At 42.3% G+C, this 72,089-nt stretch overlaps 2 protein-coding genes across 2 annotated transcripts in view; one reads left to right on the top strand and one right to left on the bottom strand.

The window, feature by feature from the left end:
- LOC132889939 (RIB43A-like with coiled-coils protein 2) overlaps positions 1–13,923 on the top strand; it is a 19,196-nt gene extending 5,273 nt beyond the window's left edge. Inside the window, exons 2-6 of the mRNA XM_060926747.1 lie at positions 581–892; positions 1,263–1,381; positions 1,547–1,756; positions 8,350–8,516; positions 13,833–13,923. Of these exons, the coding sequence (XP_060782730.1) occupies positions 581–892; positions 1,263–1,381; positions 1,547–1,756; positions 8,350–8,516; positions 13,833–13,905 (881 nt within the window). The 3' untranslated portion in view covers positions 13,906–13,923. The remainder of the gene's footprint in view (positions 1–580; positions 893–1,262; positions 1,382–1,546; positions 1,757–8,349; positions 8,517–13,832) is intronic.
- A 10,400-nt stretch (positions 13,924–24,323) lies between these two features.
- ada2a (adenosine deaminase 2a) lies at positions 24,324–55,547 on the bottom strand. The gene is given in 11 exon segments (XM_060928341.1): positions 24,324–24,836; positions 26,543–26,745; positions 28,175–28,332; positions 28,429–28,537; positions 32,828–32,918; positions 33,014–33,141; positions 33,220–33,288; positions 33,290–33,434; positions 33,528–33,744; positions 41,643–41,981; positions 55,407–55,547. Coding segments are annotated over 10 exon segments (1,518 nt in total). The 5' UTR covers positions 41,950–41,981; positions 55,407–55,547; the 3' UTR covers positions 24,324–24,745.
- Positions 55,548–72,089: the final 16,542 nt, after the last annotated feature.

Below are 72,089 nucleotides of genomic sequence, written 5' to 3'. Positions count from 1 at the left end.
AAATATGAGTAAGTTTCTCATAACAGTGACGTAGTATCTCATAATTATGAATTACTATCTCAATTATGACTTGCTGTATCATAATACCGTGAGCTGGCCTAGTAAACAAATGCTTGACAACCTGTTCTCAGCAGTAGCATCCATACTGGCATACATTATAGTTTCTTGTTTTGGATGCCATTTTGGTAACACCATGATGGTACAAACTGTTTAATAGAAAACTTGTGACTGCAGTCTCTTTATATTTTAGACCTCTACATGGATATTGTTATTGCTAGCGTAGTTACAATGGCATTTAATAGCAGATCAACATCTCAAATACAAGGAATGATGGTCAGGTTTCACTCTTGGCTCCTAAAAAGAGCAAGAGCTTCTTTTCTCACTCATTGACCACCATCGTATTAAAGAGAATCCAGTGTAGAAGTAACGGAGACACTGGTGCAAACATTGGACTCAAAGTACAATAATCCAATCCAGTGACGCAGAGATCTGCAGTGTTGCTGTGCTGTAGATGTGGCTAGTTTCTTCCAGTCAGGAACAAAGAAGAGGCCTTGTCTTACATTTTTCTCCATTCTTCCAGTTGATGACCTCATACGCACTGACCGTACTGCATGTCTACTGGAGAGCAGGCGGAAGAAAGACGAACATCTCCTAGCGGAGGCCATCGTAAAGTTCCGCCAGCAGTTCCAGCAGCCCAGCAGTAGGCGCGAGTTCGACCTGAATGACCCTGAAGTGCTGAAGAAACAGGACGGGGTGCGTATTCTGCCGGGGTTGACAGGCGAGGACCTGAACATTGGAGACAGAACACGGAGACAGCGGGAGCAGCTGAGAGACTGGACCTTACAGCAGCAACAGGAGCTGGACCAGGCCAAGGAGCTGCGAAGACTGCAAGGTAACTGTGGTTTACCAAATCTCAGGTAGCAGCTGATTTGTGTGTTGGTTGTGTTGTCTCAGTCTACACTGAGCTCCAGAATTATTGGCACCCTTGGTAAAGGTAGGTAGAAAACATTATGAATGCTATTTTCTGTATTAATTGCTTTGAGCAATGATGAATCTAGTTGTTAAGACCAGCTCTGAAAGGTGATGTGTTTTTCATGTTCTTATACATCTGACTCAAAAACATCAGCTACATATCAATTTGTCATCGGTTTAGAACAAAGAACATAGTTAATTCCCCAGGAACGTAAAAATTGATGCAAGTTGAAAATATGGACTAAACAGAGGATCTGTTAAATTAACTGAGGGTGTGTTCTGTTAAATAGCTCAGCAGTATGATCAAAGTAGAGTAGCCCTGGATAACCGAGCCCTCAAGCTGCAGAAGATGGAGGAAGAGCACAAGAGAGCCACCAACATCGCCATCAAGGACTTTAACCGAGCTCTGGTGAGTCAGAAGAGTTCAGCTCAAGCTTAGTGGACCAGGATACTCCTCATCTCAGCTAAAGCTCATTCCCTGGTGCACAGGGAAAAACATTAATGGATTATCCAACGTTGTGGGCCTGTAGAATTGTATTTTGATATGTGTGGTGTTTTTTTATCCTTCACACAGGCAGTCAAATTGCAGGAACGGAAAGAAAGAGAGCGTCGTCAGGAAGAGGAGAACAACCGAACTGATATCCTGAACCATCTGCAGGGGGAGCTGCTGAGTGAGAACACACAGCGGAGTGCCAGAGTGCGCAGGGACTGCTACAAGGGCATGACACCCGAGCAGATCCGAGAATTCACCATCTGTCAGCAGCAGCAAGCTGAGGAGAAGAAGGTAAATTCAACACATACACCTGATCGCCGTCTTTTATCCCTGAAAGATGAATTAGTCTTCATGAGTGAGTTACTATAGCGACAAGATGATCAGCAGGGGATAAATGGTATTGATGGCACAATTTTCAGAATTTTATTGAGTCAATTTTATTGAGTATGTGCATAGTCAAGACATCACACAGCAAACGGTGAGGATCATTAAGGACTGAAATCTGAAAAGTTGCCTGATGCTGATTGGTTAAAGATGCAGTTTGTGCCAGGTCTTCAGGATGTGTTCATACGGTACATGTGCAAAAGTCTTAAGTACAGTCAAGCTGGAAAGTCTGCACATCCCTTTCACCTTCTCCACATTTTATTACGTTATAGACTTGTTCTACAATAGATTGAGTTTATATTTTGTCACAAAATTCTACACAAAATAGTCCATAATGACAAAGTGAAAGCAGGTTTTTAGAAAATGTGCAATTTTATTTTACTGACAAAAATAGGCTATTTAGGGGTCACATATCTGTACATACCCTTAGCCTAATACTTGGTTGATGCACCTTTGGTAGCAATTACAGCTTCAAGGCATCTTGGGAAAGAAGCTACGAGCTTAGCACACTTGTTTCTGGACATTTTTGCCCATTCCTCTTGGCATATCCTTGCAAACTCCATCAGGTTGGATGGGGAGCATCGGTACACAGCCATTTTCAGCTCCTTCCACAGATGTTCAATTGGATTCAGGTCTGTGCTCTGGCTGGGCCACTCAAGGACATTCACAGACCTTCTCCGAAGCCACTCCTCTGTTCTCTTGGCTGTGTGCTTTGGGTCATTGTCATGTAGGAAGGTAAACTTTCGCCCCAGTCTGAGGTCCAGAGTGCTCTGCAGCAGGTTTTCTTCAAGGATCTCGGTGTACTTAGCTGCATTCATCTTTCCCTCTATCAGGACTAGTCACCCCATTCCTGCGGCTGAAAAACATCCCCACATCATGATGCTGCCACCGCCATGCTTCGCTGTAGGGATGGCATTAGCCAGGTGATGAGCGGTGCCTGGTTTCCTCCAGATATGACGCTTGATATTCCGGTCAAAAAGTTAAATTTAGGTTTCATCAGACCAGAGAACCTTGTTTCTCATGGTTTAAGAGTCCTCTAGGTGCCTTTTGGCAAACTCCAAGCGGGCTGTCATATTTGGTGTGAGGCGACCCTTTGCTTAAAAAAAAAATTATCTCGGGTACAGAGTGCAGCTTTATAAGGAAATGAGCTGTAGGTTTTACTGAACATCTTACAGAACCAGCCACAGTTCTTCTGGATACTCTGACTGTCACACTCGCGTCCTCATTTTGCACCAAAACTTTTGCAGTAGCCTTCATTATGTTTTCTTTTTTATATGTCTGTGAAGATTCTCAGTCATCCAGGTACATATTAATCTGTGGTTGGTAGAAGAGAGCAACTGGACTTGCTTGAAGACTCTTGAAAACGTTTCACCTCTCATCCGAAAGGCTTCCTCAGTTCTGTCTGACTAATAGGGAGTATCGGGTATTTATCCTCTCATGGATCATCATAGAATCAGAATTCTGATGGCTGCATTGTAGGTGGCTGATAAAAGACGTCCCAGACACTCACCTCTGTTCAGTGATGGCCGTTCCAGGTTGACAAAAATGAACGATCCTCTCTGGCTAAGATGTCTGCCAGTTTTCTGGAAGTCCTCTCATACTCCCACACCAGTCGAAGGGATCTCATCCCAAAGTGCATAGAAACCTGTCTGTGAAGATTCTCAGTCATCCAGGTACATAGTAATCTGTGGTTGGTAGAAGAGAGCAACTGGACTTGCTTGAAGATTCTTGAAAACGTTTCACCTCTCATCCGAAAGGCTTCCTCAGTTCTGTCTGACTAATAGGGAGTATCAGGTATGCAGCCATCAGAATTCTGATTCTATGATGATCCATGAGAGGATAAATACCTGATACTCCCTATTAGTCAGACAGAACTGAGGAAGCCTTTCGGATGAGAGGTGAAACGTTTTCAAGAATCTTCAAGCAAGTCCAGTTGCTCTCTTCTACCAACCACAGGTTTTCTTTTTTAATCTGAAAAGTGCTCTCTTATGGAATATGGGCGGCACAGTGGTGTGGGCAGCACGGTCGCCTCACAGCAAGAAGGTTCTGGGTTCGAACTCAGTGGCCGGCGAGGGCCTTTCTGTGTGGAGTTTGCATGTTCTCCTTGTGTGCGTGGGTTTCCTCCGGGTGCTCCGGTTTCCCCCACAATCCAAAGACATGCAGTTAGGTTGACTTGGGGCGGTCTTGGGCTGAGGTGCCCTTGAGCAAGACACCTGACTGCTCCCCAGGTGCTCTAGTGTGGCTGCCCACTGCTCTGTGTGCGTGCGTGTGTTCACTGCTTCAGATGGGTTAAATGCAGAGGATGAATTTCACTGTGCTTGAAGTGTGCATGTGACAAATAAAGGTTTCTTCTTCTGCTCAGATACAAACTTTTTTTTCCCCTGTAACATTTAATTTTGTGCTGGAAGAAACCCTGAACATAGGGTGGCACGGTGGTGTAGTGGTTAGCACTGTCGCCTCACAGCAAGAAGGTTCGGGTTCGAGCCCCGTGGCCAGTGAGGGCCTTTCTGTGCAGAGTTTGCATGTTGTCTGCGTGGGTTTCATCCGGGTGCTCCGGTTTTCCCCACAGTCCAAAGACATGCAGGTTAGGTTAACTGGTGACTCTAAATTGACCGTAGGTGTGAATGTGAGTGTGAATGGTTGTCTGTGTCTATGTGTCAGCCCTGTGATGACCTGGTGACTTGTCCAAGGTGTACCCCGCCTTTTGCCCGTAGTCAGCTGGGCAGTGTTGTTTTTGGCAGCCATTTTTTATTTAGTTTTAGTCTTAGTCTTTTGGATGAAATGCTTATTAGTTTTAGGTCACATTTTAGTCAATTCCATCCTTGATAGTTTTGGTCTAGTTTTAGTCGACGAAAACTAAAAGGGTTTTAGTCCAGTTTTAGTCATTCATTTTAGTCGAAAAAATAATTACTTTAAAACGTTAAATTAGGCCAATACAGAGACAGGAAATTGTAATCGAGGTTGACAGGTTGTGCATAGCGCACACTCTACATAAACTCTGTCTAGTGTGCATGCTCTCTACATAAACGCTGTCTAGTGTGCATGCTCTCTACATAAACGCTGTCTAGTGCAGACATCCCAAGTCTCCCGGACATCAAAGAGGTGCACAGACTTTCAATAAAAATCCATAATCACTGTGCAGTAAAAATGGACTGGTTTAGTGCTAATCATGAAGACCACCCCCTTTAGTAACATTCCAAACACCCCTGACATCACTATTATAGATGCTGACAGTAGGAATGTTATTTTTGTGGAAATAGGTCGTTGTTTTGACGAAGCTAGCGGTCCCATTCATTTTCGCCAGGTCACGGTGTTTTGGAAAACTTCATAGGAAATTCATCACAGCCCGATTGTTGAGTGACATTAACCAAAGCTAGCAAACGTATACATGATCCAGTGTTTCCCACAGACCAGGTAGCAATCTTTGGTGCTCCACTGTGCTGATGAGGGAATCGTGCGCGGTGGTGTCGTGGCGGTCGGTGGAGTCGGTCATTGGGGTGTATGCAAAGTGTTTACAACGGGCGGTGTTCAAACACACAGTATTTTTCTTCAGAGTCACCTGCTGGGACTATTTTAAAGCTACAAGAAGCATTTGAGATTATTCAGTTCAATCTAAATTCTTTTAAGTTCTTTAAGAGAAGACAGCTAAAACAATTTTTACCAGAACCCTGCCTGGTTTCATTCCTCGACCCAACTTTACATTACAGGGCAGGCCATTAGTTTGCTGGGCTTGATGTTGGTGGAAAACCTGTCTTTTAAATTTATGAAAATTACTCACCAAAATTGAAGTTAAAGTTTAGTTTTTACTAGAGATGCACCGATTGCAATTTTTTGGGCCGATTCCTATTTCCCATGGAGTGTGACCTGCCGATACCGATTTTGGCCGATTCCGATTTCATTTTTTCAAACCACTTCACAGCACACACAAAGACTATTTTCTTTTTATCTTTTCTTTAATAGAACATTCTGCCAGATTTTCAGTAATGAATTTTCAACACCTCAAAGGTTGAAAACAAACGAAAAGACATTGTTCTTTGTAAAATCTTTCTTCATGTTTGGTATTAACATAATTCCTGAAATAGGAAATTCACACAAACATTTTTTCTTTTCCCATCCAATATCTGGCACAAAAACAACTTCCCCCTCATATATTATTTGCCTACTGCTATGGAACACACTTTCATAAGCCTATTTAGATCTGAAAACTTATGCCTTATAGAACAACCCGTTTCTTCATTCAGTATCAAAATACAAAAATAATTTCCAGTCATATACCATAGCCATTCTATCATCTTTGTCAAATGTGTATTTGGAGAGCAATTTCCAATGGAATCAAGTGCAACCAAGGTTGTAAAACAAACAAAAAGACATTTTTTTTCTCTCTCTTTGTACAAATCTAACTAGATGTTTGGTAATAGGCTAACGTATTAATTCCTGTAATGGGAAATTCACACAACCACAAACATTTTCTTCTTTTCACATCCAATATCTGGCACAAAAAAAATTCACTATATTTGGATATATAATATATCCAAATATAGTGAATTTTTTTTTTTGTTAATGGCGCACGCGCCGGAGCTCGTAAGGCGCGCAGGACTGACACTGTTCTGCGCAAGCGCAACACAATCGCACTAGAAAGCATGTTCAAGCTGCCAGTGTAGCTGCAGTCTTTTTAGTTGCGAATTACGAGTATTTCCACTTTCATCTCTATGTGATGCACAAGTTTTGATCAGCAGAAAATCGGCATATTTTAATTTTGACCGGCCGGTCGCCGGTCATGGCCGATCATGTGAAAATCGGCCGATTCCGATCGGCAGCCGGTCAATCGGTGCATCTCTGGTTTTTACCCTAGTTTTTTGTCTTTTTGGTGGCAATCTTTCAGTCATTCTTTAGTTGACATTCAAGGAATAAATTACAAAAAACAAGCTGGAGGTTTTTATTTTAAATATTGAACTCAACACTTACCTCAACCAATACTAAAATGAAATAAATAGTATAATGTAACAAAATAATAATAAAATAAAATATCATAATTAGATGTAAGAAACCACTTAAGGTAACACTAAGGCAACTAACAATAATGAAAAAGCATTACCCTAATTGGTGCAAAGCCTGCATGCCCTATCAGAACATTTAATTCTGCATGGCTTCCTGAAAAAAAACTCAAGTACCCTATCGTAAGGGAAGTCATTGCTGAAGCAGGATAAACGGGATAATGCAATAAGGCCGGTTCCTCGCGTCAAGCTGCTGCTGTCTGCATCAAAATTGGTTTATAGCCTGACTCAGGGATGTCCGTTTCCTGTAAGCCAAGAAGGCTATGATAAAGCTCATCACGAGCACGACGTAGGCTACCTTTTAAAATAAGGGGTCGGAAGGTGAATCGGGAAGGCTGCGTTATTTTTAATTAGCCTAATAGGCCTACTTGCAGTCCGGGTATATGCACAACGGCAGGCCTGTGTACACACCTCTCTGTGTGTGGGTGTGTGCGCGCACGCGTGAATGAGAAGAAAGAGCACTATGAATGAACGGAACGATACGCAACGGAATTTTTTTTTTTTTTTCAAAATCGTGAGTCTGATTGTGTGGCAATAGGAATCCATTGTGTGGCGCAGCGCCACACAATGGTCTATGTATGGGAAACCCTGCATGATCTGTTAAGGACTTCTTGTAACGTTCTTACCGTCGCAGAAATAGCAGCATGGTGAGCCTTTAGATGCCTCTTGAGGTTGGTCGTATTCTTGCCACGTAGTTTATAGCCACAGCGTGTACCTCTACAGTATCTCCCACTACAAGGCATTCTGTTTTATTTTCTGCTGGATTATGTGTAAAGTATGAACATAAATCATCACGTCTTTTCCGCCCACCAAGCCCTTGTGCTGGCGTTGCCGCCGCCACGGTCCATGAACTGTGTGTGGCTGCCCCGGTGTGCACTGTGCCCGGACATGCCTGGTGGTGGGCGTGACCAAACAAGGACAGGATGCAGGTGCATTGCTGATATTTTCAGCATTTGGCAGACAGATTGCACACACCGTTGGAGGAAACGCCATGCATTTTGATAGTCTTATAGCCAACCCACTAACATTTTCGTCTCGTCATATTTTCGTGATAAAAGAGTTATGTTTAGCTCGTCACTGTCTCGTTTTAGTCATGAAAAAAAGGTGCGATTAATGAAATCATTTCGTCATCGTCATCATTAACGAAAACAACACTGCAGCTGGGATAGGCTCCAGCTTGCCTGCGACCCAGTAGGACAGGATAAAGCGGCTACAGATAATGAGATGAAAAACCCTGAACGTTTGGAACTCTAAAATGTTTTCGTACTGACTCGATAATGTAGAAGTCATAAAATAGAAATCTATAACAAAGTTTGTCTGAAAAAAAGAGGCTACCTAAGACTTTTGCACAGTACTGTATGTTGAATTGATGTTTGATGGGAAGTCGTGTCAGTTGTATGAACATGACTGACTTTATGATTTTTGTGTGTGTGTGTGTGTGTGTAGCATGTTCGCTTGAAGCAGAGGTATGAGCAGCTAAAGGAGGACCGTCTGCACATGGCCTCAGCTCGGACTGCACTGCTGCAGGAGAGACAGCAGGCGAGAATAAACAAGGAGCTGCGCAGGGCTGTGGATGAAACTAATAAAGAACTGGCCCAGGTTCAGCATGAACAGTGTGTATAACACACACACACACGTGTACACCAGGATTGTTTTCTGACCAATGTGACAGAATAATAAACTCTGTTAATGTTTTATTCAAAGCAGTATGCAGTGGCTTGCATAAATATTCACCCCTCCCCCCTTCTACATTTGTAGTGTTACAATCTGGAACTGAAATGGAGTTAACTGGGAATTATGTGTCACAAATCTACATAAAATCACCGATTAGGTTGGGATTGCATAAATATTCACACCCCCTGCTCCCAAAAATTAGATGTGTTGGTACGGTGGTGTAGTGGTTAGCACTGTCGCCTCACACCAAGAAGGTTCTAGGTTCAAGCCCAGTGGCCAACAGGAGCCTTTCTGTGCGGAGTTTGCATGTTCTCCCCATGTCTGCATGGGTTTCCTCCGGGTGCTCCGGTTTCCCCTACAGTCCAAAGACATGCAGGTTAGGTTAATTGGTGGCTCAAAATTGACCGTAGGTGTGAGTGTGAATGGTTGTTTGTTTCTATGTATAAGCTCTGCGATTACCTGGTGGCTTGTCCAGGGTGTACCCTGCCTCTCGCCCATAGTCAGTTGGGATAGGCTGCAGCTGCACAGGATAAGTGGTTCTGGATGGATGGATGGTCACCTAATTTCAGCGTTACTACATCTGTTCCAGGAAGAACTTGGAGTTTGGTAGATAGCATATCTAAATAAACAGTATCATAAACACATCATGATAAAAGCTGCACAGGATAAGCGATTATGGATGGATGGCCTTTACAAGTCACCTTATCTCAGTGTAAATACATATGTTCCAGGAAGAACTTGGAGTTTGATAGATAGCATATTTAAACAGTATCACGAACACCTCATGATTGTTAGGATTTAAAGCCATGATTTAAGTTAGTTTTATAGCTGCAGAACGTGATTTAGGATTGTTAGATTTAATCAGTCTCTCCAGTGTTGAATTTGAAATTGAAATGATTGAATGTTAGATTTAATGTTAGATTTAAAGCTGCATTAAGTGATTTAAGTTAGTTTTGTAGTTTTAGAATGCAGAATGTGATTTGGGATTGTTAAGACTTTATGAATTTAATATTTTAGCCTCTTCGATCCTATTCCTGTATAATTTCCTGTAAAGTTACTGTGTGACCTTCCTCCGGTGGAGAAGACACACACTTCTTTGCTAGACTAGACATAAACATGTCTTTGTTTAAAATTGTCGTTAAAAAAAAACATCTCGCGCTTTGACGTGCGTAAATGCTGAGTTGCTGAGTTGTTAAAAAACATCCGTTGATATGAAATATATTGCTTATTAAAGGAACAGTCCACCATACTTCCATAATGAAATATGCTCTTATCTGAATTGAGACGAGCTGCTCCGTACCTCTCCGAGCTGCTCCATACCTCTCCGAGCTTTGCGCAACCTCCCAGTCAGTCAGACGCAGTCAGACGCGCTGTCACTCCTGTTAGCAATGTAGCTAGGCTCAGTATGGCCAATGGTATTTTTTGGAGCTGTAGTTAGATGCGACCAAACTCTTCCGCGTTTTTCCTGTTTACATAGGTTTATATGACCAGTGACATGAAACAAGTTCAGTTACACAAATTGAAACGTAGCGATTTTCTATGCTATGGAAAGTCCGCACTATAATGACAGGCGTACTAACACCTTCTGCGCGCTTCGGCAGCGCATTGACATCTGAGCTCAGATATCAATGCGCTGCCGAAGCGCGCAGAAGGTGTTAGTACGCCTGTCATTATAGTGCGAACTTTCCATAGCATAGAAAATCGCTACGTTTCAATTTGTGTAACTGAACTTGTTTCATGTCACTGGTCATATAAACCTATGTAAACAGGAAAAACGCGAAAGAGTTTGGTCGCATCTAACTACAGCCCCAAAAAATACCATTGGCCATACTGAGCCTAGCTACATTGCTAACAGGAGTGACAGCGCGTCTGACTGCGTCTGACTGACTGGGAGGTCGCGCAAAGCTCGGAGAGGTACGGAGCAGCTTGTCTCAATTCAGATAAGAGCATATTTCATTATGGAAGTACGGTGGACTGTTCCTTTAAGATGTGTTTTGCTCAGTCCAAGGTTTACTGACCTAGTCACTGTTGTCATAGTCTGACATCCTACGATGCACACACATACAGTAACACACACACACACACACACACACACACACACATAGCTGCCTTATCTACACAGACACACACACACATAGACAGATATCAAACAGTGATGTCATTTCATCCACACAGATAAGACACATATAAAATCCCTGTATTCTCTCGTTGTATTGGGGGACTTGCGAATAAAGATTGCGAACTAAGGATTGTGGGGTTCCTTTCTTTTTTCTGCGACTCACCCCCAGACGTCTGGGTGACACGAGGGGACTGATCTCGAGACGGTGAGGGCCAGAGGTGAAAAAACCCTAACAATGATAAAGGTCTCTCAATATTTAATAATGTCAAATACTGACAGGGTAAATATTTGATTACATCAGTGACGGGCTGAAGAAGGCATTAGTCAGAGAAGCAACCAAGAGGCCTTTTTTGTAATATTTGTCGAAGTTCTCCTCCTGAGTTCTCCTCTTTATTTACCAATACTTGGTAAAGTCTTCCAACTTTAATAAAACTTAGGTCTTTGTGACACCCTAGGCTGTAAACAGAAGATAAAGTAAATGTACAGTGGTGCTTGAAAGTTTGTGAACCCTTTTGAATTTTCTATATTTCTGCATAAATATGACCTAAAACATCATCAGATTTTCACACAAGTCCTAAAAGTAGACAAAGAGAACCCAGTTAAACAAATGAGACAAAAATATTATACTTGGTCATTTATTTATTGAGGAAAGTGATGCAATATTACATGTCTGTGAGTGGCAAAAGTATGTGAACCTCTAGGATTAGCAGTTAATTTGAAGGTGAAATTAGAGTCAGGTGTTTTCAATCAATGGGATGACAATCAGGTGTGAGTGGGCACCCTGTTTTATTTAAAAAAAAACAGGGATATATTAAAGTCTGACCTTCACAACACATGTTTGTGGAAGTGTATCATGGCATGAACAAAGGAGATTTCTGAGGACCTCAGAAAAAGCGTTGTTGATGCTCATCAGGCTGGAAAAGGTTACAAAACCATCTCTAAAGAGTTTGGACTCCACCAATCCACAGTCAGACAGATTGTGTACAAGTAGAGGAAATTCAAGACCGTTGTTACCCTCCCCAGGAGTGGTCAACCAACAGATCACTCCAAGAGCAAGGCGTGTAATAGTCAGCGAAGTCACAAAGGACCCCAGAGTAACTTCTAAGCAACTGAAGGCCTCTCTCACATCAGCTAATGTTACTGTTCATAAGTCCACCATCAGGAGAACACAGAACAACAATGGTGTGCATGGTAGGGCTGCAAGGAAAAAGCCACTGCTCTCCAAAAAGAACATTGCTGCTCGTCTGCAGTTTGCTAAAGATCACATGGACAAGCCAGAAGGCTATTGGAAAAATGTTCTGTGGACGGATGAGACCAAAATAGAACTTTTTGGTTTAAATGAGAAGCGTTATGTTTGGAGAAAGGAAAACACTGCATTCCAGCATAAGAACCTTATCCCATCTGTGAAACATGGTGGTGATACTATCATGGTTTGGGCCTGTTTTGATGCATCTGGGCCAGGACAGCTTGCCGTCATTGATGGAACAATGAATTCTGAATTATACCAGTGAATTCTAAAGGAAAATGTCAGGACATCTGTCCATGAACTGAATCTCAAGAGAAGGTGGGTCATGCAGCAAGACAACGACCCTAAGCACACAAGTTGTTCTACCAAAGAATGGTTAAAGAAGAATAAAGTTAATGTTTTGGAATGGCCAAGTCAAAGTCCTGACCTTAATCCAATCAAAATGTTGTGGAAGGACCTGAAGTGAGCAGTTCATGTGAGGAAACCCACCAACATCCCAGAATTGAAGCTGTTCTGTACGGTGGAATGGGCTAAAATTCCTCCAAGCCAGTGTGCAGGACTGATCAACAGTTACCGGAAATGTTTAGTTGCAGTTATTGCTGCACAAGGGGGTCACACCAGCTACTGAAAGCAAAGGTTCACATACTTTTGCCACTTACAGATATGTAATATTGGATAATTTTCCTCAATAAATAAATGGCCAAGTATAATATTTTTGTCTCATTTGTTTAACTGGGTTCTCTTTATCTACTTTTAGGACTTGTGTGAAAATCTGATTATGTTTTAGGTCATATTTATGCAGAAATATAGAAAATTCTAAAGGGTTCACAAACTTTCAAGCACCACTGTACATAAAGTATATGTATACTTAATTACAACATTCTAAATTGCTCTTCTTGTGCATTTGCATTAAGAAACACCCTCAAATTGCCATATATGGTAAACAACTTCCCATTAAAAAGGCAAAGAACTCAACTTAGTCATCAGTCTCAGTAATCAGCCGTAAATATGCCTTATATATTATATTTTGTCTGCGGCGCGGCATGGTGGTGTAGTGGTTAGCGCTGTCGCCTCACAGCAAGAAGGTCCGGGTTCGAGCCCCGTGGCTGGCGAGGGCCTTTCTGTGCGGAGTTTGCATGTTCTCCCTGTGTCTGCGTGGGTTTGGTGCTCCGGTTTCCCCCACAGTCCAAAGACATGCAGGTTAGGTTAACTGGTGACTCTAAATTGACCGTAGGTGTGAATGTGAGTGCGAATGGTTGTCTGTGTCTATGTGTCAGCCCTGTGATGACCTGGCGACTTGTCCAGGGTGTACCCCGCCTTTCGCCCGTAGTCAGCTGGGATAGGCTCCAACTTGCCTGCGACCCTGTAGAACAGGATAAAGCGGCTAGAGATAATGAGATGAGACATTTTGTCTGCATCATCAGAAACATTTAGTTGATCTGATTGATTGTGATGGAGCGCCTCACAATTAGTTTATCTACAGTTACACTTTTCTGCCACTAACTAGTTTGTCCAGTCATATAGTCAGAGCCTTCTGCACAAGAAGAACTTAATAAATGACATTCTGTATGTAGAAACAGGGCAGCACAGTGGTGTAGTGGTTAACACTGTCATCTCACACCAAGAAGGTTCTAGGTTCAACCCCAGTGGCCGATGGGGGCCTTTCTGTGTGGAGTTTGCAAGTTCTCCCCGTGTCTGTGTGGGTTTCCTCTGGGTGGTCCAGTTTCACATGGACGCATTAGTTTGGGTACTGAGTTTCAAAATGGCTTCAGTTCAACAAAGTTCCACCAAAACTGTTGACTGTGCCTTTAATAATATGTGTGTATATAATAGATGTATATTGAGGATGGACTGTGCTATGAATTTAGATGTGTTCTGTCTTCATCACAGGAGGAAGAAGGAGGTTTACACCAACGTCCCTGATGAGAGCTACTTCTCCCAGTTCAATAAGTGCAGCAGATAGAAATCTCTAAATACCATTACAACACCTTTAAAAATAAATAAAGATCCTATTTAACACAAAATGTGCCTTTACTGTATCTGTACTGGTGATGCATCATTTGTTGACACTTTTGGAAAACTGGCTGACGTCCGGTTTTTAATTTATTTTTATCGTTTGGTAGGGACAAAGCAAATTGGAGCTTACGATTTTCATATGCTCTTAGTGAAAATTCATCACTATTCTTTATGGCGTTAATGACATGCAGGGCCACAGAGATCAAAATGCATCCAGTGAAACCTTTTATCTACATCCCAGTTCTTATAGTATAATGATTTTTATTCTATCCACACTCACTGGATATGAGCAATCGCATGTTCTGATTGGCTACTCTACTACTGGAATATCAGCTCGTATACCGTGAGTAGAGAAAAACAAAATGGCAGAGCATGTTACTGAAACAACTGAAGATGAAATTAAAACTTGATTCGAAAACAAAACCCCAAAAAAATAAATTAAAAAAGCAAAAAAATATGGAATGAAAGTATTTGATGGTAAGAACGTATCTTTTTCCCCAAGAATTATCACATTTTTCACAAATTGCTCCTGTCATTTCGCCAGTTTGTTTACATTCTAAGCGGAAATGATTTTGGCGGACGTTTTGTATAAAGTTTTTATTTATCGAATTTGCAAAAAAATAAAAATGTTCTGTTTCTCAAAATCCAGTGAATGTGGATAGAATAAAAGTTATTCCACTCAATCTCGTCATACATGGCTTATAGCCAAGTTGGTGCTACACGCCTCATCGGCTGTCAGCTCATGTATGACTCAATTTTGTGGAATAACTGTTAAATATCCAGATCTAGCAGAAATGGGAAACATCTGAGCAAGCAGGACTGAATAATTATTATGACGTACGTCATGTAACAAATAAAGCTATATTCAAGCCCACTATTGTCAAGTTCAAGACCAGGACTAGCCAAGATCAAGTCAAGACTCAAGAATGCATATTAAGGTGACTGGGTGCATGTCAAGTTTGAGTCCAAATAAAAGTGAGACTGAGTCTAGATAGAGACTGAAACCCATTCATGCACTGCATGATGATTAGGCTGCTTTCTAGAAGAAGGAATTACAGTACTTCTTGACAGACATTGTGCTTTATGAACAAAAATACAATACAAATATTATTTTTTAAAACATTGAGATAATATTTAGCAAGAATAATACCCAAACTCGTTTTCAAGTCAATACAGAAAGTGTCTTGAGACTGGATTCGAGTCTTGTGGCCCTAGTCAGAGATTTAGGGATGTGAACAAAATATTTTCTTTAATCTCTTTTTAGTGCAGGTAGGTTTACTGGATTTGTAACTTACCAGATTTTGGAATACACAAGTGTTTTTTATTGAATGACAGGATAAAGCAGCTAGAGATAATGAGATGAGATGATTGTTATCTCTATTGGATCTGTAATGTATGTGTGATTGATACAAACAAATTTCAATCCATTTTGTTCTATGAAAAGAACTAATAAACTGCTTACTCAAAACTCATTTACAGTAGAAGTCTAAAGGCAGTTGTGGCAGTCAAGAAATGTTTAGTCAAATGTGTTTGTACACAAAGCTCTTGATCTGTTGCCTTTTTTTCCCAAAGATGGGAGTGAAAACTTAGATTGTTTAATACTTGTAGTTTAAACTTTGCTTTCGATGCTTGCATCATTTAAACATGCATCAAGTTCAACATCTGCCCTGAGATTTCCATGATATATTTAGAAGAAAAGCTTTTGGGTCTTGTCTTAGTACAGCAAACTGTGTAGAAATTCTTGTGTGTGGTAATCTCTCTCACTCGTGCACACACACACACATGCAGTGGATAGAGATTAATATGTAAAACGTTTTAAAAGTTTAAACCATTTCACAAACATATTAAACCATCGTTATCGAAACACAGCATTCGCTGTTGTCCCAGTACACTTACTGCAAATGTGCTTGAATTTCTACAACCATCGCATTAATTGCAGCAAACTAAACTCTAACGAATCCATACATCCATGTGATGTTACTATGAGGTCATTTATTATTATTAGAGTAAGAGTGAATGATCAGTGTCCCTGAGAGAACAGTTTCACAAAATTTATCATCCATTATGACTAAGTGATTAATGAAAAGCAACACAAATATATTTCTCCTTCCTCATCTCCACCATCATCTCCTTGTTAAGGGTGAGGTTGTTGTCCTCACACCATGACACCAGACTGGCCACCTCCCTCCTGTAGGCTGTTTCGTCACTGACAGTGATGCGTCCTATCACTGCGGTGTCATCCGTGAATTTCAGAACGATATTGTCCTTGTGGGAGGCGACACAGTCATGGGTAAACAGAGTGTAGAGGATGGGGCTGAGGATGCATCCCTGTGGGGTGCCAATGTTTGTGATGATGCTGGATGAAGTCCTATTACCAATCCTGACAGTCTGGGGCCTGCCAGTCAAGAAGTCGAGGAGCCAGTCACAGAGGGTGGGGTGTAAACCAAGTGTGGAGAGTTTATGGATGAGTTTGTGGGGGATGACCGTGTTGAAGGCAGAGCTGTAGAGTCTTTGTTTTCCAGGTGGGAGAGGGCATAATGGAGGGCAGCAGTGATGGCATCTGAGGTGGACCTGTTGAGCCTGTAGGTATACTGCAGGGGGTCTAGGGTTTCCGGTATGCTGTTCTGAATGTGGGCCAGTACCACTCTCTCAAAGCACTTTGAGATGATTGGAGTGAGTGCTATTGGCCTGTAATCATTCAGGCAAGTGGGTGGGCTCTTCTTGGGAAGAGGGACGATGGTTGTGGTCTTGAAGCAGGAGGGAATGGTGCTCTGGCTGAGGGAAAGGTTGAAGATGGTGGTGAAAACATCAACCAGCTCATTGGCACATACTCTGAGGGCCCACCCAGGGATGTTTCCTCAGTCCGTACTTCGCCTCTTTGTACTCAGTCTCATTGCCTGATCTAAATGCAAGAGAGTGAGCACATAGCATGCGTCATACCTGACTGTATAAATAAGAAGTTAAAGATGCTGATTGTAAAGTCATCCGAAATTTAAATTTTTTTTTTAAATTGTGCATGTTATTTTCCTATGTCTCACAAGAACAGTATCATGCAGATGAGATGTGATCATTTTGATCTACTGAGGGTTGCTTTTCTCCATCTTGGGACCATTTTCTTTCCTCTCGGGGTAAACAGTATGAGTACAGCCCTATAGCAACAGCCGAACGCGAGGAGCTTTAACCAATTAGCATAACTATGGAACTGTGTCACACCAAGTTGGCGACATGTGGAAAACATTGTGACTGCATTGAGCTCTGAGAGTCACAGGGATGTAATTTGTAGTTGACGTTCGTGAACAGATCCATGAAACAAATTATGAATATTATATATATATATATATTTTTTTTTTCCTGCTTTTGCATTATCATCGTTTCTTTCTCTGTAAGATCTAAACATTCAGTGTATAACTCCAGACTCACTACTGTGGAGTAGAGCCCATGCATTCTAAGGCTAAGATAGCTAAGTGCTAGCTAGAATGATTTAGTTATCTGTCCAGAAAAATGACATCATTTAACCTTGCTCTATCTTGCAGTTGCACTCACTAGGCAGGCTTTCTTTTTCTTTTCTACTGGATTTTAGCTGGTGGAAGAGCTGAGTCCACCATGTTTCCCCATGCTGACTTGTTTTGGTTAAAAGTAGGTCAAACATGCCCCATGGTGGTCACGTGATATTGCTGCTCACTTGCTTCGAAAATCTCCGGAATCATAAAATGTGGGATGCTTTTTATCTCAGCAAAGCATTTACACACAGGATATACAGTGTGGGTGTACAGCAGCAAAACATCTTGAAACTCCAACAGCAATAGAAATACAGTGGTATGCAAATGTTTGGGCACCCCTGGTCAAAATTGCTGTTACTGTGAACAGTTAAGCAAGTTAAAGATGAAATGATCTCCAAAAGACAAAGTTAAAGATGACTCATTCCCTTTATATCTCATCTCATCTTCATCCCCTTATCCGGGGCCAGGTCGCAGAGGCAGCAGTCTGAGCATGGAAGCCCAAACTTCCCTTTCCCCAGACACCTCGACCAGCTCCTCGGGAAAAACACCGAGGTGTTCCCAGGCCAGAGAGACATAGTCCCTCCAACGTGTCCTGGGTCTTCCCTGGGGCATCTGAAAGAGATGCCCGAGCCACCTCAGCTGATCCCTCTCGATGTGGAGGAGCAGCGGCTCTACTCCGAGCTCCTCCCGAGTGACTGTGCTTCTCACCCTAAGGGAGCGCCCAGCCACCCTGTGAAGGAAACTCATTTTGGCCACTTGTATCCGCGATCTTGTTCTTTTGGTCATTACCCAAAGCTCATGACCATAGGTGAGAGTCGGAACGTAGATCGACCGGTAAATCGAGCGCTTCGCCTTTTGGCTCAGCTCCTTCACCACGACGGACCGGTAAAGTGACCGCATCACTGCGGAGGCTGCACCGATCCGCCTGTCAATCTCATGCTCTATCCTTCCCTCAATCGTGAACAAGATCCCAAGATACTTAAACTCCTTCACTTGAGGCAGGACTTCTCCACCAACCTGGAGAGGGCAAGCCACCCTTTTCCAGTCGAGAACCATGGCCTCGGACTTGGAGTTGCTGATTCTCATCCCAGCCACTTCACACTCGACTGCAAACCGCCACAGTGCATGCTGAAGGTCCTGGTTTGAAGAAGCCAACAGGACATCATCATCCGCAAAAAGCAGAGATGAAATCCTGTGGTTCCCAAACAGGATTCCTTCCGGCCCCTGGCTGCGCCTAGAAATTCTATCCATAAAAATCATGAACAGAACCGGTGACAAAGGGCAGCCCTGTCCAACATGCACTGGGAACATGTCTGACTTACTGCCGGCAATGCGAACCAGACTCCTGCTCCATTTGTACAGGGACTGGACAGCCCTTAGCAAAGAGCCCCGAACCCCATACTCCTGAAGCACCCTCCACAGAATACCACGAGGGACATGGTCGAATGCCTTCTCCAGATCCACAAAGCACATGTGGACTGGTTGGGCAAACTCCCATGAACCCTTGAGCACCCTATGAAGGGTATAGAGCTGGTCCAGTGTTCCGCGACCAGGACGAAAACCACATTGTTCCTCCTGGATCCGAGGTTCGACTATTGGCCGAATTCTCCTCTCCAGTACCCAAGAGTAAACCTTCCAGGGGAGGCTGAGAAGTGCGATTCCCCTATAATTGGAGCACACTCTCCGGTCCCCTTTCTTAAAAAGAGGGACCACCACCCGAGTCTGCCACTCCAGAGGCACTGTCCCCGACCGCCATGCGATGTTGCAGAGGCGTGTCAGCCAAGACAGCCCCACAACATCCAGAGACTTGAGATACTCAGGGCGGATCTCATCCACCCCCGGTGCCTTGCCACTGAGGAGCTTGCAAACCACCTCAGTGACTTTGGCTTGGGTAATGGACGAGTCCACCCGAGTCATCAGCCTCCGCTTCCTCAATGGAAGACATGATGGTGGGATTGAGGTGATCCTCGAAGTATTCCTTCCACCGCCCGACAATGTCCCCAGTCGAGGTCAACAGCTCCCCACCTGCACTGTAAACAGTGTTGGCAGAGTACTGCTTCCCCCTCCTGAGGCGCTGGACAGTTTGCCAGAATTTCTTCAAGGCTGACCAATAGTCCTCCTCTATGGACTCACCAAACTCCTCCCAGTTCCGAGTTTTTGCCTCCGCAACTGCCCGAGCTGCGGCACGCCTGGCCTGCCGATACCCGTCAGCTGCCTCAGGAGTCCCGGAGGCCAACATGGCCCCATAGGACTCCTTCTTCAGCTTGACGGCATCCCTTACTTCCGGTGTCCACCACCGGGTTCGGGGATTGCTGCCACAACAGGCACCGGAGACCTTGCGGACCATAACGAACACCATAATGCACCATAACCGGAGCTCCGAACAGCCACGTCTACAACGGAGGTAGAGAACATAGTCCACTCAGACTCAATGTCCCCCGCCTACCTCGGAAGCTGGGAGAAGCTCTCCTGGAGGTGGGAGTTAAAGACCTCACCGACAGAGTGCTCGGCCAGACGTTCCCAGCAGACCCTCGCCATATGTTTGGACCTGCCAGGTCTGTCCGGCTTCCTCCTCTGCCAGCGGATCCAACTCATCACCAGGTGGTGATCAGTTGACAGCTCAGCTCCTCTCTTCATCTGAGTGTCCAAGACATAGGGCCGGAGATCAGATGAAACGACAACAAAGTCGATCATCGACCTCCGACCTAAGGTGTCTTGGTGCCACGTGCAATTATGGACACCCCTATGCTCAAACATGGTGTTCGTTATGGACAAACCGTGACTAGCACAGAAGTCCAATAACAAAACACCACTCAGGTTCAGATCGGGGAGGCCGTTCCTCCCAATCACACCCCTCCAGGTGTCACCGTCATTGCCCACGTGAGCGTTGAAGTCCCCCAGTAGAACAATGGAGTCCCCAGTCTGAGCACCTCTCAGTACCTCTCCCAGGGACTCCAAGAAGGCCGGATACTCTATACTGCTATTCAGCCCATAGGCACAAACAGCAGCAAGAGCCCTCTCCCCGATCCAAAGGCGCAGAGAGGCGACCCTCTCGTTCACTGGGGTAAACTCCAACACATGGCGGCTGAGCTGGGGAGCTATAAGCAAGCCCACACCAGCCCGCCGCCACTCACCGTGGGCGACTCCAGAGAAGTGGAGAGTCCAGCCCCTCTAGAGGAGCTGGGTTCCGGAGCCCAAGCTGTGTGTGGAGGTGAGCCCAACTATCTCTAGCCGGTACCTCTCAACCTCCAACACAAACTCAGGCTCTTTCCCCCCCAGCAAAGTGACATTCCATGTCCCAACAGCTAGCCGCTGTGTTTGGGGATCAGGTCGTCGAGGCCCCTGCCTTCGACTGCCGCCCAATACACACTGCACTGGCCCCCTACGGCTACCTCTGTGGGTGGTGAACCCACAGGAGGTCGGGCCCACGTCACCGCTTCGGGCTGAGACCGGCCGGGCCCCGTGGGCAAAGGCCCGGCCACCAAGCGCTCGCATACGAGCCCCAACCCCAGGCCTGGCTCCAGGGTGGGGCCCCGGCTGCGCCATACCGGGCAACATCACGCTCCTTGATCTATTATTATCTATAAGGGTTTTGGTGAACTGCTCTTGGTCTGGCCTGTCACCTAGGACCTGTCTGCCTTGGGAGACCCTAACAGGGGCGTAATGCCCCCAACAACATAGCTCCTAGGATCATTCAAGCCTTTTTTTTGTCATTTTCAAAATGACAATAAAGGAAAAGGGCCCGGAGCAAAAGTTTGGGCACCCTGCATGGTTAGTACCTAGTAACAACCCCTTTGGCAAGTATCACAGCTTGTAAACACTTTTTGTAGCCAGCTAATAATCTTTCAGTTCTTCCTGGGGGATTTTCACACATTCGTCCTTGCAAAAGGCTTCCAGTTCTACAAGTTTCTTGGGCTGTCTTGCATGTACTGCTCTTTTGAGATCTATCCACAGATTTTCAATGATGTTTAGGTCAGGGGACTGTGAGGGCCAGGGCAAAACCTTCAGCTTGTGCCTCTTGAGGTATTCCATTGTAGATTTTTTGGTGTGTTTTGGATCATCGTCTTATTGTAGGACCCATCCTCTTTTTAACTTCAACTTTTTTACAGATGGTGTGACGTTTGCTTCCAGAATTTGCTGGTATTTATTTGAATCCATGCTTCCCTCGACCAATGAAATGTGCCCTGTGCCACTGGCTGTAACACAACCCCAAAGCATGATTGATCCACACCCATGCTTCAGAGTTGGAGAGGTGTTCTTTTCCTGGAATTTGGCACCCTTTTTTCTCCAAACATACCTTTGCACATTGTGGCCAAAAAGTTCTATTTTGATTTCATCAGTCCACAGGACTTGTTTCCAAAATGCATCAGGCTTATTTAGATGTTCATTTGCAAACTTCAGACGCTGAATTTTGTGGCTAGGATACAGGAAAGGTTTTCTTCTGATGACTCTTCCATGAAGGCCATATTTATTCAGGTGTCGCTGCATAGTAGAACAGTGCACCACCACTCCAGGGTCTGCTAAATCTTTCTGAAGGTCTTTTGCAGTCAACAAGCAGTTCTTTCAGAAAGTTTTCTTCATCTTCCAGACCTCACTTTGATCTCCACTGTTTCCGTTAACTGCCATTCCTTAATAACATTACAATCTGAGGAAACAGCTACCTGAAAACACTTTGTTACGTTCTTGTAGCCTTCTCCTGCTTTGTGAGCATCATTTATTTTATTATTCAGAATGCAAGGGAGTTGCTTAGAGGAGCCCATGGCTGTTGATTTTAGGAACAAGTTTGAGGAGTCAGAGAATTTATACAGCTTTGAAATCTGCATCACCTGACCTTTCCTAACAAAGAATTTGAACAAGCCACAGCTCAATAAGCTAATTAAGGTCTGGAACCTTGGTAAAAGTTACCTGAGAACTCAAATGTATTGGGGTGCCCAAACTTTCGCATGATGTTCCTTTTCTTTTTTCACTCTCCAGTTGTCTCATCTCATCTCGTTATCTCTAGCCGCTTTATCCTGTTCTACAGGGTCGCAGGCAAGCTGGAGCCTATCCCAGCTGACTACGGGCGAAAGGCGGGGTACACCCTGGACAAGTCGCCAGGTCATCACAGGGCTGACACAGACACAGACAACCATTCACACCTACGGTCAATTTAGAGTCACCAGTTAACCTAACCTGCATGTCTTTGGACTGTGGGGGAAACCGGAGCACCCGGAGGAAACCCACGCGGACACGGGGAGAACATGCAAACTCCGCACAGAAAGGCCCTCGCCGGCCACGGGGCTCGAACCCGGACCTTCTTGCTGTGAGGTGACAGTGCTAACCACTACACCACCGTGCCGCCCTACTCTCCAATTGTACAAAACAAAAATAATACACAAATCTTGCAGAAAATGCTGAAATGTGTCGTCTTTACCTTTATGCCTTTTGGTGATCAGTTCATCTTCTGCTCACTTAACTATTCACAGTAACAGACATTTTCAGTAAGGGTGCCCAAACTTTTGCATGCTACTGTAGAACATTTTGCCTAGAATTCAGCTTTACACTCAGAACCTTTAAATGGTTAAAAATAAAATATCCTTCATGGATAACTGGTTATATATCTGATTAACTATAGTTTTCCCCAGGACATGTGCTGATGAATGCGCGATTCTGATTGGTCAGAAGGTGTTGATTCATTTTCATTAACAGCACCTCTGACAATAGTAGTGCAGCTGCAAATCACATGTTTATACAGTATTAACACACTTTAAACATTCATATGTTATCAGTTCTATAGTAACAGTTCATTCACAGGGAATTGTTTAGCTGCTGATATAATTTAAGCCTAAGAACGAATGAATAATTGTCTTAATTATTTATCAACAAAACACAAGTTTTTCTGAGATGTTTCTGTAACATTTATAGGAGTCTCCAGTGTCAGCCCTTTGTAACAGTTACAGGTCAAGTTGTAACTTTCATTGTCCTGATGCAGGGATTTATGCGTTCTGGTTTCTCAGTAACATGACAAGAAGCAAGTTCTTTGTTTTATTACTTTCAGTAGAGAGAGAGATAGAGAGAGAGAGAGAAAGGAGAGTGTCTAGTGAGGGCATGACTGATTATAGCTGCTATAATGTAACTTTATAGTTACATTTAACGTAACATCATATGTAACTATAAATGGATAAAAAGTTTGTTCTTTAATACATAAGAATTTTTTTGCATTGTCAAAGTGCTGTGGTATTAGAGGAATAAAACGCTACAGAAGATGCTGTTATAGGAAAATAATCACCTCTGAAGTGGCAGCAGTATCTCCGTTTCCTGTCAGGCTGCGCCACACCTCACAGTCGTTGATCGTTTTCTTTGAACAGCACGCCCCCAAGTGTCTGATTCCTTACTTAACATATTTGACCATGATTTGACTGTTAAACTAATTCTTACATTTCTTGAGGATTTTCCTATTCTGACACTAAGATTTAAAAAAAATATATATTTTTTGTCTTAACAGTTAAATAGAACAAAATCAGTCATCCGCCTGCAACATAGTTTACATGTATTATGTAAAAGCACTTGTATGGTTGTAAAACTAGATGAAATTACCTTCACAGGTTCTGAAATACAGCTGCTTGGTTGTTGTTGTTATTATTGATCAGTCAGTTTTCTTCTCACTACTGAAATTCATCCAAGATAAAGACTTCAAGATGTAGCGGAGAGTCAAATGGTGCACAGTTTGAGTTCAATAAATGAATTTGTCCAGCAGAGGGCGATCTATGCACTCAGAAGTCTTCATGGCGCTCCAGGTAAGAAGAACTTCTTTATTCAATCACATGTACACTTGTGAAATTCCTCTCTGCATTTAACCCATCTGAAGCAGTGAACACACATACCCAGAGCAGTGGGTAGTCATGCTAACAGTTCCCAGGGAGCAGTTGGGGGTAGGTGCTTTGCTCAAGGGCACCTCAGCCTAAAGCTGCCCCATGTTAATTGTAGGGTAAACTGGAGTACCCGGAGGAAACCCACGCAGACAACATGCAAACTCCACACAGAAAAGCCCCCGTTGGCCGCTGGGCTCAAACCCAGAACCTTCTTGCTGTGAGGCAACAGCACTAACCACTACACCACCGTGCCACCCAGCTTTCACCTTCAACAGCAGGACACTAATATTAAAAACACCCAGTTGAAATAAAAATGGAGAAATATTTAAAAAAAACACCACATCAAATGATCTAACTTTCAGTAAACTCGGTACTGATGGACATGTGCAGTTTGAACTTTTTCCACTTGAAGAGATTCTCAGTTTCTCCAGTAAGTTTACAGCAAAGTCTCAGAGACAAACTTGTCCCATTTCACTTGTAAAGCTGCAATGGCTTTTTCCTTCAAAGTGGGAGACAATGAGCTGTACCTGCGAACAAAAAGATCAGATATCAAACATCAAATATCCTGGGTGAAGAATTTTCTAAGATGGTGGATACTGAAATTACAGACGCAACATTCTGAAAAGGCTGAAGCGTTCAGGGAAAAATCAGGATGTTGAAACACTGAGATTTGTTTTGAATCTAAAGGAAGCAGATGGTCAGTCCAATAAAAATTCATTATTATTTATAATAATAATAATAATAATAATTATTATTATTATTATTATTATTATTATTATTATTATTATTATATCTTAATGCACTAATGTGCAAAATGTATTTTTCTTAATCAAAAAAAAAAATTCTCTTCCTGTCCAATTTACCTGAACATGTGCAATGAAGAGGAATAATTACCGTACATCCAGGTAAAATAGGACACTTTCTTTTTAAAAAAGATTTACTGCAGCCCACACCATCCAGTCGTTGGTTATTTTCCTATAACAGCACACCCTTTATATAAGATGCACTACAGTGTGTGTTTTATTACCTATAAAATAAACAGCAAATTTATACCAAAAGATTTCAGGTATGTTTCGATATTGTTTGGTTATTTAACTCATTTTATACAGTCATTAAAAGATAAATAACATACTGGAATGATCTATATATTATAGTTTCTCCTTATCCACATTAACAATTCTTGATGCTATATAAAACCTTTATAGTCATTTTAATACCATTATTTAAAATAAACACATTATTTTAAAGCTTTCTACATATGATCTGAAAAACAAGCGCATAAAGCACATCTGGAATCATATCATTGTATACACACACACACACACACCCCTACAACAAAGTAGTGTGTGAAAGTCTTGGCACCCTCCCCCACAAGCTTTGTTATAGATTTCTATTTTATGACTTCTACATTATCGAGTCAACAACACAAAAATATTTTAGAGTTCCAAACGTTTGTTTTCCAGCACAGAATTAAATGTTACAGGGAAAAAAAGTTTGTATCTGAGCAACATATTCCCTAAGAGTGCATTTTTCAGATTAAAAAAGAAAACATAATGAAGGTTGCTGGGTTTTGGTGCAAAATTAAAAAGCAAGTGTGACAGTCAAAGTGTTCAGAAGAACTGTGGCTGGTTCTGAAAGATGCTCAGTAAAACCTACAGCTCATTTCCTTATAAAACTGCACTTATTGCACATGAGACTACTTTTTTTTTTTTTAAGCAAAAGGTCGTCTCACACCAAATATTGATTTTGTTTCATTTATTATGGCTTACTGCTTATAGTATTTTTTTATGTTGAAACATTTCATTTCATTATATTTTAAGCCATTTTTGGTCGACAGCATTTCTTTTCATGTGCCTAAGACTTTTGCACAGGACTGTAGATGTATCTGAAACAAAATGGAGGTTATAGTATTACTAATAAGACCGATTTTATTTTATTTTTTAAAGCAACAAAGCGTTTTGCAAAACTAATTTAAAGACTCTAACAACTGTGAAAGTGTTCCTATGAAATATGGAAACATGAAAACACTTCTGATTATGTGGGAAAATTTTTACAAAATCTGTGTTATTTATAAGAAGTAACTTTGCTTTGTAATGTGATGATATTCGAGACCTGAAATGCTTTATTTAAAATAGTGGGTAATTTGTAGGATTTGTAATACACGCAATCTAACAAAACATGTTGCTCTGTGTGTGTGTGTGTGTGTGTGTGTGTGTGTGTAGGTATATGTTACCTCAGAGAGTTTAAGACAAGCTCTTTCAGTGTAGCTAAATTGGATTTCATTCCACCAAAGCCCATGAAAGCCTGGTAGAAATCGTATGAGAGCCCAGTCACTCCGAACAGAGCTGGATCGTCGGAGCTGATCACCATGGGATAACCCTCTGCCATTAGAACAGCCGCTGGATGGTTTCGCAGGTCTGAAACCAGCTTCAGGACCTGAGTGGGTGAAAAATAAGAATTTTTACATATTTTTGTCCTGGTGACTCACAGCACTGTTTAGATTGAATCATCTGATTCAACAATAAAAATAACTCTGTCTAAGTGCAGCAAGTATTAACTTGTGGAATAATATTAAAGGAATAATTTAGAGAGAAATCAAAATGGAATAAGTTCTAGTTTACTTCAAACGCAATCAGACGTCTTTGTTGTATGAAGTTTCTTTCTTTAGTTTTACATCAGTGCAAAGATGTTCATGTACTTGCTTAAAATAAAAGTGTTAATCTTGGTAATCTTATTAAAAAAAAAAAGAAAAAAAAACACTACACAGCAGAGATCATCTGTATTTACCAGAAGAATTGTGGAGTACAATTCTGTCATTAAACTTCAGTGATGCAAAACATAATGTAGATAATGGCCATCAGATGAATACAAATTAAACCACAAGTGCAGTCAGTCATTCTGATTTACAAAAGGCCCAATCCTTCTCCAGTGTGAAATGCCTGCCCATGTTTACTGTTAACTGCCCACCCACCTTCAGTGTGAACAGCACTGTGCTGACTGGTAAATATTCCACTGTTAACATTTGGAACAGCATCCATTTTTATGCTTCCACCACCTTAAGGTGCAGGAGGCATTATGTTTTCGGGTTGTCCGTCTGTCCGTGCCTCTGTCCATCTGTCCGTCCATGCGTGCGTCCGTCCGTCCATCCCAAAATCTTGTGAACACAATATCTCAAAGGCTAATGAAAGGAATTTCACCAAACTTTCACCATTTGTGCGCTTTGGGACAAACATGAACTGATTAGATTTTGAGGTTAAAAGGTCACAGGTCAAGATTACTGTGAAGTCAAATGTCCATCCCCAAACTTTGTGAACACCATATCTCAAAGATTAATGAAAGGAATTTCACCAAACTTTCACCATTTGTGCACTTTGGGACAAAGATGAACTGATTAGATTTTGAGATCAAAAGGTCTAAGGTCAAGGTCACTGTGAGGTCAAATGTCTGTCCGAAAACCTTGTGAACACAATATCTCCAAGGCAAATGAAAGGAATTTCACCAAACTTTCACCATTTGTGCACTTGGGGACAAACATGAACTGTTTAGATTTTGAGGTTAAAAGGTCACAGGTCAAGATTACTGTGGGGTCAAATGTCCATCCCCAAATCACAACTTAATAAGGCGTGTGGTCTACCAGGCGGAGGCATCCCCATCGACGCCGTTGGCGTCGAGTTCTATCTAGTTTATTCTTACTTGCTTGTTTTCCAAGAGAAAACTATTATGCTCATTATGTTACTAAGCTACAAAAATCCCATTACTAAACAGTGAAAGGTAATAAAAATCCTATGCATCTGAAACATAGCCATGAGCTCTCATCAGCTATAATCTTTCATCCAATCTTCCCTGATCAAGGAAAGAAATCTACCTGATTAGAGATGGGGCAAACCTCCACTGCTACATCCATCTCCCTGGCGCGCTCTTTGACCACAGGGTGACGAACAATCACAAAGCCATGTCCAATCTGAGATGTGTTGAAGAGCAGAGCGTCCATCATGTTCTGATCCACTGCTGTACCCTCGGAATCTACACAGGAAGTGGAACACTATCAAGTTACAGAAAATCAGGTGTCAGTCAAACTCTAGAAATATGCAGTATTTGGATGTCTGATGTGTGTGGTACCAGTCTCTCCTGCATGGAAGAAGTAGGGCAGATGGACTCCACGCTCCTCCGGCAGCCCCAAAGCCTCTTTAAAATACCACAGAGGATTTCCACTTTCTTCACGACCCACCTAAAAATAAAAAATTAAATTAAAAAAAAAAATCACGAGTGCATGAGCATTATTGTTTTTTTTCCTCTTTGTTGGTTTAAGATAGAACAAGACTTTTAGAATGGGAAAATAGATAGATAGATAGATAGATAGATAGATAGATAGATAGATAGATAGATAGATAGATAGATAGATAGATAGATAGATAGATAGATAGATAGATAGATTACACAAACTAATAATAAAACAAAAAACATTTTAGAATGATTTTTAAAACTCCACTGATGTACATTTTTCTTGCACCAATTCCTTCAAAGAGGGTTTTAGCCTAATAGTATAACTTATTATATTTATTTATTGTATTTGCTAAACTTTAAATCCTTTATTCAAGATGGACATGTCTTGGGAATCAGTGTCTGGTTAAAATATTCCTGATCATGTCAATTTACACCATTACTAATAATATTATTTAGAATAATACACTGTTATACTGTATAACCAAAAATAACCCAAAAATTTTATTAACTATACGTACTACAATGTCACACTTATTGAAAATGGCATGGGTCTATAATTACACACAAATATGCAATGATTGGTGAAAAAAGTCCATGTGAAATATTAACAGTGATATTATTTAGACAAGAGAATAAATTGTTAGTACTTGAGAGTTCAGGGTTAATTTGCATTTTTATATCCTTCACTGATTCATTTAACATCAGCAAAACATGTCAAAATATACCATAATAATCACAGTTTTGTTCAGCACTAGCATTATCGAGGATAGCTACACTGTCAGAAATAGAGGTACAGTAGGAGTCTATTTCTGTCCCCCAGGGTACAGGCTACACTAATGTACCCCCTAGGGCTCATTATTGGACTTCAAGGGAACTATGTGTACCTTTTTAGGGTGAAAAAAGGTACATATATGACCCATTCAATAATTGCGGGTACATTTCAAGTGTCGATTCTGTTGGTCTTCGTCAACTCTGTTATCATCAACCTGTGCAACCCATTAACAGAACTGACGATAACAAAGTTGACATTTCCCACCATTTTGGGTCTTAAATCTACATGCTAACCTCACACTAGCTACCACATGTCATGTATAAAAACAGAATGTAATGGATTTTAATAAAATTGTTTTTTAAAAAATGAGTGAGATATTCACTCCAATATCCCAGTAACAGATTTGACAAATAATCTCCTGTTGGTGTATTCCCAACATTCTGTTCAAATTAATGAGAGAAGAAACATAACATACCTCATTGCCTTTCTGAAGTTTCCCGCCAGAGGAAGTGGCATCACTCCGTGCAGGTGTCACGCATATTATTAAAAGCATTTGTGGATTTTATGTGGTTTTATAGCAGAGTTGACGAGAACATTGGGATAGATAAAAAAAAAATTTTTTTAATTACTAAAATTTCACATAATACAGAAAATAGACTTTCTGTGCAACTGATTTTATAACAGTAAAAAGAATAAGCCCCAAAAAGTAGATTGTTAGACTGAATCACTTCATATTTATTGGAACTGAATGTATGAATCAGGAGACGAAAACCGCCAATAATGTGGGGGGAGGGGTGGGAGTCATTTAGTTAATGTTTTATGGATAAATTGGGTCCAAAATGTACATCAAGCATCGCTATTGGTGAAAGTTTGTCATAATTTGCATTATCGTTCAAAACCGATTCAATAAAGATTTCTTTCGTGGAAAATAACAAAAGGTTTATCTCTGAGACGCAAATGTAGCCCAAATTCTAGAATGACCAATGTGTTCCCAGTAGTATATAAATGGTACAAACAAGTACCTTAGAGGGTACTGCCCCAGTGACAAGCTGCTGTACCCCTAAAGGTACAATAATGCACTTTGTTTTCTGAGAGGTACAGAACCGCATCGATACTGAGTATTGCATCATATCATCAATACAAAGCTCTTGATTTAATACATGTGTATTGAATGATATATTCAACAGTCTGTATAATCAAGTAGACTATTCATTATAAAATACTGCTTATATTACTTTTTTCTTCTGAAAAAGTAACTTACACTACGTTCAGACTGCAACCTGAAACGACCCATATCTGATTTGTTGTGAAATCTGATTTTTTTTGTTAGGCCGTTCACATTACCAATTATATGAGACTTGTATGCGATCTCCAATATGAACGGAAAACGACCCAAAAGTGTCCCGCATGCGCAAATTGACACGTAATAAGCACATCTACGTAATACGTAAACAAAATAAAAAGCGCACTCTTCAAGTTTAATGATTTCTTTTTTTTGTTTGTTTGTTTGTTTGTTTAATTATCTGGTTAAAGTGTGAGGTCTCGTGTGTGTTTTTGTTTCTGAACTGAAATGAAAACGTGTAGCCTGGTAACGAGGGTTGACTCCTAAATGTCTCTCTAATTTCTATACAAGTGCACTACATGTTACTAGGAAGTAATGGATTTTTAAACTCTATATAGTGCACTAGAGCTTCAGTAGGCAGTCATTTGGGATACGGCCGCTGTATTACCAAACTCTTAATTCAGGCTTAATAATTTGCACATATTTATTTCGTCATATTAATAAACTTTTTCTACATTTTTATAAATATTTATTTAGATTGTTTATAGCCAGCTGAATTCTACAACTTCTCTCAGCGCTAGCTCAAGGTGCATAAACACCAGTACAGTTTGCTATGGAGATGAGGCGAGACCTGGCGATGTGGTTTTTGTGGCGGCGGCGGAACTCACACAATAATCTGATTAATGTGGGCAGCAGACTAATGAGACCGAAGGTGTCAAATTACTGGAAATTTCCAGAACAATCTTGTAATACAGGATGGTTTAAGTTATAAATCAGTTATAGAAACTGTTTTATTTAATCAGGCTAACAGATCAACATCCAGGTCCCTACCAAATCCACCATTAGCTTGATCAATTCTATAAAAGTCTATTTAAATTCTGAAAACTGTACAAATGTTGTTGTTTTCCACCAAAGAGGCGGGATTAGCCAACGCAGAATAGTGACGTTTGTCTCTTGTTGATGACGTGTAGGTCGCATGAATGCGACCTGTCCGGTCAGACTGCAGTCGCATGTGAAAATATCGGATATGCATCGGATTTAGGACCACATATCCAAGTGGCCTGGGTCGCATGTGAAAAAAATCGGATCTGTGTCGTTCAGATTGTCAATAACAAATCGGATACAGGTCGCATATGGGCAAAAAAAATCGGATATAGGTCGTTTCAGGGTGCAGTCTGAACGTAGTCTTAGTCTTTGTCTCGAATCAGAAGAGCATAAGAATATTAGTGTGTCCTCACTGATTCTATCAGAGTTCAAGAAATCAACATGGTGACTGGGACGGTCTGGAAAGTAAGGACCCAAGATTCAAAAACGTCAGTCTTGCAGCACAGAAATAAAAGCACCCTGTGCTTCAGACACTCCGCCTTGGCTGCCTGGAATTCTACACCAAATTAGGCTAGTTTTGAAACGACAAATCAGAAACGCATGTGCACCACAGCGATTATTTTTTATTTAATTTTTTTGGGGAGGGAGCTAGTTTCATTACTTTTTATGTAAATGGGGTTGAAATGTGTCGAGACCTGGCAACCCTGCAATCCACGCTACATTAGCTGTTTTTATCCTACATTTCAGTGCATAGCTTTTGTTTATTTTATAAAAAGAGGCTAAATAGATCACCCAAACATCATCATTATTACATTTAATTTTTGCACTTTTATAATGGGGCGGCACGGTGGTGTAGTGGTTAGCGCTGTCGCCTCACAGCAAGAAGGTCCTGGGTTCGAGCCCCGGGGCCAGCGAGGGCCTTTCTGTGTGGAGTTTGCATGTTCTCCCCGTGTCCGCGTGGGTTTCCTCCGGGTGCTCCAGTTTCCCCCACAGTCCAAAGACATGCAGGTTAGGTTAACTGGTGACTCTAAATTGACCGTGAATGTGAATGGTTGTCTGTGTCTATGTGTCAGCCCTGTGATGACCTGGCGACTTGTCCAGGGTGTACCCCGCCTTTCGCCCGTAGTCAGCTGGGATAGGCTCCAGCTTGCCTGCGACCCTGTAGAAAGATAAAGCGGCTAGAGATGATGAGGCTTTTATAATGTTGAATATTTTAATCCATCGTACATGGAAACCTGTGACACAAATTCAGGCAATGCTTATTTTTACTGCACTTTTATTGTATTGAATGTGTATTTTGTGCATCACTGCACCCCTAGTTAACTGATTTGCTGAGCACATATGAGAGTGTGTTTGGTTTTTCTGGAGAATCCTGGATTTATTTTTTCTGTTATTGTATTTGGGGTTGTACTTACGAAGTCAAAACCTGCCATGATGTCTGGAAAGTTCCTCTGCAGTGTCATGGCCTCCTCCACCACCTCTGAAGCTTGTGTCGAATTCAAGCTTCTGATATATACACACACCAGTGACCAAATTTTTAGCTTGAATAGCTCCTGTACCCCGTCATACACATAAAAACATGCTCTATTAAAGTCTCTAACCTGTGGACGGTGAAAATGATTCGGGCTCCTAAGAAGTCTGGATACTGAGCCATGAAGTGTTGGAGAACCTCCCGACAAGCCCTCATGCTCCAATCCCTACTGTTCTTTCTGCCGTCAAGCTCATATGTCTGAGAGATGCCAAAATTAAGTCACTTAATAAATTTTTCTTTTGTAAAAGGCTGAGAGGGGAGAATAAACACACATACCAGCGGCAGAAGAGCTCGGATTTCCACATACATGATGTTGTCCACGTAGAGCTGCCTGAATCCTTCATAAAAGATACTCCTTAAACACAGGAGCATACGTGACCAGTCCATAGGCTACCTTGAATGCTTCTTCTTCAAACCTGATCCAGATGACATCTTGGTTGGGGTAGTCGCTGTCTGGATCCTCAGTAACCAGCGTCATGTTTCGAATAAAGCTGCAAATGCAAAAACCATATTTGTTCCATGTGAACCTCAGTACTTTAGTGTGTGATCACTTTTTTTTTTGGTAATCCTTCAGGTTTCTTCACCTGTTGTCCAGTTCAGTGGTGTTGCGTTTCTCCCTTATGGTTTTGAGCAGAGCCCATGTGGAGCAGTAAGGTGCTGCTTTGGGCTTCACTGAGGAGAACACAAAGCGCACAAAGCCACCATCAGTGAAGCACATGTAACAGTTCTCCCTGTAGGTCACATTCTTCACCAACCACTCAACGTCCACCATGGAAAAGTCATGCACATGTAGAGCTGCACCTGAAACAGATAAGACAAGATAAAATAGAGAAGACAACTTTTTGAAGAGACATGTAAAGGAACATGTGTTACAGGTTTTTTGTTTTTAAACCAGAACGTCAAGGACGTCATCGCTCATCTGGCCTGCCATTAAAACAACCATGAAGACCAAAACATCAAACAGAACTGAAATATGACAATATGAGAGAGGACCAACTTCCATGATTAATTGTTTACAACAGGAAAATCAACAATGGACTAAATTTTGTTCCCCAAGAGAAGATTGATCCAAAACATTGATCAGAACTGAATTTGCATGATAAATGAGAGAGGAGATACAATTCTAGTCAGAAGAAAATATGTTAAGTTGACCTAAGTATTATGTATTACCCCTCCTAGAACTGCCACCTTATTGTGGTGGAGGGGTTTGTGTGCTTGAATGATCCTAGGAGCTATGTTGTCAGGGGCATTATGCCCCTGTTAGGGTTTCCCAAGGCAGACAGGTCCTAGGTGACAGGCCAGACCAAGAGCAGTTCACCAAAAACCCCTATGGAGAAAAAATCCAGGACCATGACGTCGCCCGGTATGACGCAGCCGGGGCCCCACCCTGGAGCCAGGCCCGGGGTTGGGGCTCGTATGCAAGCGCTTGGTGGCCGGGCCTTTGCCCATGGGGCCCGGCCGGGCTCAGCCCGAAGAGGTGACGTGGGCCCGACCTCCTGTGGGTTCACCACCCACAGAGGTAGCAGTAGGGGTTTGGTGCAGTGTGGATTGGGTGGCAGTCGAAGGCAGGGGCCTCGACGACCTGATCCCCGGACACAGCGGCTGGCTGTTGGGACATGGAATGTCACTTCGCTGGGGGGGAAAGAGCCTGAGCTTGTGCGGGAGGTTGAGAGGTACCGGCTAGAGATAGTCGGGCTCACCTCCACGCACAGCTTGGGCTCTGGAACCCAGCTCCTCGAGAGGGGCTGGACTTTCCACTTCTCTGGAGTCGTCCGTGGTGAGCGGCGGCGGGCTGGTGTGGGCTTGCTTATAGCTCCCCAGCTCAGCCGCAATGTGTTGGAGTTTACCCCAGTGAACGAGAGGGTCGCCTCTCTGCGCCTTCGGATTGGGGAGAGGGCTCTTGCTGTTGTTTGTGCCTATGGGCCAAATAGCAGTATAGAGTATCCGGCCTTCTTGGAGTCCCTGGGAGAGGTACTGAGGGGTGCTCAGACTGGGGACTCCATTGTGCTACTGGGGGACTTCAATGCTCACGTGGGCGACGACAGTGACACCTGGAGGGGCGTGGTTGGGAGGAACTGCCTCCCCGATCTGAACCCGAGTGGTGTTTTGTTATTGGACTTCTGTGCTAGTCACGGTTTGTTCATAACGAACACCATGTTCGAGCATAGGGGTGTCCATAAGTGCATGTGGCACCAGGACACCTTAGGTCGGAGGTCGATGATCGACTTTGTAGTCGTTTCATCTGATCTCCGGCCCTATGTCTTGGACACTCGGGTGAAGAGAGGGGCTGAGCTGTCAACTGATCACCACCTGGTGGTGAGTTGGATCTGCTGGCGGAGGAGGAAGCTGGACAGACCTGGCAGGCCCAAACGTATGGTGAGGGTTTGCTGGGAACGTCTGGCCGAGCACTCTGTTGGGGAGGTCTTTAACTCCCACCTCCGGGAGAGCTTTTCCCAGCTTCCGAGGGAGGCGGGGGACATTGAGTCTGAGTGGACCATGTTCTCTACCTCCATTGTGGACGCAGCTGTTCGGAGCTGTGGCCGCAAGGTCTCTGGTGCCTGTCGTGGCGGCAATCCCCGAACCCGGTGGTGGACACCGGAAGTAAGGGATGCCGTCAAGCTGAAGAAGGAGTCCTATCGGGCCATGTTGACCTCCGGGACTCCTGAGGCAGCCGACGGGTATCGGCAGGCCAGGCGTGCTGCAGCTCGGGCAGTTGCGGAGGCAAAAACTCGGAACTGAGAGGAGTTCGGGGAGGCCATGGAGAAGGACTATCGGTCGGCCTCGAAGAAATTCTGGCAAACCGTCCGGCGCCTCAGGAGGGAGAAGCAGTACTCTGCCAACACTGTTTACAGTGTGGGTGGGGAGCTGTTGACCTCGACTGGGGACATTGTCGGGCGGTGGAAGGAATACTTTGAGGATCTCCTCAATCCCACCGTCATGTCTTCCACTGAGGAGACTGAGGCTGATGACTCAGAGGTGGACTCGTCCATTACCCAAGCCGAAGTCACTGAGGTGGTTTGCAAGCTCCTCGGTGGCAAGGCACCGGGGGTGGATGAGATCCGCCCTGAGTATCTGAAGTCTCTGGATGTTGTGGGGCTGTCTTGGTTGACACACCTCTGCAACATCACATGGCGGTCGGGGACAGTGCCTCTGGAGTGGCAGACTGGGGTGGTGGTCCCTCTTTTTAAGAAAGGGGACTGGAGAGTGTGCTCCAATTATAGGGGAATTGCACTTCTCAGCCTCCCAGGGAAAGTTTACTCCAGGGTACTGGAGAGGAGAATTCAACCAATAGTCGAACCTCGGATCCAGGAGGAACAATGTGGTTTTCGTCCTGGTCGCGGAACACTGGACCAGCTCTATACCCTTCATAGGGTGCTCGAGGGTTCATGGGAGTTTGCCCAACCAGTCCACATGTGCTTTGTGGATCTGGAGAAGCCATTCGACCGTGTCCCCCGTGGTATTCTGTGGGGGGTGCTTCGGGAGTATGGGGTTCGGGGCTCTTTGCTAAGGGCTGTCCGGTCCCTGTACGAACGGAGCAGGAGTCTGGTTCGCATTGCCGCAGTAAGTCAGACCTGTTCCTAGTGCATGTTGGACTCCGGCAGGGCTGCCCTTTGTCACCGGTTCTGTTCATAGTTTTTATGGACAGAATTTCTAGGCGCAGCCGGGGCCGGAAGGAATCCTGTTTGGGAACCACAGGATTTCATCTCTGCTTTTTGCGGATGATGTTGTCCTGTTGGCTTCTTCAAACCAGGACCTTCAGCATGCACTGGGGTGGTTTGCAGTCGAGTGTGAAGCGGCTGGAATGAGAATCAGCACCTCCAAGTCTGAGGCCATGGTTCTCAACCGGAAAAGGGTGGCTTGCCCTCTCCAGGTTGGTGGAGAAGTCCTGCCTCAAGTGGAGGAGTTTAAGTATCTCGGGATCTTGTTCACCTATGGTCATGAGCTTTGGGTAATGACAGAAAGAACAAGATCGCGGATACAAGCGGCTGAAATGAGCTTCCTTCGCAGGGTGGCTGGGCGCTCCCTTAGAGATAGGGTGAGAAGCACAGTCACTCGGGAGGAGCTCGGAGTAGAGCCGCTGCTCCTCCACATCGAGAGGAACCAGCTGAGGTGGCTCGGGCATCTTTTTCGGATGCCTCCTGGACGCCTCCCTGGGGAGGTGTTACAGGCATGTCCCCCCGGGAGGAGGCCCCGGGGAAGACCCAGGACACGCTGGAGGGACTATGTCTCTCGGCTGGCCTGGGAACGCCTCGGTGTTCTTCCCGAGGAGCTGGCCGAGGTGTCTGGGGAAAGGGAAGTTTGGGCTTCCATGCTTAGACTGCTGCCTCTGCGACCCGGTCCCGGATAAGTGGAAGAAGACGAGACGAGACCTAATTATTAATTTGTTAGCAAAAAATTTGACAACAACCAACTGCTGTGCAGAAGGTCGAGTTCTTTCAAATAAAACAATCAGAACTGAAATCCATTGAGAACTGAAGGAGGGAGGAGACACGATTTAACTGAAAATAAACAAAGTTGTAAACAAATTGTTTACAACAGGAAAATCAACAAATGATCAACCATGTTTTGTTCCTCAAGGGAAGATCTACACAGAACATCAATCAGAACTGGAATCGGATGAGAGAGGAGATACAATTCTAGTGAGAAGCCTGAAATTCATTAATTTGGCCTAATTACTAACTCGCTAGCAAAATACTTAATTTACCTAGAAGTTCTCTCTTTTTTCTATTCAATTCTCTGTTTATCCTATAATGATGCTACTGGAAAGGCGGCACAGTGGTGTAGTGGTTAGCGCTGTCGCCTCACAGCAAGAAGGTTCAGGTTCGAGCCCTGTGGCTGGTGAGGGCCTTTCTGTGCGGAGTTTGCATGTTCCCCCCGTGTCCGCGTGGGTTTCCTCCGCATGCTCCGTTTTCCCCCACAGTCCAAAGACATGCAGGTTAGGTTAACTGGTGACTCTAAATTGACCGTAGGTATGAATGTGAGTGTGAATGGTTGTCTGTGTATGTGTCAGCCCTGTGATGACCTGGCGACTTGTCAAGGGTGTACCCCGCCTTTCACCCGTAGTCAGCTGGGATAGGCTCCAGCTTGCCTGCGACCCTGTAGAACAGGATAAAGTGGCTAGAGATAACGAGATGAGATGAGGCTACTGGAATTTTAATTTCCCTGAGGGAATCCTCCCAAAGGGATCAGTAAAGTTCTATCTAATCTAAAATATTTGACAAAACAGTGACCAAGTTTTGTGTGGAGTGATGAGTTCTTTCAAACAAAACAATCAGAATGGAAATCTGTGGAGAATTGACAGAGGAGATACAATTTAACTGAATTGTGGATGACAGACGGATGGTGGACGCCATGTCACGGCAACAGACCATCGGCCTTATGGACAGACGAGCTAATTATAGGAAATGCATAGAAAAACATCAGCACTGTCTGAGGAAGGTTTTTTTTTGATGATGTGTTTAGGGCTACTTACTTCTCTTACCCAGTTTTCCCCCTGGTTTGGTCATCCTCCAATTCCCACCCAACATCTTCCAAAACAGTGAGGCTGAACGCTAACATGTGCCTTTTCTGAGAAGCCAACCATAAGGACCGCATAACACACCCAGAAGAAAGCACCATCTACCCTCTTCCGCATACATGAGCTCACAGACGCTCATGATTCACTAGTGTCACTGTGATTGACAGGAGAGACAGAGTCCGCCATCCTAAGGACCCAGTTTGACTCCCTTAGCTCATAGGGTCCTTGTCATCATCAGGATTCAAACCAGTGATCTCCCAACAACAAGGTGAAAACGTTTCTGTTGCACCATTCATAGGGCTTGGGGGTAATTACTTTTAGTTAACAGTCAAAACCTTAGTATTAGGAAACCTAATACATTTTAACTTTTTCACCAACAATCCTTTTGTAAGATACTCATAATCAACCTGACCCCTATTCAAATGGGATTAGTTTTCAGAGATGGCATGACGATTATTTACAGAGTATCTCTGTGATTGGAATGGATTTTATGGACTATGTCTTCTTTGGTCTAAAAAGATTATGCTGTTTTTAAAATTCTACAGCAAAATGACCTGTAGAATTACTGGAACAATACTGTAAAATATATCCTAGGTGCTGATATTAGATACGTAACGATATATAAATCATGTAATGATAAAATTACGATACAAATTTATGACGTTTCAAGTTGATGAAATAAAAAAATGAATCGTGATTATTATCTGGTTGTGTAATCTCTTAGTTTTTCCGAGTTATAACTGCACTGGTTAGGCAGCAGAGAGAACAATAACGTACAGTAGTGGGAATGCACGTGACTTCACCGTAGGTGGAAGTAACAACTTTAATGCTGCGAAAACACAAAAAACATATCTAAAATGAAAGAGCTGTTGTGCGATTGACTGTACAAATAGTTTTAACAAGAAATCAGAGCTCTCTCTTTTTATACAGACTGCTGAAAGATAAAGAAAAGAGAAGCAAATGGAGGAAACGCAAAATTTATAAAAGTTTATTAAGAAGGCAAGGCAAGCAAGGCAAGGCAAGTTTATTTATATAGCACATTTCATACACAATGGCAGTTCAATGTGCTTTACAGAAGTAAAAACAAAAACAGTAAACAATAGAGAAATAAAATTACATAAAATAATTTTATCTTTATTCTAAAATAATTAATTAAAAGAATTAAAAGAATTAAAAGAAAATAATAAGAATTAAACAATAGTAGAAATAAAATATTAAAATGCCAAAAAGAAAAAGGAGAAAAAGAAAGAGAAAGGGGAAAAAAAACTAGCAGAATAAAATAGAATAAAGTTAAAGTAAATTTAAAACATGCAGAGAAAGTAAAGATTATAAAAAAATGTAAAAATATTAATTATTTAACAGAAATTATTTAAAAGAAAAGGCCCATTTGTTATTAACTTTTTATTTTTAATAAAAGGAATACTTTAGTTAATAGGTTATTATATTTTACTCCAACCTTTAGAAATGTGGGTAAATAATTATTGTTGGCTATGAGGAAAATGAAAGAAAAGGGTTTTTGTTTGTTTTTAATATAGCAGAAGGAATATTTAAGTTGATAAAGTAAAATAAATGTTGCATTTTTTTTTGGTAGTAAGATTTTCTTCATTTAATATTTTTTAAAAATATTGTGGTAAAATTGAATCCTGAACTCAATTTTGTGAATTGAATTGTTACATGCCTAATTGATATCTTTACAAATAATCCATCAAACACTGAGGAGAAAAGTTTTTGTTTTCTCCATTTTTTCTTAAGTATGAATATACACCAGGAAGTGCTTGATATTTTTTGTACCGTTTCCTCATTCAAACCAAGAATTAACTGAATTTGAACCTAAAATTGGTGACATTCAAAATGATATGCAAGACGGGTTTTAGATAAGCTAGGTCTGTGCTAACTTTGCTGGTTGGTGCTGAATGTTCATCGTTTCTGTGAAGATGTTAGCGATTGTGTGCTGCATTGAGGTCACAAAGACGAGGATGTTATTCTTACTAGCAAAGTAGCAATGACCTCCAAAACAAAAAAGTAGTCCGTATAGCAAACATTGGAATACAACCAGAATGAGTTAGTGGGTGTGGTAGTTAGCGACGTAAGGGATTTTTTTCCTAAGGATGTTCAAATAAACTATAACTTTAGTTTAAGCAATTCAACTACTAAACAGGCATATCACTGATTATTCTATCCACATTCACTGGATATGAGCAATCGCGTGCTCTGATTGGCTACTCTACTACTAGGATATCAACTCATATACTGTAAGTAGAGAAAAACAAAATGGCAGAGCGTGTTGCTGAACCAACCGAGGGCAAAATATAAACTCGACTCGAAAACAAAAATGCCCAAAAATATAAAATATGGAATAAAAAGTATTTGATGATAAGAACGTATCTATTTTAACAATTATCGCATTTTTCCCCAAATTGCTCCTGTCATTTCACCACTTTGTTTATATTCTAAGCAGAAATTTTGTCAGATGTTTTGTATAAAGTTTTTCTCATCTCATCTCATTATCTCTAGCCGCTTTATCCTGTTCTACAGGGTCGCAGGCAAGCTGGAACCTATCCCAGCTGACTACAGGCGAAAGGCGGGGTACACCCTGGACAAGTCGCCAGGTTATCACAGGGCTGACACATAGACACAGACAACCATTCACACTCACATTCACACCTACGGTCAATTTAGAGTCGCCAGTTAACCTAACCTGCATGTCTTTGGACTGTGGGGGAAACCGGAGCACCCGGAGGAAACCCACACAGACACGGGGAGAACATGCAAACTTCGCACAGAAAGGCCCTTGCCGGCCACGGGGCTCGAACCCGGACCTTCTTGCTGTGAGGTGACAGCGCTAACCACAACGCCACCGTGCTGCCCGTATAAAGTTTTTATTTATCGAATTTGCAAAAAAATAAAAATGCTCTGTTTCTCAAAATCTAGTGAATGTGGATAGAATAAAATAGTTATTCCACGCAGTCTCATTGTACATGGCTTATAGACAACTCGGTGCTATGCAGCTTGTTGGCTACCAGCTCACATACGACTCAATTTCACGGAATAAGTGTTAAATGTCTGTTGATATAAGCTACAGAGACTATAAAAAAATCCTCTGATTATGCAGGGAAGGAAAAATAACATTGGTCAGTGCTCTAAAGGAGTGTTAGATGTCCAAGTATAAATGTTACAGTACCCTTGGGCATCATCTGCAGAAAGCTGTAGACTGGACTTGCATCGATCAGAGACTTTGCTTTAAAGAAGTGCATAGCAGGGGGGAAGTCTGCCGCTTCCATTTCCTGCCATTTCATCTGGTACAGTTTTTCATCGAGGAGCTTTTCTTTCTTGTTCAGCACCACACCACCGCCGATCGCTCTCTTTACTTCCATCTTCATCAAAGTCTCTTGCTGGCGCGGATCAGGCCTTGAGCTGCACCATGGCATGAAGCATAGCAACAACAGCCATGTCAGAGCCAGCTGGATCCTCCAGGGAAGCACACACATGGCTCTGGCTCCAAAACCCTTAAAAGACAAATCTATAAAAATAATATATATATATATATATATATATATATATATATATATATATATATATATATATATATATATATGACATTATTAAGAACATGAATAAGGGGCTTCCGGTCTGGCAGCCATGAGGTAGACAGCACACTATCGGAGCTCCCCGATCATCAAGAAAACGCCGTTATTTTTTTGAGGGATTGTTTCTTATTAACAGGACAAGTTAAAAAGGCGTTTATAATATGCCCAAACCAAAACAAAAAAGCGTATCACAGACGAGGGAAAGAGCTCAAACAACCGAGGACGAGTCAGTCGAGGACGACACACCCGGCCTTCCTGACATGGCGGAGCAACAGGTGGATGCAGACACGGCTAGCCTGCAGATGATATTGCAAGAGCTGAGAGAATTTCGGCGTGAAAATGTAGATACTCTTCGAGAGATACGAGAAGACATTAAGGCAACTAACAACAGAGTCGAAGAAGCCGAAATGCGAATTTCAGAGACAGAGGAAAGAGTGCAGGGGCTGGAAGAAGCTACGATGGAGCTGCTAAAGTTACAGGCTAAGCTGGAGGACAGGCTAACGGACCAGGAGGGGAGAGCAAGACGGGAGAATATAAGAATCCACGGCATAGAGGAGGGGTCCGAGAGCAACTCCACATCGATGATAACATTCGTGGAAAATCTGCTGAGGGAGAAGCTGGAGCTGCCCCCCACCCATGACCTGAAGATTGAACGTGCGCATCGCGCACTGGGACCGAAGCCCCCGGCTCAATCTCCCCCGAGATCTATAGTCGCTAAATTCTCCAGCAGCAAAACTAAAGAAGAAATTCTGAAGTTGGTATGGCAGAAAAAAGGTTTTCTGTATAAGGAAAGAAGAGTTTTTGTGGACCACGACTATGCACCGGAGACCCTCAAGAAGCGCCGGGAATACGCAGAAGCGAAGAAGGTGCTGCGGGAAAACAACACACGGTTCCAGACGCCTTTCCCAGCCAGATTAAGGGTGTTTTACGAGGGTGAGACGTGCCTGTACAACTCTGCTGAGGAAGCTACGACGGACATGGTGAAGAGAGGTTTGCCCGTGACGATATTTAAACCACCGGTGAGCTGGGCTGATAGAGTGAAGGACCTGATGTGGCGCAAAGTCCGGTCTCCGGGGAGAGCGGAGCAGCAACCTGAGACGACGCAGGATGGTTTTAAAAAGAGACTGGACGTTTTCAGGCGGTCTCACCGCTGATCTTGTTGCGCCTTAGAGCGGTTTCCCCACGGTAAGGATACATAGTAGTAGTGGCAGTGAAACGAACAATTAATTAACCGCTACTTTAAGACGTGTTTGGGACAGTTTAATGACATTAATAATACAACATGTGTGATCAGGGAAGCTCCGACTAACCTAAAACATGGAACATTTTGAAAACTTAAAGGAGGGCCCTCCACAACTGGAGATGATTGGAGACTTTCCCTCCGAGCCGGCAAAACATCCCGGCTCCTTCAGGGTCACAAACGAGACCTCAAATCAGGAAGTTCAACTTGAGTCACTGGTAAAATGTATTAAGTTCATGTTTTCTTGGGACTGTTCAAGTCACGTTCTTTTTTCTGTTCGTGTTCTTATAGTGTTTGAGTGGAGGGGGGGTAGTAAGATTAAGAGACACATAATTTATAATGGAAAGTCCAAAAGTTCCACTTAGGTTGGCCTCTTATAATGTGAAGGGTGTACTTAATCCAGTTAAAAGAAGTAAAATTCTGGGCAAAATGAAAAAAGACAAGGTAGATGTAATATTCCTGCAAGAGACACATTTAACTGAATCCGAGCATGCTAAACTTAAAAGGCAGGGCTTTAATCAAGTTTATTCATCGTCCTATAAAACAGGACATAGAAGGGGAGTGGCAACACTGATAGCGAAAAGAGTAATTTTTGAAAAGATATCAGAAACCACGGACAAAGAGGGTAGGTATAGCATGCTTGTAGGAAAATTAGAAGGGTCAGAAGTCACTCTCTTAAATGTTTATGTACCCCCAGGTGCAACATGGGAGTTCTATAGACAAGTATTTGATCTCATGATTACAAAAGCCCAGGGAATGGTGATCTGTGGTGGTGACTTTAACTTGAGATTGAATCCAAAGTGGGATGTGTCAAGATCCACTCAGACTAATACAGTAAGCAAAAAGGTGAGAAAGATGATGAGTGAAATGGGCATTTGTGACGTATGGAGGGAGTTTAATCCTACAACTAGAGACTACACCTTTTATTCCCCACCACATAAAACGTACTCAAGGATTGATTATTTCTTCATGTACAGCAAAGACATTGGTGTTGTAAAGTCTTGTAAAATTGGAATAATGGACCTCTCGGACCACAGCCCGGTTTATCTAGATTTAAACTTTAAAAATAACAAAAACTGTTTTTCCTGGAGACTTAATTTAAATGTACTTAAAGGGAAAATGAAGAAAGAACTTCAGGAGGAAATTCGGTTGTACCTGTCAGAAAATGATAATGGGGAAGTGTCCCCACTTATGGTATGGGATGCAGGTAAAGCTGTCTTGAGAGGGAAAATTATTGCGAAACTGGCCCTACAAAAGAGGCTTAGACAGGAGAAACTGAATAAACTAGAAAAAGAGTTAGTAAATTTGGAGAAAAAACACAAAAAAGATGTCCAAATGGATATTACGCAGAAAATTAAGGTAATTAAAAATCAAATCAAAGAAATTTACGAGGTAGAAATTCAGAAGAAACTAACCTTTTTGAAACAGAGTTATTATGAAGTAGGTAATAAGTCAGCCAAAATTCTGGCTTATAAATTTAAAAAACAACAAGCAGAGAGGGTAGTATATAAAATCAAAGACCCAACCACCAAACAAATAAAACTTGACTTTCAGGACATTCATAGTTGCTTTGAAAAATATTATAAAAATGTATACACCCGGATGGTCAGTAAGGGGAATAAGACACCTGAATCTCTGCTTGCGTCACTCAATCTCCCCACAATTACAGAAGATCAGAACAAAGTCTTATTGGCCAATGTGACTATCGAAGAACTCCAAAAGGCAATCTCTAGACTAAAACCTAATAAGTCCCCAGGCTCCGATGGGTTTACAGCGGAGTGGTATAAGACTTTCTGTGACTCATTGTCACCTTTACTACTGAGGACATTCAATTGGGTCATTAAAAATGGAGAGATGCCTCCATCTTGGAGGGAGGCAATTATTACTGTAATACCGAAAGATGGTAAAGATAAGACAGATTGTTCTAGTTATCGACCAATTAGCTTGCTAAACCAAGATTATAAACTATTCACATCAATTTTAGCAAAACGCTTGGAAATCATACTTCCAGATATTATTCAATTAGATCAAACGGGGTTCATTAAGCAGAGGCAAACCCAGGACAATGTCAGGAGGACATTGCATGTTATCAACCATATAAACCAAGACAAATTAGAGGCTGTTCTGCTGGGGCTAGACGCAGAGAAGGCTTTTGACTCTGTCGACTGGTCATTCCTATATAAGACACTAGAGAGATTCCAGTTTCACAATGATTTTGTTAAAGTAATACAAGCCCTATACTATAAACCAACAGCTAAAATTCGAATTAATGGAGGATTATCAAATAGTTTTGAATTAGAAAGGGGATGTCGACAGGGCTGCCCTATATCTCCGCTCTTATTTGCCATCTTTATAGAGCCCTTGAGTCAATGGATAAGGCAGAATGAGAAGATTAAGGGAATTATGGTGTCGCATGAAGAACACAAAATTGCCCTGTTCGCTGATGATATTTTGATATACTTGGGGCAGCCATCCTCCTCTTTTCCAGAATTACTCACAACCCTGAAGGAATATGGCTTACTATCAGGTTATAAACTTAATACTCACAAATCACAAATTTTGACATTCAGGTATTCACCTAGCCATACCATCAGAGAGGAATTTAAAGTCAATTGGGAATCCAAATCAATTAAATATCTAGGTGTGAATATCCCAAAGCACCTGAACATGATCATATCAGAGAACTATGACATACTATTTTCCAAAATTAAATCTGACCTGACCAGGTGGAATCTAATCCCCTTCTTAGGATTAGGACAAAGAGTGGAAGCGATAAAAATGAACCTGTTGCCCAGATTACTGTATCTGTTCCAAAACATACCAGTTGAGCTCCCAAAGGGGAAATTTCAAGAATTAGACAAATTAATATCTCGATTCATTTGGCAGGGGAAGAAGCCAAGAATTCGCTATAAAACTCTCCAACTAGCAACGGACAAAGGAGGCCTTGCTCTCCCGAATATTAAAAATTATTATCAAGCGGTTCAGATAAAAATTTTGGTTAACATTTGCAACCCTTCCTATAAAGCAAAGTGGAAAGACATAGAATGTCAGATATCTAGCAACATCCCAATACAAGCAATTATAGGGGATAGTGGACTGATTAATTGTTTAAAAGAGGTAAACCCATGGATTAAAACGTCAATGAGGATTTGGCACAGGGTAATCAATGAAAATAAGGCGAAAGAACCTTACTGGATCATAAAATGGATAGGATATGACATAGATTTTGTACCAAACAGGATGGATGCTAGATTTAAACAGTGGGCTGATAAAGGGCTAGCAAAATACAGTGACCTTTTTGAGGGGGGCAAACTGCGACAGTTCCAGGATCTTAAAAATCGATTTAGTTTAATAAATCAAGATTTTTATAGATTTTTGCAAGTTAGACATTATGTAGATAATATAACGAAAAAGGAAGAAGTACGACAAACTAACTTGGGATTACTGAAGATATTTCTACTCAGCTACAGATCGGACCCTGGACGCGGAAACATATCAAAGATATATAAGGTGTTGCAAGAACTAGAAGGAGGAGACACTGCATATATAAAGGAGAAATGGGAGAAGGAGAGCAACATTACGATGCAGATGGAAACATGGGGAAAAATTATGTTACAGAAGTGGAAGAGTACATTCTCTCTGTCCTGGAGAGAATTTGGGTGGAAAAATGTTGTCAGGTTTTTTAGAGTTCCAGCACAAAGGACTTCTCTGGGAAGAAATACAGCCTGCTGGAGATCCTGTGGCGAGAGCAAGGCAACGCATTATCACGTGTTTTGGGATTGTCCGGTCATTACAAAATACTGGGAAGAAATTAAATCGAACATGGAGAAAATCATGAAAATAGTGATTCCATCAGGGTTTGAGACCTTATACTTAGGGTTAAGACCGGACTCTGTGAAGGGACCTGAAAACAGATATATGTATAATATTTTATTATTAGCAAGTACAAAAGCAATCACAAGGAAATGGTTGGTAAAAGATTCCCCTACAATTGAAGATTGGATCAAAGTGGTAAAGGATATTTTCACGATGGAGAAGCTAACATTCATTTTGAGGCTGGAACAAGAAAAGTTTGAAAGTTATTGGAAAGTTTGGATCAACTATCTAACAAATGATAGGCAGGAAGTTTAAAGTGACAACCCCATACCCCCCTCCTCCTCTTGGTTCTTAGTTCTTGACTACACTCATTTGGTTCTGGTTTCAGTTTTTGGTGTAGTTATTACATTATTATTATATGTGCTACACATGTATGCAGCAAGCTATCTTTGTTTTATTTTAATGACTATCACAATTGTTATTATTTGAGTTATTTATACTTTTGTCATTGCTGTTATTAACACCCCATGATGGATTATTGTCCATACTACTCCCCATATAACATGGTTATTAGTGTTACTTTGTAACAGTATAATTTTATTTATTTATTTTTTTTTTTTGGATACTTGAGATGTTTAGAAATTTAGAGGGGTGCTGTGTTAGGGAACGTAGGTGCTTTTGTAATTTTTTTTTTTAATTTTGAATATCTTTGTAACCTATTTGTTTTTTTATATGTGTTTCAAGCAATAGACTTGATGAGGTATACATGTATGAGCTCTCATTTTTTCCAATAAAAAGTTTAATAATAAAAAAAGAACATGAATAAACCATGAACTTCAGCATTAATACACCATCAGTAACTAACACTTTTCGTAATTATTATTTTTTAAATAATAAACTAGAGTTCAACAAATAATCAACATGCTGTAATTTAATTTTTGCAAATTTGTACAACTTATTAGTTGTTACTCAATCTGGTCATTTCGATAATAACACTATATTACATAGACACAAGTGTTTTACTGGTAAACGCACCACTCATTTTTCATACAAGCTCCATCCGGGACATGGAGAACCAAAACCATGACATAAATTTCCATATGTCACTCATGGGCCAAAAAAAAAAAAAGATGAATTGTCTTGATAAATTCAGGTACTTTTTGTTTGTGAATGTGTCGAATGAGTGTTTTTAAGGCTGCAGCCTCAGACCTGCATGAACTGACTGATACTGTGACATCTTGCATCAGTTTTTGTGAGGATGTGTGTGTGTCTACCAAAACCTTCCGCATATACAACAACAACAAACCCTGGTTCACTGCAAAACTCCGGCAACTTCGTCAGAACAAAGAAGAGGCCTACAAAAGTGGAGACAAAGTTCTGTATAATCAGACCAGAAGCACACTGACAATGGAGGTGAAAGCAGCTAAGAGGAGCTATGCTGATAAGATTAAAAACAGCCTTTCAGCAAACGATCCGACGTCAGTCAGTGCGTTTACATGCACATAGAGAAAATCAAATTTCTGCCGTAGCTCGACTGAAATCGAAGTTCTAAATGCCATGGATACACCTTAGCTCGGCTGAAATCGAAACGAACTGGATTTCTCGTAATCGAGCTATGCGACCTAGATTATGCGATTGTAGCCGAGCTACTTAGTGCATGTAACCCTATCGAGCTACGTAGTCGAGCTACTTACTTCTCTTCTGGAAGTGACGAGACCACAAGCGGGAAACACAACAGCCTCGGTCGGCATGACAACAGTAGTAGTAGCGAGCAGCAGAAGGGGTCAGGAGGAACAAGGAGACAAAAAACAAAAACAATTGAACTTTTTGTGTGTTTATTAAGACATAAGTTAAATTGTAAGCAAAAAATGGACTTTAGAAAAATATACAATTGTGCAAAATAAGTTGTCTTACAAAACAGTGGTCTGCGCAGGACAGTTTGTAGCCAACAGGTGGCAATGACATGTGGTGTGAATGTAAAGGCAAGACAAGTTTATTTGTATAGCGCATTTCATACACACAGGCAATTCAATGTGCTTCACAAAAAATAAAAGCATAAGAACAGTAACAAAGAATTAAAGTAAAAGTAAAATCATTAAAATCCAAGATTAAAAAGAAATTAAAATAAAGTAAAATCATTAAAATCAAAATTAAAAGAAATTATATTAAAGGAAATTAATTACACTTTAGGTAAAAATTAATCAAGTGAAAGCATCTGAAAACAGCTTTGTCTTGAGCCTGGATTTAAAACTAACAACAGTAGGAGCATTTTTAATATCATCTGGAAGTTGGTTCCAAAGCTTAGCAGCATAGCAACTAAAGGCTGCTTCACCACACTTCGTTTTGACAGCTGGTATTACTAGCAAGTTTTTCTCTTGTGATCTTAGAGACCTAGTTGGTGCATATAATTGAAACATATCCAGTAGGTAGCTGGGTCCCATCCCATTTAATGTTTTAAATAGAAGTAATGCTTTAAAGTCAATTCTATAGCTCACTGGGAGCCAGTGCAGAGACCTTAGGATTGGAGTGATCTAGAGACCTAGTAAAGTGGAAATCACTCCTCTTCTTCATGACGACAACCGGAAGCGTACCAACACGATGGGGCATGTAGCGCCACCTGTGGCTCGGGTGCACAATGTACCTCACACAATAGCTCGATTTCCTTGTGTGCATGTAGGATTGGATTTCTCTGGCACCCCTGCTGGGACCCTTAGCTCGATTACCGACAGTAGCTCGATTTGGATGTGCATGTAAATGCACTGAGTGTGGCTAGGCCTGCAGAACATTACTAACTATTGAGGTTTTTCACCTGATGTCACAGGGTCATGTGACACTCCGGTGTCCACCATTTTGAAGGTCAAGCTACATACTAACGCTGCAGACAGAGAGGGAGAACCAGCTTGAAAAAAAACGTGTTACAGACACCGGATCCAGTGTAAATAGCTGCCGGAGCGCGCTCCGGCTTGCTCCCCCTCAAAATTAAGCAGCGCGCTCCGGCTTGCTCCCCCCTCAAATTAAGCACCGCGCTCCGGCTTGCTCCCGGAGTGCTCCGGCCGAGGTTCCGGAGCGCGCTCCGGCTTGCTCCCCCTCAAATTAAGCAGCACGCTCCGGCTTGCTCCCGGAGTGCTCCGGCCGAGGTTCCGGAGCGTGCTCCGGCTTGCTCCCCCTCAAATTAAGCAGCGCGCTCCGGCTTGCTCCCGGAGCACTCCGGGAGCAAGCCGGAGCGCACTGCTTAATTTGAGGGGGAGCAAGCCGGAGCGCGCTGCTTAATTTGAGGGGGAGCAAGCCGGAACGCGCTGCTTAATTTGAGGGGGAGCAAGCCGGAGCGCGCTCCGGCAGCTATTTACACTGGATCCGGTGTAAGTAGCTGCCGGATCACAATTACAGTAAACTAGTAAATACAGTAAAGGAAAAACTTGAAAGGTTTTAACAGTCATCCAAATGACTGAACATAAACATTGCTACAGTAACATACTAGCTATGTTGTTGACATTAGCTAGTGCTAACAGCTAGCTGCTAGTACACTGCTACAACACAGACACTGACCCTAATAATACAGTTCTTGGTCATTGCCTGGTAACAGCAAATTTATAACAGGCCATGTCTCAACAGACTAAGAAGTTATTTCAATGACATTTAATAACATTTTGTTTATCCTGAGGACCGAAAGTAAATGAAAATGTGAACAAACCTTAGCTTTAATAACATTTTGTTTATCCTGAGGACCGAAAGTAAATGAAAATGTGAACAAACCTTAGCTGTAATAAGATGGCGACCACCGGCTCCAGGGACGACCCACTGATGTAGGCATGTTACCCAGCCTGACGCAAAATATTTGTAGGCATCCAAACTCTTATACGCTTTCAGAGCAATACCTGTGTATGGCGATGGGTTTTTAACGACATAGGTATACAGATCATGTGGGCCGAAGTCAGGTAAAGACGAGGGCTTCGTGTACTTCCGTACGTCAGTGAACAATCCTGGTGGAAGCAGGTAAACGTTGTTCTCTAAGCCTGCTAACCTCAATTTTTGCAAATACCTCTCCCTCTGCTCACCCTGTAAATGCCCTACGTCGCTGGATAGTGAAGGTGTTTTCTGCATCTCGCTCCTTTTTCTTTTATGTTTTTCGTTTGTCGCCTTCCTCGCATTCAAACTGATTCGAGCCGTGACATCCAAAATGGCAGCCTAACGATGCATTACATGACTTGGTCACGTGGGTGAAAAACCTCAATAGGAGACCATCCACCAACACTGCAGTGAACCATCAACTGACTGACGAGCTGAATGTGTTTTACTGCAGATTTGACACATTCACACCTCTCCCCCCTTCAGTCATTAAAGACCCATTTACACCCCCTGCCATTCTGCCACCCCCCACCTCTGACCCCCCACCAGCACTCAAGATCTGTGAAGAGGATGTCTGTCAGCTTTTCCACAGACAGAAGATCAGGAAGGCACCTGGCCCAGATGGTGTGTCACCCTCTTGTCTGAAGGTCTGTGCTGACCAGCTGGCTCCCATCTTCACCCAGATCTTCAATAGATCCCTGGAGCTGTGTGAAATCCCCTCATGCTTCAAACGCTCCACAATAATCCCGGTTCCTAAGAAAACCACCATCACAGGACTGAATGACTACAGGCCTTTTGCCCTCACATCTGTAGTCATGAAGTCCTTCGAGAGACTGGTGTTGTCATACCTGAAAGACATCACAGACCCCCTGCTGGAACCCCTGCAGTTTGCCTACCGGGCAAACAAGTCAGTGGATGATGCAATAAATATGGGTCTACACTATATCCTGCAACACCTTGACACTGCAGGGACATATGCCAGGATCCTGTTCATGGACTTCAGTTCAGCATTCAACACCATTGTTCCAGACATCCTCTACACCAAGCTCACTGTGCCCTCCTCCACCTGTCAGTGGATTACAAAACTTCCTGACTAACAGGAAGCAGCAGGTGAGGATGGAGAGCATCATATCCAGCACTCAGACTATCAGCACTGGCACCCCCCAAGGGTGTGTGCTCTCCCCACTGCTCTTCTCCCTTTATACCAATGACTGCACCTCAAGAGACCCATCTGTTAAACTCCTGAAATTTGCGGACGATACAACGGTCATCGGCCTCATCCGAGACGGTGATGAGTCTGCATACAGACGGGAGGTTGAACGGCTGGTCTGGTGGTGCAGTCAGAACAATCTGGAACTGAACACGCTCAAAACTGTGGAGATGACAGTGGACTTTAGGAGGAGCCCCCCCCCCACACACACTCTGCTGCCCATCACCATCACCAACAACACTGTGACTGCTGTTGAAAGCTTCAGGTTTCTGGGTTCCACAATCTCTCGGGACTTGAAGTGGGAGACCAACACCGTCACTATCATCAAAAAGGCTCAGCAGAGGTTGTAATTTCTGCGCCAGCTCAGGAAGCTCAACCTGCCTAAGGAGCTACTGACAAAATTCTACTCTGCCATCATTCAGTCTGTTCTTTGCTCTTCCATCACTGTTTGGTTCGGTCACCAAACAGGAGAAGAACAGACTGCAATGGACAATAAGGTCTGCAGAGAAAATTATTGGTGTCAACCCACCCTCCATCCAAGACCGATATAGATCACTGTATGCAAAAACAACCAGACACAAGAATAGTTTTTTCCCCTCAGGCTGTCTCTGTGATGAACAGCTAAAATCCAGATTCATACATCAGTAATATCACTTGCAAAATATCTGCACACTCATACTGTCATTCTGTGCTCACTGTTACTTAATATTTATACTTATTTATATTTACTATTTCATCTTTGCACTATGCACCATATTGCACCAAAAGGGAAAATCCTTTCTGTGATGAACAGCTAAAATCCAGATTCATATATCAGTAATATCAATTGTAAAATATCTGCACACTCATACTGTCATTCTGTGCACACTGTATACTTTATAGTTATCTATTTCATACTTGACTTACTTGGATTACTTTGCACTATGCACCCATTGCACCATTTCTTTTGTTTGTTTTGTGTATACGCTTTTTATCTGTTTTGTACTATGAGAGCTAAGTGAAACCGGAGTCAAATTCCTTGTGTGTGTCCACATACCTGGCAATAAAAGTGATTCTGATTCTGATAAAATAAAAAGAAAATCACACGCTGGCTTGAAGATATGAAGTTTATCTTCTTGTGTTGAGAAGCTCACATTTTTCATATGAAATACACTGCGGATCTGAGTGACATTTAAATAATATTGGCTGGGCTTTTTTCGTGGTACAGTATATCAGATATACCATTCAGCTAGCATGATACTGAACAAGTCAAAGACGAGTAGCTGAATGGACTATATCTGATATACCATGAAAAAAGCCCAGCCAATATTATTATTATTATTATACATACACACTTCATATCAGCATTCTGAAATGCCAACGCTAGCTTACCCGCGAGTCAGCGCAGCAGTGAAGTCACCTTCCAGCCGGTGTGGTGTTCATCAGTAGTGTTGGCGAATGCTAATAAAGTGGTCAAGCCAGTGCTATCGAGAGCTAGTAGCACAGGCTAACGACCGAGAAACTAAGATTTCCGTCTCCAGACCCTTCTTCCATGCTGCACGCTCGCTACAGTATTTTTCACTAAGACTTAAGTATTCATTTCCCTGTGTAATTTACTGAATTACTTCTAAAATCAACATCGACAGCTACATACAATGGAGCGAACCGGCAGCCAAAATTCTCTCAAAATCTTCATTATTTAAATGAAGCAAACCTGGTGGCCATGTTTATTTACAAACTGTCACAATTGCCCGCTAGCACAGAAGTTTTACATCTCCGTTGTGTCTCTTTTCCAGTTTTTCGATGTCTGTTGGCATGTTTTTCTTCTGTAAACATGCGTAAAGAGTATCTAATAAAGTTTTGGGAGCCTTTCGGGTGTTCAGCACGTCTTTCTTTTTCCTGGCGAACAAAGAAATGATCGTGTGCATGCGCAGCAGAAAAGTCTCTCATTGGATATTTGCATCAGCTCCAACATGTGACGTCATGTTGTCTTGACAACCATGCAATCGTTAACTTTTAAACACACATCAGTCAATGTGTCAGCTCTGTTACTTTGTGAAATTTACTTACGGTTTATTAATGTGGAAGTTTATTATTTGTTGATAATGATAATGCAGGAAATAATGCTAATGTAGTAAATAATGCTCATTAAGGAAACTGTAATGTAAAGGATTAGGATAGGATTAAATCCAAGCTAGTGGACTATATTTTGGTGGGGAAATGAAAAATTATGTACATTCATTTTTTTCAAGTCATTGCTTAAAAAAACACACACACACACGATACATGTCACCTGCTCGCACTTCTCGTTTCATCATTCTACAGTTTCTGTTACGTTCAACCAAAACTGTACACTTACCTCAGCTTGTTTGCTGTGGTGACAGAAAGGCAAGCAGCTTGGTTTCTATCTTTATGTGACTTTTACTTCCTATATTTCCAAATAAAACATTTTGCTGTTTACTCAATACATTTACAAACATTCCATGATGCAGTCAACCTAACTGCATGTCTTTGGACTGTGGGGGAAACCCACACAGACACGGGGAGAACATGCAAACTCCACACAGAAAGGCCCTCGGCAGCCGCTGGGTTCAAACCCGAAACCTTCTTGCTGTGAGGCGACCGTGCTAACCACTACACCACCATGCTGCCCTGTTTTTTAAGACCTGTTTGCAGGAAGAACGGGACAAGAATAACACCTGAAACACTTCATCACTTGGTGTCTTCAGTCCCTAAACATCTAAAAGGTTGTGAGAAGAAATGGGAACACGCTTTACAGTCCAAAACTTTTTCAAAGGTGTTCCAAGGATCAATGTTTATTTTGGGGGAGGAAAAAAAAAACAAGAAGAAGAAAATTTATGAGGAAAAACAAAAAGATGAGAGGTCAAAGATTATTTACAATCATTGTTTTCAGTTTTAATTTCAACAAACCGTGCCAACTTTTTCTGATTTGGGGTTGTAGACAAATGATTGTTGTTGTTGTTGTTGTTGTTGTTTTTTACTTATGTAAAGAATTTGAGCACTTTTAGAACTGAACGTGTTTACTGGATCAACTTTAATCTCATTTCAAAAACGAAACAAAGAAACAAATGAAGCGAGCATCTGTTCAAACCCTGTGACTGTCATCACCAGCACTAATGCAGCTCACTGCCCTGTGATACCACTTAGGGCTTTACAATGTAGATTATTTTCCATCTACTTTACCCAGATGATTAATTATCTAGTTGTGGTTTTTATCCTCACTTTATATTCTGTAAAAAATCTTACTGTTTCCCTGTCAGTGTTTTGGAGAAACAGCTCCTGATGGGTCTCTCCACACAGCCCGACCTTCTGAAACCCTGATGTTTTGATTCAGTGCTCTGGAGCCTGGTTAAAAACGAGGTCGTCACGTGACCAAAACCAAGCTTTGTTACGTAACTGACATGTCATGCACGTCTCAAAAACGAGGTCCTCTCCAACAGCAGGTATCCAGTTAATGCAATGCCCTATAGTCCATACCTACATCTATGTATCCCCTCCACACACAGTGTTGTGTCCTGTTATTTATGAAATACTACTGTCTGAATGTAAATGATGGCACCCTGCAGACTCAACCACCCTTCCCATAGAATAAAAGTCCTTCCCACACAGCTGTCTGTAGATTATATGCATGCTGTTTATCTCTTCATGCTCTGGGGCCTCATGTACAAAGACCTGCGTGGATTTCCCACTAAATATGTGCGCACGTCAAAATCGGGAAATTTGCGTACGACCAAAAAAATCCGGATGTATCAATCAGTGTGTACGAAGGTTTCCACGCACTCTCCTGTTGTACATCCCAATCAACGTGGAATTCGGCGCACATGCACGAGCCCCGTTCCCCACCCCGTCTCCTCCCTCAATTATTCCACACTGAATATGTTAATTAGTATAAATAGACCTGCAGTAAGGCCCGCGTTAGGTAAAAGACATGGCAACTTTTACTAACGCGTTAATGTTAATTAAATGTTAGAAATCTCGCGTTAATCAAGTTAACATTTAACATTTATTATTAACATTTAACATTAACATTTATTCGCGTTAATCCCTGCCTTTAGCACAGTGTAATAGAATTCACATACATCACTTAATTGTTCTGTCACCTCCAATTAAAGTGATGTTCAAAGTGTATGCTATGAGACATGCAATGGTCACTGATTGTATGCCACTGAATGTGAATGTAGCCTATACCAAGATAACGGTATGATTCGCATCGTCCACAGTGCCTGCGCCACAATGAGTGTCTATTTGAGTTACATGGGTTTTGAAAACAAAAAAACACCTTTAGTGCTCTAATGTGTACATTTTTTCGGGGACACCCTGTATTTGAGGAAATGTCTTCCTCTCTTAGTAGGCCCAATATTTCTAGCCACATGTAACCAGAAATAAAACGTGCACATATTTTCCACAATAGGATTTTAATGACAAATGTATTCTAGCAGGGTGCCAGGGAACAACAGGAGGCCCCCAGTCCATCCCACCCGAGCAGGAAGAGGACCCCCAGCCGAGCGGATCCAGCGTCACTGTCACCTGCCCCCCTTCTCCACCGCCTGCCCCTGTCGCCGGGTCCACAGGCCGGGTGCTGACGCGCGCGGTCGGTCCTTGAGTCGCAGGGGGAAATTTTAAAGGGGATAGAGGCGATTAACGACAACCTCGAGGGAATCCGCAAGGAATTGAAGGAACTGAATAACACATTAAAAGAATATCTTAAAAAATGAATGGTGTCCCGTGTCCCGTCTGTCCTTACCTTTTCACGGTGTGGCTATTAAGTGCTGCCGGGTTTGTATGCCATGTCGCTGTGGCACCTCGTTGTGAGGCCCAGGGTCTGGGTCCTCCGGCAGGTCTCGCTCCATTATTGGCACGCCGTGCCGCTGCGCCACATTGTGTAACATGCCACACACCGCGGTTGTGTCTGATCTGTACGCACTTGGAAATCGTTTCATATATTGATCTTGGTAATTATGTGATAAGGCTACCCCACGCAACATCAACTAATAATATTTCAGTCTGACACCTCACGGCAAATGCGCGAGGAAGATCTATTAAGCTAGCTGCAATGCATGGTCCTGCATGTGCATTCTTTAATTTAATTAATTAACCAATAGTCAATGGGAATAATATCGAAATGATATTGCTGGGGTTTCTCATTTCCCGTAATTACAATATGGAAGGGATGGTTGATGGATCTGTTGGCATTTACCCAACAGTCTCGCATTATGTGTCTCGACAATGTCGTATGACTGACATACATTTCAATTCATGCATCCTGATGTTCCGATGCATTTTTGGATGCCTCTTATCGCCATGTCATGACTCTTGACCGAGTAGGCCTAAATGTAGTTGCGTTGCTCTGCCTCTAAGTGTCACCAAGTACCAAGATGCACCAGAAATGTGCGTACGCCAGCCATGAGGTTTGCGTAGAGTACCGCACTTTTCCACGCCAAGTCAATCTTTGTACATACGAATGTTTGCGCAGAAAGTGACGTACGTAGCTTTTTTGTGCGTACGCAAGCTTTGTACATGAGGCCCCTGGGCTATAAGTATCTGGCTCTGACTGCAACATCCATTCCATGGGAGTGTATTTATATTCATATGTGAAGGACATGATGACACACACACACACAGTGTGTGTCCCAGTTAGTTTAAACAGCACATATAGGCTATGAACACTTCCTGTAACAAATATGCTAACTGACTAAAACCTTCACATATAATGTCTTGTGGAAACATTTGAACTATGTAAATTTGTTTATGTATTATTTTTACAGTTTGTACTGGACTCTTTGATCAAAATACTTAAATCAACATTAAGTAACTAGGCTTCTAGATTGGCAAGTATTTGGACTGATCTAATTAATAGTTATCTTTGGAACTTTTTAACTGATCTATTGTTGTCTAATGTATTAATTTTAGGGTTGGTTTTTTTTATTTAAATACTGTAATTTAGTTTTACTAGAAGGCCCAGTGTGAGATCAGCATGAGCTACACTGGTTTATTAACCTTCTGAAAATAAAGTCTTTCAAGTACAGCAGAGCATATCTCATCTCATCTCATTATCTCTAGCCGCTTTATCCTTCTACAGGGTCGCAGGCAAGCTGGAGCCTATCCCAGCTGACTACGGGCGAAAGGCGGGGTACACCCTGGACAAGTCGCCAGGTCATCACAGGGCTGACACATAGACACAGACAACCATTCACACTCACACCTACGGTCAATTTAGAGTCACCAGTTAACCTAACCTGCATGTCTTTGGACTGTGGGGGAAACCGGAGCACCCGGAGGAAACCCACGCGGACACGGGGAGAACATGCAAACTCCACACAGAAAGGCCCTCGCCGGCCCCGGGGCTCGAACCCAGGACCTTCTTGCTGTGAGGCGACAGCGCTAACCACTACACCACCGTGCCGCCCCAGCAGAGCATATAATATTCTTAAACATGTAAAACATCTGTATTTGCATATTTCTGCTTCTAGTCAGTGCTCTCATCTGTATTGTTGCATAGTCAGGAACACAAACACTTCTGCATGATCTTTCAATTTAACATTTTGAAGTTTAAAGTTTAACAGAATAATACTTTAATTAGGATTAGCTAACATAGTGTAATGAAAACTCAGTGATTTATTGGCATGCTGAAGATATGAAAGTTTTATTTGTAAGGTGAAGAAAATACACGTTCAGTGTCAATAAAGGGGAATATAATGATAGCTAAAATGGTTTGGTGCTTCAGTTTGACACTTTGCTCCACAGCGACATCCGGTGGTGAATAAAAATTCCTACACCAACTGCGACATCCCGAAGTTTTGAATATTACCATATCAGTTTAAGATTTATTTCCATATATTTATAAATCGCATAATATTTCCCTTTTATTCCATTTCTTTTGTTTAGAGAGAGAGACTCTAATCCTACACTAGCGTTTCCCACTTTTTCACCTGAAAATCGTCCTTGATTAGATATAAACTTCAGCCTCTTACACAAATTTAGTCGCAAAATCAATGAAAAAAAGATATTCATCTGAAAATAACCATAAACTCTAATTTCTTCCCAGCTCAAAATGTTAAATATGTTTTATACAAATTAAATTGATTTAATACCAATATGGCAACTCTATTCCTAACGGCTTTTGTATGGACGTGTTGAAGTACGTAATTTCCGGGGAGTCTCTGGTCGACTGGTTAAATTAACACTGAGACACCCCCTGGATACAGCTGCAGTATGAGTTAATACAACCTCGCCCTCTAGTGGACAGTCACAGCAACATCCTCCCTTTCACACGCTTCATATAAATACAAGCGTGTAATTTACTTTATTCAGGTTTATTAACACAATATTTAACTTTAATCTAACCATGAAAAATTATGTTGCTACCACAATTTTATTCTTAATTTTTAAATTAATAATTTGATTTTAAGTGAAATCATTAGAACGGCCTTAACAGCATGACGAGCATGGATGCTAGTCAACTACATTGTGCATTTGCTAAATTTTATTATTTAAAAAAAAAGTTACTAATTTCTGAGCAAAATGCAGCAGTTTTCAGCAAAGAAGCTTCATAAAAGAAATTGCCATTTTTAATCAATACATTTATGTATTTATAGATGATAGAGCTACAAATGCTAAATGGCACCACAAACATTGTTGAATCACCTAAATAATGTTGTACGTTTTATTACCAAAAAAAAAGTACTGTTTGGGTTTGTAAAAATGAGAAAGATATAGCCATACACACAGCCCTCCAAAATTATTGGTACCCCTTGTAAAGATTAGCAAAAAGGGTTAGAAAAAAAATCCACCTTTTGGTGAAGTTGCTTCATTTCACACTGAAAAAATAAAATAAAATCCAACCTTAATACATTTATTCAGAGAAAAACAAATCCATCATCAAGAAATAATTATTTCAGCATGTTTCCCCATTTCAGTTGTACAGTATTTTGGAGCCGATTAGGGCACGCAGGAACCGTCAAGCTATAATCCATGACTTCATTTTTACTTCAACAAAAGGTGTATTTTTTTCTAACCCCTTTTTACTAATATGTATAAAAGGTGGCAATAATTGTGGAGAGCACTGTATGATCAATCCTGAATTAATGTTTTCTTTTTAAAAAAAATATGTATTAGAAATCAAGACTTCATCTTTGTACTTTGTTTTTTAAATGGGACATTTATGGGAGGGTAGATACAATTTTTAATATTAAAGATTTAAACAAATTGTTGTACCTGCTGTTAATTAAAAATAAAAATTTTTGACCAAATCAAAATTTCAGTGTATTCTTATATGCAGTGCACACACGCACGTACACACACACACACAGTCCAAAATAAGGGCAAAATGTCTTTTTTCTTCTTTCTTTTTAATTCTAAGAAAATGTACAGAATATAGAAAACACTTCGGTCCATTTCCAAAAATAAGAACCTGTAAACTTCACATCAAAATGAAACATACAAAAGTCGTTCTGATGCCGTTGTGCTACTGAGGTATCGACAACTGTTTAGAAAAATAAAGATGCCAAGGAAAAAAAAGAGAACATTTATTTAAAAAAAAAGCCCAAAACAATGTACAAAATGTAAAATAACAAATAAATATGATTTAATATTTAACCAGATCTAGTCGTTTCACTAGTGTAGACAGAAACACAGACAGCAAAGCTGCTGAGGAATCAGTAGGTGGGGATCAGTCCCTAACTCAAGTGTAAAAAAAACAACCTGTACAGAGAGAGAAGGGGAAAAAAGTTCACATCCTCAGTCCATAAAAACTGTCTCGTCCTATTAGAGAACAGTGAGCAGACGTCGAAGAGCACGTCATCTACTGCTACAATATTCCCTATCTATTATTTTTAAAACAAAAAGCATGGCTGACTTTATGTCAGCCTGTAGCTAATGATTTCTTCTGCTCCTATTTTTTTTTATATTCACATGTGCCTACTGACAGTATTTATGAAGGAAGCATCACTGGCAGACACTCTTCATGTCATCAGGACTTTAAAGTGTACAGCTGAACATGAACGCCATTCCAGCTGGCTTTAGCTAGTATAAGCCTTTTGTAGGACTCAATCAGGCATATTTTTATTTAGAAGAAACAAAATAAAAAGGTGTGGCAAGATTTGTTGCAGAAAGATTCGAAAAGATGTTAAAAATTGCCGTGGTCTCCTGACGCTGTTAAAATTTGTATGGTTAAAATAGTTAAGGCTGACTTAGTCACAGGTTCAGCAGTCGAAAGTAGAAACATTTCAGTGTATAAATGGAATAGTGAGAAGAAATATGCCGTCTTGTGTTGACAATATCTCATCTCATTATCTCTAGCCGCTTTATCCTGTTCTACAGGGTCGCAGGCAAGCTGGAGCCTATCCCAGCTGACTACGGGCGAAAGGCGGGGTACACCCTGGACAAGTCGCCAGGTCATCACAGGGCTGACACATAGACACAGACAACCATTCACACTCACATTCACACCTACGGTCAATTTAGAGTCACCAGTTAACCTACCGTAAAATACCAAATAATAGCCGAGTTCCAATTAACCGCCGAGTTCCCTTTAACGGCCGGGTGTACGCGTGTGTTGTGACAAATAAAGGCCGGTTCCGAATACTCGCCGGGGTCTAAAAAAAAAAAAAAAAGCGTCCGAACGTTCTATCTAGAATCTTGAGGCTTCTTTCTTCAAAACATTCTTTTTACCTCAGATAGCATTGTGCTAGCTGTTTGAGACGTTCATCATGGCGCCGCCATGAAAAAATAAGAAGTATGATATCAAATTTAAACTTTCCGTAGTAAAATATGCAGAGGACAACAGTGGAGAAGCGGCCGCAAGACATTTTTCTGTGGACCCCAAAAGAGTCAGGGAGTGGAGGAAGCAGAAAGATGACTTGCAACGTCTTTCAACGCAGGAGGGCAGCAAAGCACGGCTACCAGGCGGGGGCAGGAAGAAGGCTAGCGAGGAGCTAGAGGTTAGCATAAGAGAGTGGGTGCTGGCCAAGAGGGCCCATCACGAGAGGGTCTCGAGAAAATTAATCAGAGAAAAGGCCAAAGAAGTGTACAACACCATAAGCGATGGCCGAGAGGAGGGATTCACGGCGAGTGTTGGGTGGTTAAATCGCTTCCTCAAACGCAATAACTTCTCGTCCAGACGGCGCACTACAATTGCCCAGAAGGATGCGGATGATGGAGAAGATGAGCAACATGAAGAAGATGAGGGTGAAGCGTTTGACAATGAACTGGTAGTTGAGGATGATGATGAGGAGGAAGATGATGATGAGGACGAGGAGGAGGAGGACGAGGAGGAGGAGGACGAGGATGAGTGAGGGAAGAATATGGACTTAACAGGCTATCGAATCAGTTTTGAGTTGAGTTGTTCTTTTGTTACAATGTGCTCACGTGTCTGAGTGTTTGTAGGCCCAGCACTTTTCTGGTTTTCTGGTGTTTAAACGATTTTGCATTGTATAGTTTTCTACCGAAACAATATGAATGAATGAATGAATGAATGAATGAATGAATGAATGAAAAATGAAATTATTTCTATAATACTGTTTACAACATTTTGTTACGTGATAATAAACATGCCATTTCAATGTTATAATCTTGGTCTACCGTAATATTTCTTGAGGAATGCAACTCCGTAACTTTTGACAGATGTCTTAGCCAATTACGTTTGACATGGGTGTGTGGGATATCACTTACGTCATCGAATGAGGAATACCCCTTTGGGTATACCCAACGAAAGCCAGCGTGTGTGGTGACATTGAGGACTGCGGGTTTCCAAGGTTGGACTGCTGCTTCTGTTAAACGACCTAAATTGCCGAATGCATGCGTCAAAGCACACACTGAGTTTTATTAAAGACCTTATACCATTTCACTTGCCCTTACCCATTCGGATCTGGAAGACGCTTTACAAAAAAGGTGAGAGCGTTCTAACATGCATTTCAGTCTGCTCGCGGCCAATCTAATCCAAGGGGCCTTTTCAACAAGTAATCTGTCGTGCAAGTTGGGCAGAAGCACGCGTCAGGCAGGCAACATGTAGGCCTACAAGTCAGTAACCTATTTAACTAACTTTCATCCTAACTTTAAGTTTTCTACGGGGTCGAGCCACCGTACCAACTCACTCGGGGAATAGGCTCATATCGGCCAAATAGGGAGACGTCTTGGAGAGAAACGTGAGAATGCAAGATGACAGTATGTAGCCACTGCAGGTCACTTATTTTTCAGCATAAGAAAAAACCCTTTGGTTTGACACTTCGCACCCTAATTATGTTGCTTCAACGTCGCGCCCTCCATGCAATTTCAGATTGACAGACATCGCAAAGCGCAAAGGGTGGAGGCTGCATGGGTGAGGGTGATAGCAAGTGACCATAACTTTGCAGAGTAATTAAATCACAGTGCTGCGCACAGACAATGGTGTAGTTTCTTGATTATTTTGTAAAGCATGCACTTAACTAGTCATTAACAGGAAAAGGTGTGTGATTTATCCTTTATCCACCCCGACTGTGCCATGCGAAGATGCATTCTGCGTCTTCAAAATTCCCCGAAGTTGGCACCGTGCTATCTGTAATCTAACTCTAAACAAACTGTAAGTTATACTGGTTAAAAGTAGGCCTATCTGAGAATGATTTTTCCCCGTTTTGAGGTAGATTTTGGGGAAGGTGTTTGTGAAGAAGGAATTAATCGCCTGTTCCAAATAGCCGCCTAGTCTCTAATACGCGCCGGGTCTCTTACGTGATTGAGACAAATAATAGCCCGGGCTATTATTTGGTATTTTACGGTAACCTGCACGTCTTTGGACTGTGGGGGAAACCGGAGCACCCGGAGGAAACCTGACTACGCTAAACCCACGTGGACACGGGGAGAACATGCAAACTCCACACAGAAAGGCCCTCGCCGGCCCCGGGGCTCAAACCCAGGACCTTCTTGCTGTGAGGCGACAGCGCTAACCACTACACCACCGTGCCGCCCCTGTTGACAATATAACCATGAGAAATAGAGAGTGTGTGTGTGTCGCCAGACTCCAGCTTCATGAGGTAGTACAGCTAAAATTAAAAAAAAAAAGTGGGACTGAGTAATTAAAAAAAAAAAAACCCGCGCACACACAGGTCATTGTCACACACAAAATCCTGCCAAAAAAAAAAAAATTATATTATATATGAAAATAGAACACCAATTTATCCTTACAATTTGCTCTGGGGGAAAAAAATTTTCAATTAAAAAAAAAAACAAAACTCAAACAATTCATCACAGCTTCCAGGCTCTTTTTGTTTCTCACCTACACAAAAGATTCAATAAAGTCAAAATCATATAAAATCAAGTGTTTTAAAAAAAAAAAAGAAAAAAAAAGTCTTCATAGCAATTGAGGTTGCGTAATCATCACAGTTCCAGTCGTAGTCCCACTGTCACTTCCCCTTCCTCGAAAAACGACCCCTTTCACTGACGTCACCCGAAACCGGAAGTAAACAGACCCTGCGCCATTTTGGAAGACCAACAAACTCGTGATTAGGGGGAAATAACGGCAGCGGTATGTGAACCCACGAGAATAAAGTGGAGTGGCAGACGACTTAAACAAATCTGAGCTGTTTTATTTATGATTTATTGGCCCAACAGTAGACTTGAAAGAAACCTGTGTGAGACTTGGCAAAAAACTGTGGATATAATGGATAAGTCTGTGCATGATCTGCGGACACTTTGAGGTAAGCAAACGCAAGAAATTCAGGATTTAAAACATGCTAAATTGGCCTCAAGTTGATAACTGTATGAGGAGCAAGCCTCCCAGACTTCTACAATTTAATAATAATAATAATAATAATAATTTAGGATGGTTTGGGGCTTGCTCTCCCTCCTATTATATAAATAAAGCATAGTTGTTGTGTAGGCATTTATCATAAATACATATGTATAATTTGGATAAATTAACCTAAATTATGGATACCTTAATAGTAACAAAAAGTATTAATTTTTCAACTGAAAAGATAAATATCAACAAGATTACCTTGGCCATAACTATGTGTAGGTTATTCTTAACAACAGCTGTAATATCACGAACCAAGCCACTAACAACATAATTGTAAGCCTGTAGCCCTTTGTAGGCTTTCAAGTCATCAGCAGTGTAGGCACTGGGTGTAAACAACAAATAGTTTACAATGTCTGGGTAGCAAACAGATGGCAGAATTGGTGTCCGGTCCTCCTTATGTATCTGACACGGAGAAATAATATAAATTGTGCTGCCTACCAGATTACAGTCGTCTGTTTTATTGTATCAGTACTAGTATCACTTACTATACTCATCAGTCATAGATTAGTCCAGTACAACATGACCAGCTTGCTTTTTTTTCCATTTGACTGTCGCAAGTTTTTTCAGGCTGGTACAGTCAAAAATTGAAAAAAGTTTTGGCCTACTAAACTAGTCATCGATTCTACTAGTGTATTAATTGGAGTCGACATGAAAACGTTAGGTAAAAACTTTAAACCAGTACAATCTCTTCTTCAAAGTTTCACCAAATGGTTTTATTTATGCAATTTAAAGCTCATAATACTGTATAACTTTGGTCGAGTAAAAACACGGAGCAAAAACATGGCTGAATACTGAATGACTCCTATTTGTTTAAATAGGGGACTACATAGGCGGCAGAATGTAGTTTCTTTTTCCCTGCCATGGAAGCGCACTTGTATACCGAGGAGGAAAGCAATTTGCATTACAGCCGTGAGGTGGCTCGGCTCAGTTTTCCCTTTCAGGTGCTCTCGTTTTCTGTTAGAATTTGGTAAAGAAAAAAATATATATATTATTTACCAGCTTACCGGGTCCATTAACATAAATCTGACAGCTGACAAGGTCGGGATATAAACGAACTTTTGCGTTAAACTGTGTGCTTGGATTCACAATTTTTTCTGAGTTTTATCATATGGGTCAAACCCATCAATCACAGCCAGTTTCTCCACATACCGTGCCCTTTCTGCAGCTGGTAATGTACTCACATAACCCGAATTATCATCCATCGTGTCACTTTACTCTCGCTCGTACTTTGTGAGTGCATGTACTTGGTCTTCCAATATGGCGCCTAACAAAATCTCGCGGCGCAGTGACGTCATGCGGTAGCCCTCTATACCCGTATTAAAAGCACGACACCCTGAGGACAAACAGCGTGAAAGAGGAAGCACCATGTGGGTGCAATCAGTTAATTATTGAAATTAAGTGATCAATCTCGTTAAATCAGTCTCATTAAATTTTGAAGGTCAATAATTAAAATGAATCAATCCCATTGAATCGTTTAATTTGACTCGTTTGAATTGAATCATACCATAGAATCAGTCTCATTTGAAGTGAATCGTTTAGTGAATCATTTAGTGAATCGTTCAATGAATCATTTAGTGAATCATTCAATGAATCGTTTAGTGAATCATACCATTAATCCTGGTGCTTAATAATAAATTACCAAACAGCTAAATTATGGTATATTACCAAATTATTACGATCACTTACCATATTACATAACATGCACCCTTTTTGAATTCTTTGAGAAGATTGGGGACTTCAGATATTGTTGTTCACACAAATAAACACAGTTTGTTTAATAAATGAATTTATTATACAAAGATAAAAAGATAAAATAATAAATCAGTATATACAAGCAATGAGGTGTGTGTGTGTAGGACTTGACCATGTGTTTAGCCTCGTGTAGCTAACTACACGTGGTGGAGGCCTAGCTTGTTGGTAGCTAAACAAAAGAATGTTATCTAAACAGAACAAAGGATTAGCTCTGTGTTTAGCCTTGTGTTGCTAGTGTGAGTTTGCTAAAAGGCCCTATGGCCTAGCTAAAGCGTGTTTGTGAAAGGCCCTATGGCCTAGCTAAAGTGTGGTTGTTAGGCCTGGTGAGGCCTACTGAGCACGTGTTGCTAAAGACAAAGGGAAGCTATCTAAAGTGTATCAGGCCTGGTCAGGCCTGTTGAGCACATGTTCTCAGTAACAAAAAGATTCCACACTCATAACATTACCAAACTCACTGAAACCTTGATAAAGGCCAAAATGTATGATAAGGAAATGAAGGTGTTAGTCAGAATGAGAGAGAGAGAGAGAGAGAGAGAGAGAAAATGCACAACCTATCAAACAATTTAGAGAACATAGAACCAAAAATAAATCAACACGCTGCGTGTCTAACAGTGTAACATAAACCTGGGTTTAAATTCACACTATTTCAATAAAAGCAAATTCCTAAGACTATCCTAATTATGCCCAAATGCCAAAATCTTACTTAATCCTGCCTTTAGCAAGATATGAAGAACTATTCGCCGGTGTAGTTTCGGGCCTCGCCGTGGGAGCACGTGAGCCGCTCGTGATGGAGGCGCAGAGAACTTTCGGGTCCAGCGGAGCACTTGGGTGGTTCCTGTGGAAAGCAGAGGATTCTTGGTCCGAACCTCAGCGTTCGTGAGGAAAAGTCTCTGATCAGAATAAGATGCACAGCGCTTTTGAGTTAAAAAGGATTCAATCGCTTCTTAACTTTTAACTGCCTGGGCTGCAGTCGTGACGTCACTTCTAATGCAAGTAAACCGGTTGTAACTCAGGTTGAGTTTAAAGATCGCGCGACTCTAGAGTTTACCTTTGCCAAGGGTAAGAAAGAAAATCGCGCCGAGTGATGGATCTTGCAAGAAAGAAGACGTCTTTCGGGTGGAGAGCGCCTCTTTATACGTCCAGATTCATCGGAAGCCAGACGTGAGAGACAAAGATGGAAGCGTTGTCCCATTGTTTTATGTTTCCTTGAATGATGACGTAGATGATCCCGCCCACGCGTGACGTAGGTCACACGGAAGTGGACTGGGAATTGTAGTTCTGACACAAGATGGCGGCATGATACCTACAACCAGAAAAAACATTTCCGATTCCAATGTTCTAAGAATTGTCCCACGTGAGCTACATTCACAGTTGTAAAGAGTGATGCTCTTTCCGACACAAGCAGCTAAAAATCAGAAATCAGACAGACGATAAATCATAATGATATATACACAAAGTAGAAGAGGGAGCCCTGAAGAGCTTAAACGCCTCTCCGTGTTCACTGTGTGGATATATAAACTAACATGCATGGGAAAGATGCGTTAAACACAGTAGCACACGTCTAAATCCAAGGCCACTAATTCCGGTAATAAAGACTATCTCCAGTGCATAAAAGAGGAGCAGCTGTGTGCTCGGAGTCCAAACACGTTCTACGAGCCGAGGCAGCGTTGAAAGATCTGTAACTCTACGCTCACACTAGCAGATGAGTAACTCATTGTCATCTATTGTGGGTGTAGATATTTTCGCTTGTGGGCGTGCACTGTCCAGCTTTTATTTATTTATTTATTTATATAGATGTGAGAGTTTTACTGGGAAATACACCACTTGTATTTTTCATATGAGCTCCATCTGGGACATGGAGAACCAGAAACATGACAAATCTTTATACGTCGCTCGTGAGGAAATCGATGAATTGTTTTGATAAATTTGGGTACTTTTTGTTTGTGAATGTGTCAATATAACTGTTACAAAGGGCTGACCTGTGCCAGAGTGCCTATTCTATTAATATTATTATTAGCCAATCAGAGAGCGCCTCCTCCCGTGCAGGCATGTGAAGGATGCCTGCCATTTTAATATTCCAGAAAAGGTTTGGGGTGAGGTCGCCATTTTAGACTGATGAGTCAGCAGTGTTTTTAGGTTTACTTAGTGCCTTGATTTATGCCATTGGTTTCTTGTGTGCGTCCAGAAATGTGAGTACACTTACTTATTTGCTGTTTATAAGACAGATATTATGTTTAAACATGGCTTCATATAATTTGCGGAGGTAAATTTCTACCGCAGAATTTAGCGCGAGTTAACCGTGAGGTTATAGTCTTTAATGTTTTATCTAACGTCTTGATATTCTTCATGCTTATGCTGTTGATACATGTGTAAAACGGACTTTCGTAGTAATTATTTGGTAGATTATGGGGGGGAACAGTACCGTTTTGACTTGCTATGTTTATAACTTGTAGTAGAGCATTTTGTGTTTAGCTCACTGTAGGTCAGGCTATTCATATTTCTCTGTAAAGCTATGGATGCTAATTTCTTATGTCATTATGCTTAGGAGTAATTATTTTCCTCTGTCATTTCTGTTTCCCTTTCAGAACAACCCCACACACACATCCACAAACTAATTAATATGTCATTATTGAGTTCTTATTAATAAATCCCCAAGAAGCTTATCTTCCACATCTTCAATTGTGCATTCTTACCGATGCCCCTCAGTGGCCACAACTTTCCGCAAAGAACATATCATTCACCAAAACAAATTGGAGGCCCCAGCGAGGATTGAGTGGTCATTGTGGATTTATTGAAGATGTTCCCAGATCCGAGAAGGAGCCCTCCACCTGCAGATGTGCGTCCCCGCCGTGCAGTGCGGCAGCCAGCCTGGATGGAGGACTATGCCGTCTCTCTGCCAGCCCTGCAGCGGTCAAACTACCCCCCTCATGATGCAGCTTACTTACCCGGACAACAGTGATATCCTAGCACGGAGGGAGCTTCGGAGAGATACGCCAGGATGACGCCTCTCACACCTCCAGCTCTGGGTGAAGAGCGCGGTGCAGCACAGGTAGCAGGAATTCAGCACTCAGTCTACTTACCTGAACCTGTCGCCCCTCCCCCTTTACCAGAGCACACCTGCTGTGCCACGAAGTAAGCCCATCGCTGAAGCTGCGCCTGATGTCATGGCTGTTCTGCATAGGGTAGTGGAGGATAACCAGAGAATGCAGCAACAGATGTTGGACCTGCACAGGCGACTCGACACCAACGCTGCACTGCCACACTCACCGTCTCAACCGCCATTGGCCTCCCCTCCTTCTCTTCATATGCCTGCACCATATCCACGACTGCGTCCTATTAAGCAGGAAAGGGAGTGGTCCCCGTCCTTTGGACCGCCACCACCTGCTCACCCCAGTGCATACATGTTGCCTCCAGGAGATGACGGTGACTGGCCACTGCCTCCACCTCCCGTAGCAGAGGAAGCGGAGCGGCCAGCCTCTCCGGTAAAGGACTTAATGGAAGAGCTTACAGCACACCTGAGGGCATTGCACCCAGTTCAGCCATGCCCAGTGCTGCCTCAACCTCCACTGCCAGTACCCAGGGTACCAACACCAGAGTATTGTCTACCATACACGCCATCAGCGTCAGAGCTTGGTGAGCCAATATCTGCCCCCCAGAGGGAAAGAGTGTACCGTGGGCCCAAGGCAAAAATCCCTCCATTCACCAAAGGAGATCCAAGGGAGTTTGCGAGGCTGAAGGATGCACTGGAGAATCTGCTGCCAAGGGACACAACAGAGCGCTTTAAGTTCCAGATACTGGTCGATCACCTAAAGTATGAAGACGCTCTGCTCATCGCCGATTCATACACCGACTCCCCTCAGCCCTACACCGATACAATGGCCAGCCTTACAGAGCACTACGGACAGCCACACCAGCTGGCACTCAGGTACATCGCGGACCTGATGGACGCCCAGAGCGTTGCACATGGCGACACCAAAGGCTTCAAGAGGTTCGCACTCCAAGTAAGATCACTGGTGGGCCTACTGAATCAGCTTGGGACGAGTGGACAGACCGAACTCTGTTGTGGCTCACATGTATCCCAGCTCTTGTCTAAGTTGCCCCAGGACATGAGGGCAGAGTTCAAGAGGTTCCTGTACCCGCAGCGAGTCACCATACCTACCCTCCTGCACTTCTCTGACTGGCTCAATTACGAGTTGAAGATGCAGCAGTCTATGTGTGAGCCTCGGGACCATGATGAGAAGAGCAAGGCAAAGTCTAGGACTGACCGTCGCCGAGACAGCAAGGGTGCCAAAGTCACTAGCGTTTTGCACACTACGGATCAGCCTGAAAGTGCCCCAGTGGCAGCTACGCCACCCTCCAATGCCAAGCAGGCAGAGAAAACCTCATATTGCCCCTACTGCAACAACAACCAGCACTTCCTTGATCACTCTGCTAACTTTAAGCTGCTCACTGTGGAACAGAAGACGGCATGGATCAAGACCAACAGAAGATGCTGGTGTTGTGGCAGACTGCACCAGGCCATCCAGTGTCGTCTGAAGATGCTGTGCCAAAAGTGTAAAGGCAAACATCTGCATGCCTTACATGATGTGAATGCCAAGTCTGAAACTGAGACAAAGAACCTAGCCTGCTTTGTTAGCACACCCAGTGTCAATGACGTCTTGTACTTGGACAGGCAGTCAGGCTGCAATCAGGTACTCCTGAAAGTGAGTAGAGTGTTACTGCGGAATGGCCCTCACGCCCTGGAGACATATGCCATTCTCGATGATGGTTCAGAGAGGACCATTCTACTCCCAGCAGCTGCCCACAGCCTTAAGCTCACAGGCCAGCCCGAGGACCTGGCCTTGAGGACAGTCCGCCAAGATCTCAGAGTCCTGCATGGCACTACCGTGTCGTTCTCCATCTCGCCAGTGGACCAGCCAAAGCAGTCCTTCAAGATACAGCGGGCCTTTACAGCTGAGCCTGGCAGAGTATTCATACCCGGTGAAGGCTCTTCAACGAAAGCACAAGCACCTGAGAGGTATCCCGTTCAAGGCTCTAGATGGAGTGCACCCGCTGCTTCTGATTGGGTCCGACCACCCTCACCTCGTCACTCCAGTGGAACCAGTGCGCCTGGGACCACCCGGAACTCCAGCAGCAGTGAAGATGAGGTTAGGCTGGACACTACAAGGGCCAGTTCTGCAGAGGAAGCCACAGCCGTCTGAACAGAGCTGCATGCATCTGTCAACCTTCTCCCCCACTGCTGAGCTCCTGCATAGTGTTGAGAGATTGTGGCAGTTGGATGTTCTCCCCTACAGGAGTGAAAGGTGGTCACCTGTTCCAGGCAGGATCAGGATGCTATCCACCTGTTGGAAGAGAAGACCACACGCATCGATGTAGATGGTATCCAAGGATATGCTGCTCCACTCCTATGG

The sequence above is a fragment of the Neoarius graeffei genome, chromosome 8, assembly GCF_027579695.1.
Source record: "Neoarius graeffei isolate fNeoGra1 chromosome 8, fNeoGra1.pri, whole genome shotgun sequence".
Taxonomy (NCBI): domain Eukaryota; kingdom Metazoa; phylum Chordata; class Actinopteri; order Siluriformes; family Ariidae; genus Neoarius; species Neoarius graeffei.
Note: the sequence above shows the minus strand (reverse complement) of the source record. Positions and strands in the feature narration are given on the sequence as shown.